Consider the following 72,089-nt stretch of genomic DNA (forward strand, 5'->3'; position numbering starts at 1 on the left):
GCAAGCTGTAGCAAAGTCGCCTTTACACAAACACACCTCCTAACCTGTCTAGACAGTAGTAAAATAAAAAAGCAATGACAAGGGTCGAACCCAGGATACTGTGCACCATAGTCAAAGTACTGAACCACTAAGCCATGACAGTTGTACTTAGAAATACAGTATTACCATACATATAGGAATGAATGAAAATATAACCATGACAAAGCAGGTTTGCTGTAAGCTCAGAAATATCCAAAATGGCCAATCACAGATAAGTGCAGGAAAACCGGCATATATAAGCCCCATAGTAGGGAATACACACCATAACTGATTGTGGTACCCATTTGCAGTCAGGATGGCAGGTGCAGGAGAGGGAAATCACTTTAGAGCACAAAGGTGGGGCGTTGAGGAGTCAAAATATATGGTTTGACTCCTAGTCCACCATCATGAAGGCCAACTCATGCAGGGCCAGGTTCAATAGGGAGTGTACAAGGCAGAGGCGTGGAACCAGTTGGCACATGATCTCACCAGTGCCACAGGCATTCCGAGGGCTGGTGAACAGGTCCGTCACCACCATGCGGACCTGAAGCGACGAAAGGAGGACCAACTGAACCGAAGGATCCAGGTGGCCCATCAAAGGCCCAATGCCCCACTACTGAGTAAGTATCTATGTAATTAAGTAAGTAAGAAATGCTATCCTAGCCTATAGTATGGATAGGTATGTTCCAATATTCCTTCATTTATATTACAGCTGCAGGTGTTTGTTCCACGAATCAGCACGCCTATGCTGATAGGCTGGCAAGGTTGTGCCACCAGGCAGGTTAGTAATTATTCTGCTGGTATTGTTATAGAATATAAGTGAGACAGCCTGTAAAAGAGTTCAGTGTTGTAACCCAGTAATAAAGGTCAAATAAGCCTAGAAGAAAGATTCTGCTAGTATTGTAAGATTAGATAAGTGATGCAGCCTGGAAAAGAGTATTGCAATCCAGTAATAAAGATTAAACAAGTCTCAAATAGAGTTTCCACCTGTATTGTAATATCAGATAACTGCTTCAGCCTGAAAATGAGTGTTGTAATCAATCAACAAAGGATAGACAAGTGTCGAATACATCCTTGTAAATTCTGCCATATGAAATAAGTGAGTCAGCTGGAAAGGATTGTTGTAACCCAGTAATAAATGTTAATAAAGCCCATAATTAAGTACCATCCTGAAATGTAAATATAAAATAAGTGAGAGAGTGTGAGAAAGACAGTTTGAAGCTACCAAGAAAGCTGTAATAAGTCTGGAATAAGGGTATACTGCATTCACTACATAATGAAATGAATGAGACAGCCACAACCAAAGAGTGAAATGTCTTTAATAAAGTACAGAACCTGGACTGTGTCCATCACACAATTTGGATATGTTGCTGTACCCTTGCATTATGGAGATAGTATGGTTGTATGAAATGCTGAACATCCACAGTTGTCTAGACCCATATAAATCAAATGTAGCAGGATGCTTTACCTGAACACAGCCAGATATGAACATATATGAATAAAAATGGAATGTATATTAATGTAGCAGTAACATCCCCATCAGCAACATTGCTAAGGTTACATACAGGAAACTGTACTAATACATGTAGGGGATATATATCTGCATCTACTAGGAATGTACAGTATATGCATAGGTAGTTTAAGTTGTTAATGTAATATTTCTCCACCCTACCCTATTCTCACAAATGATGCCATTCCACACCAAACTGGATATGTGTATTCACAATTAATTCCCATGGACATTTGTCCTGTTGGTTTATACATATCTGCATGTACGTTGATGCATGTGCCCTGTTCACATATCCAAACCTGATGGCCTGTTGCCACCAATGAACCCTGCATGCTGTTGGAATGTCCACTGTTGTTCTAAATATGCATGTGTTATGCTTGCTGCTCAATGTTCGGAATTCATGTGTGTTTGGTTAATGGGAATACTGATACATGCTGTTACAACTAATTTTGAATGGTGTTGTTTGTTATTAACCCAAATAATGCCATATAATACTGCTAAACATAGGACAACAGAGAAGGCGGGTTCCAGCGGACCCACCTCTCCCACCTCAGCTGGCGAGTACACCTGGCACCAGTGCCCAGGCCGGGACCTCCTCCTCCGGTGACCCTGTGCCACCTTCGGGTGGAAGCACTGCAGGGGATGGGGCTCATCCCCCCTCTGCAAGCATGGCCGGAGGAGAGCCTCTACTCACCCTCCATAGGGTCCGGTCTGTGGTGCGTAGTGAGATCAGGTGTTCCGTGACTGATCCCTTACGCCAGCTTGAGGCGAGAGTGGCGCAACTCACGGGTGTGCTTGCCCATCCTATCCAGCCCCCAGCACAGCCCCGGCCTGGGCTGTGAAGGCGCAGTGGTAACTTCCCATGGATGGGGATCTCAGTTCCACTGTTGCCATCTGTGGGCTCATGGGCTTGCGATATCCAAACATCCGTCTCCGTCAATTGTGTTTACCCCCCACATGTGTCATACTTCGCCCCTGTATGCATCTTGTTTGTCTTGTCTGTTAACCTCCCCAACCTACCTCCCCAAATATACCTACTTCCTGTACCTCACATTCCACTCTCACCTGAAAAAAAAATAAAAAAAGGGCACTTTGTTCCCACAAAAAAATTACGCCCCATACATAGCTGCCCATTTCGCATACATGTCTGCTGGACATGTAAACTGATAATTACAATTGGCTGTACAACATATTTTGTTGTCCTCACCCCTCTCTCAGGGATGGAAGGTGTCAAATCTCACTCTAAATTTCTACCATATGCACAGCTGTAGCTGGTAAAGAATTGGGTAGCTATGGGCCTTCCCTACATCCTTCCTGCACATCCCGAGCTTGTCTTCCTACTGTCCTACCCTCTTTGTGCCCCCTTTTTCACCACTGTCCTATTTCCCCATTTTCTTTTCTTTAAAAGAAATTAGCGCGGGTGTTAGCGGGAGTAAGCACATTTAAGCAGTAGTCAGCAGGTGTGCACTTGTGTGCGCTTAGCTAAGCATAGATAAGCATCGCGCAAACTCACGCAAACCCGCTTACAACTGCTTAAAAGTGCCTTAGTCACTCTGTATGACAAGGCCTGCAGTCTGCTCATCAATAAAATAAATACCCCTGTCAGTCTCGAACCCTGGACCTTGGAAACACTAGACTGCATGAATTACCACTGAGCCACAGCAGATATACAAGAACTTGGCGCTGAAAGTAATATATCATGAAATACAATGAGTGAATGTAAAGGTAAAATAGGAAGGCCATTACACAAAGCTTGTTCTGTGTATCTTTACTGGCAATTCTTGTGGAATTGCATTACATGAGTGTGATAAGAGAAACAGCCATGCTAGTAGGTAATAATGTTACAGTAGCACCTTACAAACCCCACACAGTATCAGAGCAGGATAAACACTGCCATATTTGAATAGATAAGATGCCAGACCTCCCAACTGTGACTGATTTACAGGGATGTCCCTGATTTGCAAACAAATGTTACCTGTGCCCCACTGACTCCCTGTGAAATGTACTAACAGTAGGCAGAAAGGTGGGGAATCCCACGTAATGGTAACTGTCAATAAGTTACAGTAGACACTACTTGCATGTCAGAAATGGTGTAGTAATACATATGCTCAAAATACCCCACAGTCACAACTGCAGAATATCTGAAATATATCACGGGTGTATCCCACTGATATGTACCTTTCCCTGAGGCTAGTCAAATATATACCTGAAAGTATCTCAGGCCTGGAAGTGTCAGAAACACACAGGCATATCAGCCTATCTGCTGTTACACACTCTGCGAATAGCTGTAGAATTACTTCCACAAGCATGCCCTTATGTAGGAGTACAACACAGAAATATCAAAGGATGTAGCCATCTAACATACTAATGACAGTATAGCAGTTCACAAGCACTGCATGTGCCTGATAATCATAATTGTTAGTACAATATACGTAGTTGTCCTCACCCCTCTCTCAGGGGTGGAAGGTTTCAAATGTCACACTAAATGTCAAACATATGTACAGCTATTGCAGTTAAAGAAATGTGCAGCTATGGACCTTCCCTACACCCAGCCTGCACATCCCTAGCTGGTGTCCCCACTGACTTCCTGCTTCCTGCTTACAACTATTTAAAAGTGCCTTATTCACTCTGTATGACAAGGCCCTAGTACTGCTCAGCAGCAAGATAAAATACCTTTGTAAGTGTCAAACCCCAGACCTTGGGCTCACCAGACTGCATGAAGTACCACCAAGCCACAACAGACATATAAGAACTTAGTGCTGAAAGAAATATATCATGCATTACAAGGAGTGAATGTAAATGGAAAATAGGAAAGCCATAGCAAAACATTCCAGTAAAGACAAATATCAGGCATTCAAGGAGTTAATGTAAAGGAAAAATAGAAAAGCCATAGCAACACATTGCAAGAACTACTGTTGTATGCCAGTTAATCCACAAATCCCACAGGAAAGTACATACTCCCATGTAAACAGCGTTAGCATTAGCAGGTATGAGTTAACATACACACTGAGAAGAGTGAACTGGAAGAAGCAACAGACAGATTTCAGTACAACATGCATTTCAGTGGCTACAACACAGCCTCAGATATGAGAGATATACCAACCTTCTGACTGACACAACAGTGTCCACAGCAAACCAGCATGGTCCCCACCTTGCAAAACTGAAAGGCCTATGCCTACCTAACCTATCATTTTATAGCAGTGTCCTGAAATCACAGTGAGAACTGCAATTACCACACAGCAGGCTGCATGCAATTACTAAATGCTGGCCACCAATTGGTGCAGAAGCCATCACATGCACATGTGCAGATACCTACAAAAGCAGCCTGTACTGCCAGTCCACACATGCAATAATATCATTGCAGCAACTGGAGGGAGAGAGAGACAGAGACAGAGACCAAAAAAAAAAAAAAGGACGCAAGCAAGGAAGCAAGCCAGCAAGCCAAAAGAAAAAAGCTGTCAGAGACAACAATCCACAAACTAAAGAAATACAACACATCAACAGGTACAACTGACAGATATGAGAAATACAAAGGTAATGTATGTAACAGATATGTATTTGCTGGCATCTGAATGATGTGTCTGAATGGTAATCTACATATGTTGTTAGCAGTCTGTATCTATATGTATATGCAGATGTGCATAGGGCAAGGGACATACTGCAACTGTTAGTGAAGGCTGGACATACATATGTAGTTGAAGGTTGCTATGTGCACATATCAATGTAGGTTGTAGTGTGTGGCATTGAAAACAGCATGCAGTGCAGGTATATGTCATGTGGTGGTAAACGTCTGTGGGACTGAGCCAGTGAAGCCTGCTATAGCTATACGGCCTGAGGACAGCATAATGCATTCTGCACAACACTGTGCAATATCATTACAGAATGGTATGTCTCACAACTGTTTCAGAAGTGATATTCCCACTATGAAAGGTGGGCAGTCCATGTGCCTAGACGTGCATGTATATGTACAGCAATGGATGTTTAGAAGTGTGTGTGTGTGTGTGTGTGTGTATATATATATATATATATATATGTACATAGATAGAGAGGTATGTATAGATAGATAGAGATAAATAGATAGATAGAATATGTATATACCTATAGATATAATAGATACATACATATATAGATATATATGTAGATACATATATATATACAGATAGATATGAATGTCTATAGATATGTATATATATATATGGTTATATATATGTATATATATATATATATATATATATATATATATATATATATATATATATATATATATATATATATATATGGATATGTATATATTGATATATATATATATTTATATGTGTATATATATATATATATATATATATATATATATATATATAGAGAGAGAGAGAGTGAGAGAGGGGGACATGGGGGAAGATGTATTGCAACAGGTGCCTGGTGACCAAGGCATGGACTGAACACCAGTGTTGATACTGCAGTACCATACCCCATTCCAAAACATGTTACCACTAACTACCACATAGGTGGTTGCCTGCCTACCACTGGAGGTGTCAGAAGGGAACATGGGACACAGGTGTACAATAGCCTCCCCTTTGATATCCACAGTGGCACACTAGTCTTGTAATCCCTGTACATGGTACGTGTCATCACAAAAGGTGTGTCAGCTAGGGAAATGTAAGTCAGTGTACCCCTCTACACCTCACAATGTCCTATGCAGTATGTACCTCCCATGAGAACTACAGCAAGTGGAAAGGCCACAGACATACCTAACAAAGACTGATAATGCCCTCAAACACATTCCCTATGCAGACTGACTCACAAAACCACAGCTAGAGTGCCTTGCATATTTCCTACACAGAGGTTACCACTGCTGGGCATACAGAGTTATGTCACACCCATACCAGTTGGCCAACCACCATGGCAACACCTCACAATCCATCCAGCCTACATGACCTAGGGCCCTAATCCTTGTCACTGCACTAAACAGCACATGCTGGAGGTACCGGTTCCTATACACAAATATGCCATACCCTGGACTAAACCACCCATCATTAACAAACAAGGCTCCTTATTAGTAGATGTCATACATACCCCTGATGAATGTTATGAAGATAGGTAATATGCCCTGTGTAACCATTTCACAGAAGCAAGTAAAATCACATTACATGTGTCCCAAAGGGCAGGGTAGCATATGGCTAGGCTGCCCTAGGCCCAGGGCCAATAGCATAGTACCTACCTATGACACAATGCACACACACATGTACTCAGTGCAATACCAGCTATGTGAGGTTGAATGAGTGTGACACTGACTGTGTGCAAGGTCTGTAAAGGTGTGATAGCTTAGCATGAGTTTGTGTCTGTCATGGTAGTTTGTGTCCTAGGTGTGAGGCCAGAGAAGGATGTGTCAGTTATCAGGATGCAAACATAGTAGATTGGCATATGTTGTGCCGTAGTTCCCTGTGTATGACTGTGGTGTCCCATTGTAGGCAGAAGCAATACATGTATGCTCAGTAAGTGGTACTGCTGTTGAATCCAGCTCACATATGAACTGTTGTACTACCTGAAGTTGTAGGCCTAAACACTACAGTATGGTGTATATTCACATTCCCTGGTAACACTGTCTGGTGTGTTTCCTGTAGTCTGCACAGATTACATACCTCATGCATAGGTATCTGTAAGTAGGGATACACAGTACTATAAGGTACACAGTTAATGCTCATCTGTGTCGTCATACATTTGTGTGTTGTATTATGAGTAATGTGTGTGTAATGATGTCTGTACCATGACCGCAATCACGTGTGTTACAGGGTATGTGTGTGTACCTGGCAGCATGTATACTCTGTGACAGCAGTATGCTGGCTATATTAACAACTGTGCACATATGTCAGGTAGGGGTATGGCATCAAAGACTAGGGTGGATTACCGTTGAAACTGTAAATGTGCATTGCATTCATTGCATGGGATGACAATATTCTTCATCCATTAGCTTGATACATACCCCCAGTGTGAGGTTGTGCATTGTATCCCAAACAGTGTGCCGAGTGTTGGTGTATACTAGTTTGTTGTATGAAGTGTGGCAGGCACTGTCTGACAGTTGTGGGCTGAGCACTGATATGTGGTATTGAACATGTGTATCCCCTGATAGACAGACAGATGCTATATATGGCAGTTAAGTGATATCAGTACATTAGAATATTAATTGTGCGACATGACTTGCTCACATATTTTTCTTTTCCTTCCAGGGTGATGGTGCATCAGCGTAACCCACCTTATACAGCAGCAGATAATCAGGAGATCCACCAGAGCCTGGTGCAGAATTTCTCTGTGCTCTTTTCCAGGACCAGCCAGAACCAGCATAAGAGGGCTGCACTGCGGCAAGATCTTGTCCGTCAGGTAAATGGCATAAGCATGCAAAACCGGACATATGAGCAGGTACACCATCACTGCAGTGATTTAATTAGACATGTCCGGCAGCATGCGTCTGATATCCACAGACAGCAGCTTGCCACAGGTGGTGGAGTACCTATCCACCCCCCTCACCAGTGTGGAGGAGCACATCCTAAGTGTTGTGGCTCCAGGCCAACAACAACATCCACAAACATGTGTCATCATGGAGGCCGGAGCCACCCAGCATGTTGAAATGGAGAGTGCAGGTAACATGCCATATCTGTAGTTGACTGTTCTCTGTACTGGTAGTTTATGCATGTGTGAGATGGGTGCTGTGTGTGTAGCTGTTAACCTGCAGATTCTTCTGCAAGACTGATATTCTGAGTATAATCTGTATACCTGTGAAAGCCAACTGTTGCACTACTGTACTTTATCATACTCACAGTATCAATGGCACAGTTGTGGCCACTGGCAATCACTCTCATATTTTTGCAGGTCCCTCTGGAGTGACAGCAAGGCAGCCAATCCATGCTGGTGAGTGTGTAATAACAATACTATTGCTAATGACATGTGCATGTCATATGGAGGTGTAGTGTGTGCACATGTAACACAGCTATGCATAATGCATGCTGTGCATGTTTGCTGTGAGACTATGCATATCCCATTATTCTCAGTAGCTGCCTCACTCACATGCAATACACAGAGCATGATGGCAACACAGTATTGGACATTGGATAAGCATACCTGATACACATGTACACAACACACACATGTTTGGCATAGACACTACACCTTAGCCTGCTACACATGTCCAGTTATGATACCTGCTGTATGCCCACCCTTCAGTATCCCACTTATCATCTATGCAGCACACATAATATACCTGAGGGGTAGAGGCCCATCATGTCTTTGTGCAACAGTCTTGAACAAATAATACATTCATGTTAGGCAATGCTCACTATTGGCCACCTTACACACCCATGTAACAATTGGCTGTGTAATTGTGGATGTAGTCATGTAACTGCACTTCAGGTACAGCATGCTAGCTGCCTGTCTGGCACACATTATTATTGTTGACTGACCACAAGAAGCATGTTGATCATGGCTCACGTTACTACACCACATCCAGTTCCACTGACCACAAAAGTACACATAGCAGTTATTGCGTAGCATCATCATGTGTTTTGTGTGTGTGTGTGTGTGTGTGTGTGTGTGTGTGTGTGTGTGTGTGTGTGTGTGTGTGTGTGTGCAAATATATGCACCCACAGCTTGTAACACTTGCACAACATTGTTCTGTCCTTGTACACATTGTGTCCCAGGGTGGAGACAATCACTGAACAACTACACACAAGCATCAAGTACACATATACTGTTATTAACAAGGGCTGTCTACACTTGTACTGCATGTTCCTGTGCAACACATAATCTGCATGCTGACACGTGTGCAGTGATGTTTTTCCTTGTGATACTGTCACCCACCCTCAAACAGTATTGTGTATGTGTTGGATTGCAGGTGTGTCTGTGTTTGTATCTGCTGTACTGAGGAGTGTGCCTGTGTGCCTGTGTGCATGTGTGCACATGTGCTAACATCGTGTACACATTTGTAAACTGTGTTTCCTATCTTCCTCTCACAGGTTCTGATGTTGCTCTGGTGGAGTGCAGCAGGGAACCTGAAGCCACTGCTGGGGATAGTGATAATGATGATACATGTGTAATGGCACAGGGAGGTGTGACAGGGTCTGTTGTTGGTCAGCCAATCGACACTACACAGCAGTCAACCCCATCAATGCGCACAGTCATCCTGCCGATACATCCATTGTCACCAATGTCCTTAGCTGAGGGACAGCATACAGTGGGCATTGACCAGGGTAGTGTGGTATCATTGGCACATGCATCCACTCACAGCAGCCATGGCCAGATTCCTGACATGGTACCACACAGGCAGATGTCCAGGGGTTCTCGTGGGAGCAAACGTGGTCGTACTGCCCCTGTCAGATGTGCCCACAGAGGTCTTTCAACCTCAGCTATGTTCCGGGCTGTAATACAAGCACAGGCACATATGGAACGGTACACCAGACAGGGTCTGAGGGAGCTTAGAGCACATCACACTGCTATGAATGACACTATGAGTGACTTTGCGGCTGCCATCCGTAATATCAGCGAGGTCATTGATAGACATTGGGGGGGGACATTAGATCTCTTCCACAACGACATGTCCAGGAGCCAGGACAGTGCAGGATGACTGAGGCATCGATGTGGACGTATGCCAGCAACATCATCAGCTGGCAGTCATCGCGGAAAACAACAAACCCGCAGCCGCTCACATAGTGCCAGTACCAGCCCCAGCAATGCTGGGTCTGTGTTGTCATTAGACCGTCCTAGAAGGCCACGTGCACGTGGCTCTGGACAGTCCCAGCAGGGGCATGTGTCCAGTCAACAACCCACTGCCTCTGATGACAGTACCCAATCTGGCTTAGTACCTGATACTGTCCATAGCACCCCTGCCAGGCACAGGTACCATGTCCATGGCCAGAGACAGTGATCTGTATGACCTGGCAGGTACAGTCTGTGGCTGTCCACAAACACCCGTATATGGCAGCCACGTGGTGGAACTGTGTGCATGCATACACACACACATAATGCTAATACCTAGGGCTAACACATACACACACACATCGCATCAACATTGCCCCATGTTGTACTGTTGTCCCTCACTAACACACACACACAGATACATGTCGATTGGATCTGTCAGTGGCAGACTCTGGCAAACCAAGTACGCACCCTGTGCATATGATGAAACTGTGCCACCTCCTGCCATCTGTAACACTGATGCAGGAACAGGATAGCATGGTGCTGATGCACAGGGTGACTACATAGCACTGTAGTAATATTATCATGTTGTTAACAGTACAGTGCAATGATATCGTTGTGGGTATATCCGAGCATGCATGATGCATTAACACTATGATTGTCATTGTAGTTTTGTATACACCAGTGTTAATTCCCAAACTGTACTGTCTGCACATGTGCCACATGGCTGTTGTGTGTACCTGTGCCTGCATGTGTTGAGGTGTGGACAGTACATGTGTGATGTTTGCAGCACAGAGTTGCAGGTGTACATTTGTGAACATGGTTAGCATGGAACATGACATGGTTTGACAGTATGCTGTGGGTGATACGGTTTCCAAATGTCAATGGTCTGCATTCTGGTAGTATACACAGCCTACATAGCCTGACATTCAGTGGTCATTACATGGTGTCTCTTCAACTGATACACAGATGTAGGAACCCGGTGTCAGTGATATCCCTGCAGTACTACACTATACCAGTAGCCATTCTTACTGAGCCCCACACATCCCTGAGAACAATACTCTTTGGCATATAGCAGTCATACGTACATGCCAACACACTACGGATATGTCCATCCATGACTGCAAATGCATACAGTGGCCTACAATGCATTCTACACATGACACACCTAACCACCACAAGGGTATCATACAGACAGATACCTGTTGTCCAAGCCATGCTGTATTGCTGTAACGCAACTGTAGCATTGTCATCGGCATGTACTTAACATAGTATTCCAACAGTACCATGTAGGTGGTAGCACCCATCATGTAGAACGGGTAATGGTGTGTACATGTGGACAAGTGTTATCTTGTCTATCCTGTGATATTCACATTTCCAAAGGTATTCTGCAGTCCCTCGGTGTATCACCTAAGCAAGAAGGTGTCTGTATGCATATCGGCAACAGTTGCCATACACCTACACTGGATGTCCATCACTCACAGATTTTGCTGTGTTTTAACATGTCTGACATATACTCCAGACATGAACCCTCACCCACATTAATCTATCAAAGCTTTCATGGGTGTGTGTCACATAGTTGGCCTAGGACACAGATCACTGCAGTAGCCTGCACTGTCACCAACATACATATATGGCCTAAGGTCTGGGAAGCTGTGGCACATGCTGGCAAAGGTAACAACTGTATTCATATGAGGCAGGCTTCACACATAGGAACTATTAAAGGTCACAGGTACATATCTGTATGTGGCACACACATACCTGATGTGTGCATTGAAATTACTGTTATAATAATATGTCATACAATAATAAAAGCAAAACACACAACACATTGACAAACTGTGTGACAAACACACACATGTCATTTGTAGGATTCAAACCCCTACCTATGTTATGATACTTGAGAGAGACGCATTAGCACAGCACACTATTCGCATTACTTGATGATTTCCCTTCTCCTGCTATATTTATAGGGTGCTGACATCATCAGTCTTTCCAAAGAGGAATGTACATCTTTTAGTGTGTTATCCCAGTTTTCAAAAAGGCCATTCCTTTCACAGAGAATTGCATATATACACACCCCCTTGCCCACCCACCCACACAGCATTTGCAGGATTCAAACCCCTACCTAGCTATGTTATGATACTTGAGAAAGACACATTAGCGCAGCGTGCTATTCACATTACTGGATGATTTCCCTTCTCCTGCTGTATTTATAGGGTGCTGACATCATCAGTCTTTCCAAAGAGGAATGTACATCTTTTACTATCCCTCAGTATGGGGGATAACAATATCTGTGCATTAACAAACGCCTAGTTCAGGGTCACATATGCACACTGGCACTGCCAGGTTATGTTCTATACCATGCTTCGTGACCACAGGACTTGTAACACACAACACAACTAGGGGGTGTATCCATAAACATCACAGATGCACACACCTCTGGGTTGGTACCACTGCACTAAGCATGACAGGCCATACATATACAACTACCATTGTGCAAAACTGCCTTTTGGTTTGGTGTGTAGTTCAGACCAACCCCCCATACCCAGGAACCGCACTCGGCTTTCCTGGGAACAGTGTAGGATAGGAAGGTCTTCACACACACACCATTATAGTGGTTGACTTCAGGTACATGAATATTGACTGGGGATACTACTCAGGCGTCAACAACATCACCCTACAGCCACTACAATTTGTGAATCCATGTGCTATGGCACAACCAGTCACCACAGCCACAAGGGGGAATACATATTGGACCTGATCATCACCAACATGGGGACTCTATGTTCCACACTAGAAGTAGAACCCTCATTGTTAAGATCAGACCATAAATAACTTTCCCTGGACATCCATATCCTGTCCCCACCTCCAGACAAGGAAATCACTGTAAAGAATTTCTCAAAAGCAGACTTTGCACTTGTGAAGACTGGGGTGGAATACTTCAAAGGCCCCGTGCTGGAGGATAATACAGCCCAATCTGCAGAATCCTTTACAAACGCATTCTATGAGCACCTGCAGGTATGCATTGATCATGCTATTCCAAATAAAACCATGACTCCTCCAAAACAGGAGACCTGTCTGGTTGACCCCGGCCATATATAAGCTGTACAACAGAAGGAGGAAGCTACTACATAACAGAGCAATATCCCACAGAGGGAGGACATCTCTGAACAGTATTGGCAAGACACTTCAATCCCTCATATAATCATCACTTGCAAGTTTTGACAGTGAAATTGACCAGACACTACAGATAATCACAAGGCCTTCTTTAGTTATGTCAGGAATATGTGTGGAAACACCCAGATATGCTCTGAATTATTGCATAACAGCACAAAATATGCCAAACCTACGGACATAGCCTACACCCTGGCAAACAGAGTCTGCACAAACGTCCCCCCCCCTTACCCCCCAAGGGTACAGATGCCCATCCCAAATGAATGTAACCTCCCTGACATCACAGATGCACAGGTGAAAGGTGCCCTCTCCACAGCAAATAACACAGCATATGTATGGGACTGGACGGTGTCCCAGGCTGTGTCCTACACGAGCTCTGAGTAGAACTGAACACTCACATTAAGTCACTGTTCCAACTTAGCCTTACTACAGGATATGTACCCTGAGAATGGCATACAGATACAGTGCTCCCACTCCACAAAGGTGGTGCCACAACAGACCACAGGAACTATCACCCCATAAGCCTGACTAGTGTGGTAGAAACAGCTATGGAGCGTATTATCATGGAAGTCATAATCAAAAACATTGTGAGCCTCCAGACAGTGGATCATACACAATTCGGCTTTGTTAAGGGCAGATCTTGCCTCTTACACATAGTTCATATCTTTGAAACAGTTACTGAAGCCATAGATGAGGGCAAGGTAGTTCACACAATCTACCTGTACCTTGCAGAAGCCTGCAACACAATACCCCACTCAGGCATCATACATATGCTTACCAGCTCAAATATCAACCCCTATATCACTAGATGTGTTGCTATCTGCCTCAGGGATGGAACCCACATGGTCAGAATTGCAGGTGCCATGTCCAATTCCAGACCAGTTACAACTGGTGTCTCACTGGGCTCAGTTGTGGGACCTGTCCTGTTCGGTATGTACTTCTCTGAGGTTCAGACTAATACGGGGGGATTACGTCAAACAAACATCACAGATGACTGCTAACCGGGGACCATAAGTGACACTGCAGCTGACACATGCTTCCTCCATAAGGGTCTCACAGAGATGGCTGCTTGTTGCCAGAGCCATGGCCTCATGCTAAATGCTAAGACATGCATAGTCATCCCCTTTGGGGAAAACAAGGTGCACACAAATTACCACATAAGTGGTAATCCATTAAGTACAGAAGATGTATTTACAGATTTGGGGACCAACATAGATTGTAACCTCTCCTTTACTAATCACATTGACAGAGTCATTGCAAAGACCTTTATATAGCCCTCCTTATCACATGGGGGTTTGCATGTAGATCATGGGAAGTCATTGTGGCCCTCTACTAGTCACTCATCAGGCCCATGTTTGACTACAATGCCCCTTTTGGGGTGTACCTTACCCAATGTACCTTACCCAACCTGCAGCAACTGCAGTGACCACAACAGTACCTCCCCAAGAGGTTCATGGTCTACACACAGATGTCCTATGCAGCTCAACTAAAGGATCTCCAGCTCTAGTCAGTTGCTTAACGCCTACTCAGAGGTAATCTATGCCTGACGTACACAGCCATGTCAAACCCAGAAGTAATGGACATGCTCCACCTCATAACATCCAAGACCCTTAGAGCTACACACTCCAGGGACTTAAACCTTAGCACAAAAATAATAGGACATGCTGCAGAGACAGATTCATTAACCAGAGGCTCCCCTCACTCTGGAATTGAATCCCAATTAGAGTTAGACATAGCCCCTCGCCAACCCTCTTCCAGCAAAATCCAGCCGCATGGATGGGAACTTGCAAATTCACCCCTGGGATCTCCACTGTGTCCCTGTTTGACAGAGGCACAGCAAACTAGCCTTAAAGGGTGCCTTCTGTGACCTACTTTACAGTGGCACAGTAGGCTACTCTACTGGGGAGGCAGATGCCAAATACACTCTGCCTAGGCTTATGAATTCCCTAGAGCAAACAGCCTAGTATCGACCTCTGCACCTATGCTTATGTTCAGGATGCACAATATTTGTTGCTGATACTGTTTGCAGGTCTTTGTTGCCATAGCTTTCCCAGTTTCTATGAACAACTTGTGTATCTGCGTAACATGTTTGATCATGACAGGATTACAGTATATTAATATATGTGTCTGTTGTCATTTAACTGGGTGCACAGGGTGGATTGCTGGATCGTGGGAGCTTCCTGGCTTAACACATGCAACTGCCAGATATGTGTGGCTGACTGCTATACTCAGACATGGCCTAAGTGTGTGAGCATGCCCAGTTCAGGCTTTCCATGGTTTGTTGCCTGACATATGTCTCATTTATCCAAGTGTGTGAGCATGCCCAGTGTGACCTTTCCATATGTTGCGATCTGAAGTCCACTACATTTGTGGTTGTGTGTGAACATGACCAATATTGACATTTATACTGTGTGTGTTGGAAGTCATGTTGTGTTCTTACTGCCAGACTCCTTTGTGTCATAGCTCAACAGGGATTATGCTGTGCCTGCAGGGTTTCCATGGGATAGTTTGCAAAGACTTGTCAACATTCTTTCATACTGGTTGAACACTGCAATACTGTCATGGTGTAGTGGTTCAGTACTTTCACTATGGTGCACAGTATCATGGGTTTGAGTTCCCTCACTGCTTTAAATGTTCATACTGAGCAGACTGGTTAAGGGCCAGTTGAGCAATTATGAGCATGTTGCATTTTGTTCAGCTATGGCCTACTTAAACCAGGCTTGTCCAACAGTGCTGTGTATTCACCAACTTGGGTGGACATTGCCAAACATTACTCCACATTGACCACAGTTGTACTAGTTGGTGTGTGATTCTGTTCATAGGTTCATACTAGGCTATCTGCCCTAGGGCATTTATAATCCTAGCCAGAGTGTGTTTGGCTTTCAACACACATTTTAAGTGGAGTTTGCCATGACATTTTTCAAGGTTAGTATACTGTGCCTCTGTCTAACAGTGACATAGAAGTGATACCCAGGGTAAACCTACAATCTCCCATCCACTCATCAAGATTCCTCTTGAAGAGAGTCAATGAGGGACTCTGGCTAACCTGGAGTGGGAGTTTACTCAAGAGTGGAGGGAGATTCTGGGTTATGAATCTGTCACTCCAGCATGTCCTATTTATTTCAGTCCTGAGGTTCAGGTCTCTTGAGCGCATAGCTTGATGGGATTTGGATTTTCTGAGGTGCAGCATGTCCATTGATTCCAGGTTGGACATGGCTTTATACATCAGGCACAGATCGCCTCTGGGCAGGCGGTATGCCACTGAGTGGAGCTGCAGTTTCTTTAACTGGGAAGCAAATGGCATCTGTTTGAGCCCTTTGATCCTCCTGGTGAGGTACTTCTGTGGTCTTTCCAGCTGCTGCAGGTGTCTGATAAGGTACATCCCACAAGGGGCATTGTACTCAATTATGGGCCTGATGAGGGATGAGTAAAGAGGCACGATGACCTCCCCTGATCTAGATGTGAATACCTTCATGATTAGGTGGGCTATATGAAATGTTTTCCTAAACACTTTGGCCACATGGTTGTCGAATGAGAGATTGCTATCAACTTTGGTCCCCAGGTCCCTTATCACTTCTTCCATACTTAATGGGTTACCACCTATGTGATAATTTGTGGGCACTTAGTTTTTGCCAAAGGGGATGACTATACACTTTTTTGCGTTTAGCTTGAGGACATGTCTCTGGCACCAGTTGTCTGTTTCTATGAGGCCCTTTTGTAGGATGCTTGTGTCAGCTGGAGGGTCGATTATGGCACCCAGTTTGCAGTCATCTGCAAACTTGTTCAGTCACAGTCCTTCTGTGTTGGCCTGTACATCCGAGAAATATATTACCAAACAAGGGAGGTCCCAGGACTAAGCCATTTGTAGCTGGTTTGGGGTCTGACATGGCTCCAGCATTTCTGACCATGTGGGTTCTGTCCTTGAGCCAGTTTGCAACCCATATAGTGACATAGGGGTTTATATTGAAGCTGGTGAGCTTATCTATAATGACCAAGTGGGGTATTGTATGGAAGGCTTTTGCGAGGTCGAGGTAGGCTGTGTGGACCACCTTCCCCTCATCAATGGCCTTGGTGACTGTTTCAAATTACTCAACCAGGTTTAAGAGGCAGGATCTGCCCTTAACAAAGCCAAACTGGGTAGGATCCAGTGTCTGTAGGTCCCCAATATCTTTATTTCTGAGGTCCATGATGATCCTTTCCATAGCTTTGCAGACCAAGCTAGTCAGGCTTCTGGGGCAATAGTTTGCAGTATCCATTAAGGCACCACCTTTGTGGAGAGGGACCACTGTTGCTGTACACTGCTTTTTGGGTACATATCCTGTGGTAAGACTGAGATTGAACAGTGGTGTTATGTTTGTGTTCAATTCTTCTTGGGGTTCATGTTGGACACAGCCCAGGACACCGTCTGGTCCCATTGATGCTGTGTGTTTTGCTTTGGAGAGGCTGGCTGTTACCTGAGTATCTGAGATGTCAGGGGGCCAGCACTTTGCTGGGAAAGATATTTGCCCTTTTGGTGGGGAGGGGGGAAGAAGTTTGCACTGAACCTGTCAGTTCGGATGTTGGCAATGTCTGTGGGTTTGGTGTATTGTTTGTCATTTTGGACTAATTCTGAGCATATCTGGGAGTTCCCACCCAGGTTTCTACCATAACTATAGAAAGCCTTGTGATTATCCTTAGTGTCCTGTACAATTTTTATCTCAAAGATGGCCTTAGACGATTTTATGTGTGGCCATAGTTTTTTAATAATACTGATCAGAGATGCCTTCCCTTTTTGGGATTTTGCTCTATCATATAGTAGCTTCCTCCTTGTATTGTATGGTTTGTTTATGGCTGGGGTCCACCAGACAGGATGCCTGCCTTTGGAGGATTGGGTCTTGGTTTTATTTGGGATTGCATGATCCATGCATTCCTGAAGGTGTTCATAGAATGTGTTTATAAAGGGTTCTGAGGTCTGGGCCATATTTTCCACAGGCACAAGGGCTGTGAAGGATTCCACCTCAGTTTGGAGGAGTGTGACATTTGCTTTAGTGAAAATTTTTCACTGTGGTTTTCTGGCCATGGGCTGGGGTCGGAATGTGAATATCCAGTGAGATTACTCTATGGTCTAATCTTACCAGTGAGGGATACACTTCTGGTCTTGGGCATAGGGTCCCCATGTTGGTGATGATCATGTCCAGTATGTTTTCCCCTCTTGTGGGAGTGGTAGCAAGTTGTTCCATAGCATTTGAGTTTATAAATTCTGGGAACCTTTGGGCTAGGGTGTTGGAGCTAGTGTAATGCTCCCAATCTATGTTTGGGTAGTTGAAGTCGCCCAATATAATGGTGTTTGGGGAGACCTTCATATTTTCATTGTTCTCCAGTCGGCCAAGTGTGGTTCCTGGGTTTAGGAGGGTGGTCTGTAGCAGGCTATGAACTGGAAGGCAGTTTTAACCACTGTTAGTTGCACATGGATAGTCTCTGATGCTTCATGCTGTGCCACCAACCTGGGGGTGTGGGTATCTTTGACAAATATTGATACTCACCCTTCTTTTGTAGTTTGTTCCATGTTTTGTGGCTGTAAACCATGGTATGAGGTGTAACCTGTTAGTGCTAGGGTGCTCTTGGGAGCCTTGAACCAGATTTCTGTTACTGCACAGATATCAACATTCTCCATGCTGAGGAGAGTTTGGAGTGCATGCATCTTGCGGTTTAGACTTCTGGCATTGAGTAGCATTACTTCTAGTTTCTTATCCCTTGTGATACCTATAGAGGTGGATTTGTCTTTTGAGCCTTACCTAAAAAAGGCACTATGGGGGTAACAAGAGCCTTTGGCATTATCCAAAAGGCCACAGGTGGCAGGTGAAAGCCATCCCTAGCAAAGCATCATGTCTTGTCGAGCATGTCATCCCAGGCTGACAGGCATTGGATCCCCCTTCACTGACACCAGTACTTAAGCCAATCATTGTAATTGATCATCTTGTCTTCATATTGTGGCATCATGCTTGGTGAGGGTAGGATGATACTCAAGGTCATCAAGTTTGTATATACTACATGGTGGTAAATGCTGTTTAGCACTACCTTACATTGCTTAACACATGGCAATCATGCCTCAGGTGGTGCTGCTGGGCTGCCTATGTCGGATGCACATACTACACTCCCTGCACTTGTTTGAAAGCAGGTTGTGTCAACTTAGGCATCCCATTCACTATATGTGGGAGTCAGAGAGAGGTATCATTTCCAGGGTTCCAGCCAGTGTATGTGCTATGCGTTGCCTCTTTGCCAAGGCCAAGGCATACTGGGCACGCCTCCTTCTGCCTACTGGGGCAGGCTCAGGTTGTTCCTCCTCTGCGTCACACTCTGCCTGTGATGGCCTTGGCAATGGTGGGGGGCTGTTTGGCCCAGGCCTATGCTGGTCCTGCTGTAGCTGTTTTCGCAGAATCATATTATGTAGCATGGCACATACCATGACAATTTGGGTACATGTAGTTGGTGAGTATTGCAAGGCTCCACCAGATGTGTCCAGGCATCGGAACAGTGACTTGAGCAACCCAAACACACGCTCGATTACATTTCGTGTTTGTGCATGTGCCTCATTATGGCGTTCCTGTTCAGGTGTGTGTGTGTTTCTGATGGGTGTCATCAGCCATGGCTCCAGTGCATAGCCAGCATCCCCCACTAGGTGACCATGTGGGATGTCCCCATTGGCAAATGTCTGGTACAGCTGCATCAGATGCCAGATATGGGAATCATGGTAGCTTCCAGGGCAGCCAGCACACACATTCATTATTATGCCCTGGGCATCACACATGACCTGGCAGTTGATGGAGGGGAAGCCCTTGCGGTTAATGTAGGCCCTACCCCGCTCACCGGCTGGTGCTTTGATGCATATATGCGTGCAGTCTATTGCACCCACTACCTCAGGATATTCTGCTATTTGCTGGAAGAGACGCATATTGCTGGCCAATACCTCACGGGAATTGGGGAAATATACATGATCACCTACATGTGCTGACATGGCATCCAGGAACTGGTGCAGTACCCTGGATGCTGATGCCTGTGATATCCCCATAATATCACCAGTTGGTCTCTGGAAGGTACCTGTTGCTAGTATTCTTAGGCCAACACATACCTTGGTTTCCACTGGGATGGGTTCCCCTCTGTTGGTTCTGTGCGTGAGGCGTGGCCTGCACAGCTCAACAATTTGCTGCATGAGGTCTCTGTCCACTCTATAGCGCTCCACTATCTCCAGCTCATGTAACCCCTGGTAGGTGACTCTGGGCCTGTACACTCTTCTCCGTCTCCTCACTGTGGGTTGTCCAGCAGCATTTGCATTGTCACCACTCTCAGCGTGTTGCATATGTCGCCTTATAACAGCAGTGGCAGCCCCTAGCATTTTTTGTCTGAGTGAAGCTTTTTCAGTTTTCACTTCTAGTAGCTTACTCCAGTGTTGCAGTGTCTCTTGAGAGAAACAAACTGCACTGTTGTTTGCAGAGTTTTAGGTGCTGGGCTGGGCTAGTGTTCTGCCTGTGTAATTGCCTGATTCCGATTGTTTGCACCTGCTAGCTCTACTAGTATTCCCTGGTAGCTTCCTACTATTTGCTGTGCTTCCTTTTTCCTTTCTGTTTCCTCAGGGGGGAGCGACGCGCACACAAGCGCAAACACGCGTACAGCAGCTAACATGCATGCACACATGCTTACACGGACTAAAACTTGCTTATTTGGGTTAAAACATGCGCACACCAGTGCAAATGCACTTACAGGTCTTTAAACAGCCTTATATATGCTTACTCCGGCTTAAACGTGTGCACTCACGCTTCCACGCGTGCACTCTGTCTTACTCGAGCTTACAGGCACGCACACGCATGCATACCCGCTCAGCAAAAAACTTTGGTGTTATCCACAGTATACACCTTCCATTTCTTGGCTTTCCCTGGCCTACCTGTTGACACACCTCTTTCAATGATGTCTAACTGACAGCTAACACATGCCACTCTGCTCCAATGAGCTTCACTACTTTCATACATACCCCCCCTTGTGATGTCACCTATCTCCTACTCTGTTACACCCCATATCCTACTCCTACACTCCACTGACTGTGCTCATTTGCTATGTAAAAGTGCGATTCACTATCCTAACACTCATTTACATAGGATTGCCTACTAATGCTTGGTTACATGTCTTAGACTGGGCTTCTCCCCTTAGCAACCCCTACTCCGTGGCCATGTTGTCTTCAGCCTGCTATTCCCTTACATTGTAATTTAACAATTTTCATAAGTTCCACATTTGTGGCTTTTATTTTCTTATTTTATGGTTTTTATAGCGCACCCCATTTGCGCGGCACTGCGCTACGCTTAAACATCGGAAATCGCCAAAAAAAAAAAAAAAGTGTTTTTATTTTAATTTTGCATCTGGGAACATTTCCAATGGCCGTATATTTGGCCATTGGCATGCTTCCTCAACCATATGCAACCTTTATTTGGAGCTGACAAGGCTCCATTGTGCTATTTGCAGAACGGTACTCAGTTGTCAACTGAGTACATTTCTGCAACTAACACAGCTCCTACTCGGACAGGTTTGTGCTTCCTGGATCGCAAATTTACCTCATTTGCATGCCTTTCGGCTGCAAGTGAGGTAATTTGCATATCCCAGCCCTGTCCATGTAGGAGACGTTTTAGGAGCTCTCTTACACGCCCCTACAGGCTGTTCCTGGATCGCTCGTCTGACATGATGGCTGCATGGAGTCTTACTCTACTCGTACACTCCGTGCAAGCCATCATGAATCCGACCCAATATGTAAACATAAAGTTCCACAAAGCAAGTTAGGCAAAATATTAAGCAAAACAAAATACTTTGACTGTATCTATATTGGGTAAAGCAAAATACACTTCTAGAACTATAAATTCTGAAAACCTGCTATAAAACAAATAGTACAGTATTAATACAAAAAAGGCAGAAAATGTGAATCTGTACTTGTAATTAAATACAAAGATAGTAGAAAGTCTTTATATTACTTTAACAAAAAGAAAAAAAAACCTGTCTTGAACCATTTTTATGATATATTAAGTCCTCTCACTGACCGTGATTTCTGTCTTGAGTGCAAAATGGGGCAATAGTTATAAATGCTTTGTTTTCCAATTCATTTCTTTGCCTGGTGCTATCTATGTAAATATGCTGTATCTTTTTTTATTTCTGTGTGGATTTATGCTGGGGTCTCTACTTTTCTTCCAAGTGCCACAAACATGCTTACAGGCGATTTGCTGGTCTTCTGAATTTCATATACTTATTTCTCAGCCATGTATAATTTTGTGTGTGTGCACGTATGTGCGCCCACACGCATGTGTGTGTGTGTGTGTGTGTGTGTGTGTGTGTGTGTGTGTATGTAATTGTGTATGTATGTTGTTTGCATGTGTGTCTGGGGGTGATGTGGGTATTCATCTATTTGCATGCAAATGTGTGTGCGTGTGTGTGTGTGTGTGTGTGTGTGTGTGTGCGTGTGCGTGTGTGTGCATGTGTGTGTATGCGTGTGTGTGCTTGTGTTTGTGTGTGTGTGTGTGTGTGTGTGTGTGTGTGTGTGTGTGTGTGTCTTAACATGGACTAATGTTGCACGCATGACTTATTTTTTTCGGCCTTGTATCCATTGTTTGCAAGGATATGCTCCAATCCTGAATAGGTTAACGGGGGTGTCAGAAAAATAAATGAAATATGAAGTGATGTGTCTTTTTGGAAAAAAATATCAGTTTTTAAAAGTTACAGCACTTTTTGTTTAATGCTGTTTTAATTAATTACTAAACTCTGATTAGAATCCAAATATGAAAGTGAAGAGTAGAAAGACGAGAGGGCTTACATGAGTAATCTAGTGAAGTCAAAAACAAAACATACAGTGACACTGGTACATGAACTATATTACGTATTTGGCTGAAATAGCATTTTACTTTTATACATCATTGGTAGATTTTATTTATTTAACATTTATTAACAAGGCAAGTGGAGTAGTCTGAGGACTCTCTTCAGCCACGACCCTGGCTAAGTCAGCAAATACAAAGCATTAACATAAATCACATATCTCAAATGTAAAGAAAAAGACATCATGCAAGGGTTTATAGTTGCATAAAACAGTTCAATATACACACAGTACAAAGTAAATAAAGCAACAGTTGCATATTACAAGAATACAGCACAGAGTGAACATACCTCATATGAACAAAAAACGTACAATGCAAGGATATACACTTAGATAAAACAGTAGGATGTACGCGCAAAGTACAAAACAAATAAAGCAACAGTTGCATATTACAGTACAGAAATTAAGTAGAAGTTTTTGCAGTGGCATTAGTATTCTAAGTCATAACTGGTGATATAACAAAGCTAAAAAGCAAGGAGTGATATTTGCATCATAATCCACTTCCTCAGCCACCCTGAACCACTAGTGTTACACCCTTCATTCTCCTCCCCCCTCTTCCCTTACCCAGCTGGGATCCCTTAAGGTAAACTCTCACTTTACCAGCACGTATGTTAGTCTTTTTCTCTCTACCCTGCAAACAGAAATCTTTCACTATCTACACATAACACCTGCTCTTACCTCGCTCTTGTCTGTACCATACTCCCATTTGTTGCTTATAGCAAATTGTTAGACTAACAAATCATGCCCATAGTCATCAACTTTCACTCATACTTACAGACCCATTCCTATTACAAATTCCCACTACTCTATTTATCACACAGAAGTATATACAAATACCATGTTTTCACCCCCTCCGTGTTCTTTCTTCTCCTTCTCACCAAATCTATTCATTCATACAGCCATTTCATTATTTTAACCCCAAGCATCCTTTGCTCTCAGCTTAACCAGTCTCCAGCCACACACACAGCAACACCCAATCAAAAGTTAGTGTCATCCCTCTGTAACCATCTTACCTATCTCATAACTACCTTCAATTACATTTATACTCACATTTCTCCCTGCCTGACATCTTTTCTTTCAAATTTAGACATATTCCTCTTTTTACATATTCTCATGATAGAGATGATAGATGATATCTCATTCTTTCCCATCAACAATATATTAACATCTACACACTTTCATCTGCATACCTCTTGGCCAGCCTTATGTATAGTGAAAGTAGGCAACAGAGTAGAGTGCCATGCTAGAAGGGTGCTCTTTCAAATTTATTTATTTATTTTTACAGCAAAGAAACATATTATTTCTTTTTATGTAAAACATGAATAAATAAAATGTGGTACCCTGCAGCAGCAAAGTCCACCTGCCCTGCAGCATGATGGACACCCTGGGGGGAAGTGCCCTGCATCGTCATGTTAGATTTGAACACTGGGAGGTCATGGAGCAGAGATCTCACAACATTCAAATGGAGTGCACAATGCCTATAAGTTGAATGGTTTGTGTTTGCATCAAAGCAATGCATTTTTTAAAAATAAATATATTAGTAATGGATGGAATCAGGATATACTGCTGATTTCTGGACAGTGAGAGGAATGGTGTGACTGTGAGATAAAACAAACAGTGAGGTAAGTAATATTATTTTTTCTGTGATTTTGTCAGTGATCAACCAGATAACTTTGATATTTCCAGCAGGCTTCTGATTTTTGTGGAGAAACTTGGAATAATAATGTGTGGGCATGTGGCAAGTTCACTTGCCATTGGGGGCAGGGTTGGCATAATGGTTAAGGTCTTTGTTCACATACAGAGAACTCGGCAACACTTTTCCAGTGTTTCAGCTGCTTCCAGAATCATTCAAGCTAAGATAAGAATATTTTCTTAACTGTACTTGTACTTGCCGTATACCATTTTTAGCATTTTTAACGTATTTATTTTTGAGGCAAAAAATAGTAATTTTTATGTTTGTTGGCTTTTCTAGTCTGTGTGCCTCCAATTTTCTTTGCAGAAGCGTGAAGTAGCCAAGGTCTTCGTTGTTTAATCTGCACTTGAGAGTTACTTTTGCTGTACTTTTACATTAAGAAATTCCAGGATGAAACATCTTGTGGCAGAAAGTCTGGTCTCTCCATGCTGGGAATCACTGCTATTTGTTTATTATTTAATCTGCACTTGAGAGCAGTTTTTGCTGTGCTTTTACATTAATAGATTCTAGGGTTAGACATCTTGTGGCATAAGGTGTTTACCTGGGCTCTCTGACTTGGGAAGCACTGAGGAAGGCTTAAAGTGTAGTTGTTTATTGACTAGAGGGCATAGGAGTCAGTTTACAAGCTTTTTTACTCTACTATAAATCAGGCAAGTTGCAAGGATTTCTGTTCACTTACAGAGAACTCTGCAATGCTTTTCTGGTTTTTCAATTGCATCCAGAGCAATATTTTCTTGATTTACTGCACTTGTATTTGCTTTATACAGTGATCACTACTGTTTTTGAGACATTTTTAAAGCATTTGTTCAGTTTTGTAGCAAAAATAATCATTTTTCTGTTTGTTGGCTTTTTTAGTCTCTGTATCATATCTCTTTACAGAAAGGTGAATTAGCCAGAGACTTAGTTGTTTGGTAATTGTTTGTTGTTTAATCTGCACTTGAGAGCTGCTTTTTTTCTGCTTTTATATTAAAAAATTCTAGGGTCAGACATCTTGTGACAGAAGGTGTTTACTTGGTATCTCTGAGTTGAGAAGAACTACAGGAAGCTCAAATTGTGGTTATTTATTGGCTAGAGGGCATAGGAGCCAGTTTTCAAGCTTTATTCCTTGCCAGAGCTACCTACCAGGCAATGGTGGTTAGCAGTGCCTGTATGGTAGCAAATGCTTAGATAGTAAAATTTACCTAGAAATTTAGGTCTACATCTGAAACCTGTTAAACTGTGTGCCATTGTGCAGAAATAAGCTTAGCATCTAGTTTGTGCATCAAATAGCATTACTATATCCTAGCAGTATATAACATATTGCCCTTAACCCAGAAACTACCCTAGGAGACCCTTGTTAAACTCAATCCTTAATCATAAAAAGCCAACCCTATACAGGACCAGAAAACATGGATATGCAATTTTCAAATGTCTCTGGGGCCAGCTTGGCAGATTAGGTCATTCTAAGGTAATGTAGCAATTGTCTCATGTTCTCAGAAAACCAGTTAATCATTAAAGAAAATAACACAGTATGTGAAAGATGTAAATACTCAACTTCCTTGCAGCCAAATATCTCCTATACAAAAAGGTTGACAGGAATTCTCAAGCTACATCCTTGACATGTACCATTCACCACACACAGACTGTCTTATGTTATGCAATTAACAGAAACCTTTCCAGTTCTCAAAGACCTCCAAAGCCATCTAATGGCAAACTGCTTCTCAGCAATCACTAAAGCGCACACCAAAAGCAATACCAAACATCTCATATAAGCCTACATCTAATGGTCCCTCAAGTGCAAATCCAATAAGGCAAGCATACACCTTACCTTATACTCTTGTCATAAGGGACTCCATTGTGCAACCCACAGATGTCCCACTCACTAAGTTAGGCAAGGAGAAAATAATGGTTAGTAGCTTATCCAGAGTCAGGATCCATATTATCATGCATGTACTTGTGTTACTGCACCCTATGTAGCAATATGATTCTATCACAGTCCATGTGGGTGTAAATGACCTGAGACATACTTCACTGGACTATATGAAAAGAGACATAATGGATCTCTCAGAATATGTGTCACAGATAGGCATTAGCATTGCATTGAGCAGCATTCTACTTTCACCAAGGATGATGCCACAATATGAACATAAAATAAGTGATTTTAATAATTGCCTTAGTTTCTGGTGTCACTCCAGGAGTATCCAATATCTGTCAGCATGGGATAACATGGTCAAAATAATATGTTGCTTTGCCAAGAATGAGTTGCACCTGTTTCCTATATCCTTTCAGATATTGGCTAAAACTTTATCTACCCTGTTAAAGCTTTTTTAGGCAATGCCAAAAAAAAAAAAAAAACACCAACATAGCGAAAAAGTCTACAAGCAACCTTTACGTTTTACTGCTCACTTGTCAGAGCCTAAGCAAAAAACTCCATACCCTTCAAGCACTTCTCATTCTGGAGAATGTAGATATCTGTGTGACCGACACTTGGTTTAAAGCCATAGAAAGTACTCCAGAAGTGCAAGGCTACAGTGTCTTCTACACATCTAGACCAACAAGAGCACAGACTGAGGCCAAAGGTGGAGGTGTCTTGATCTACATTACCAGCAAACACTGGTTGTAAACAGGATGATACCATGGAACTCTTCCATGTGCAAATCACCATAGGTAAGATGCCTCACCATATCATGGCTAACTACAGGTCACCATCTTTGCTCTTAGACTCTCATGACTGTTACCTAAACCTACTAGAGGTGCTCAGCATCCAATCAAACACCCTATTCATGGGTAATTTTAACTACCCCTCTATAGACTGTGAAATGTACACTGCCTCAAACTCACAGGCACAATTCTTTCTGGACTTTTTTAACACAAACACCATGGAACAGATAGTGCATGCCCCAACCAGAGGATCAAACATATCAGTTCTGGTTCTCAATAACACTGGAGAGCAATTCACCCCATGCCATTACTGACTGGTGAGGTTGTATCACAAAACATTGTCTCATTCAAAGTAAAAATTAATCTAGAAAATCCAACTAAATCAGTAACAGTTTGGAACTATTCAAAGGCAAAATACATCCTATTAAGTGACAGTTTGACAAAACTCAAGGCTTCCTCCAACTCCAATACCACAGCTACCTATGCAGAAAACATGAATGGCTGCATATAGGCTGCCATACCTATCCAGAATAAACCAAAAACAAACACTAAAAGCAAACCCCACTGGTGGAGTCCTCATATAAACAGGGTATATAATAAAAGAAGAAAACTCGTGGACAAAATCAGGAAAAGCAACTCTATTAAAGACAAGTGTTCTCTTATACAACTAAACAAGAAACTAAGAGATCTAATTAAGTCCAACATGGCCGACTTTGTCATCAGGATAGCCTCACAGGTTAAGGACAATAAGAAGGCCTTCTTTTTCCTGTTAGTCTGGAACCTTAGAGGTAGAACACAAAATGTGCTGAACTGGTGGTGAATGGTACCACCTACACTGATCAGAGTGGCATAGCAAATCTACTAATTGATAAATTCAGCTCAAATTTCACCCTCACTCCCCCATCTCCACCAGGTGAAACCCCCTCCAGCATACTTTGCTGGCAGCACTCACTAAAGCCAAGAACATCACCTCTATGGGTACCAACAACATCTCATGTTGCCTTCTAAACAGTGTAAAACATGACATATCAGGAGCACTTTAGGTACTCTTCAACTGCAGTCTTGAAACAGGCTACATTCCAAGTTAATGGAGGACAGCAACAGTCATTCCACTGCACAAGGATGGACCATTAACAGACCCAGGGAACTACAGACCCATCAGTCTAATAAGCCTAATATTCAAAGCCATAAAATGAATTATCATGGAAATGATAAGCAAGTACATTTGCAACCTACAGACACTGGATCCCTCCCAATTTGGGTTTGTTAAACTTCTTTGAGAGGGTCAGCAAGGCAATGGATGAGGGAAAAACAGTGCATACTGTGTATCTCGACCTGGTTAAGGAATGAGATGCAGTAGTCCACTCAGACATCGTTGACAAGCTCTTTGAGCTAGGTGTAAACCCTTACATAACTTGCTGGATTGCTGGGTGTCTCATAGACAGGACCAAAGTAGTCAGGATCAGTGAGAGAGACTGGTTACCAGTGCAGTCCTCCAGGGCTCCATGCTGAGTCTACTCCTGTTTGCCATCAACTTCTTGGAAGTCAAGGCTAATGTTAAAGGCTTCTGGCTCACCAAGTTTGCAGATTACTGTAAACTGGAAGCTATTATAGATTTTCCCCATGACACAACCATCTTGCAAGTGGGTTTAACATAGACAAATGAGTGGTGCCAAAAGCCATGGCCTAAAACTCAATGCCAAAACATGTATTATAATGCCCTTTGAGAAACTGTCAACCCAATTTAATTAATCCATCAATGAATTGCCCATAAGAGTTGACCCAATAGTAAGGGATCTGGGAACATATGTAGACAGCAACCCGGCCTTTGACTAACATATTATAAGATCATAAGAAAATCATTCTGTGTCACCCAACTTATAGGTAAGGGTATGGCATCCAAGTCCAAGGAAGTTATTGTACCACTCTACTTGGCCCTAACCAGACCTATCATTAAATACAGTACTCCCTTTGGCATGCATCTAACCAGACACTTGCAACAATTGGAATGCCCACAAAGGTTTCTCACCAGGAGAATTCAGGGCATGAATAGCCTGTCCTATACTGATCGCCTAAAGTCTCTGTCTCTATATTCTGTCTCCTGCAGGTTGCTGAGAGGGGATCTTTGTCTGGCTTACGTGGCTTTCTCTGACCCAGCTCTGATTGATCTGTTGCATGTGTGCAAAACAAGCAGCACCAGAAACACTTGATCTAGGGATCTAAACTTCACTTGTGACATAAACAGAACATGCTGGAGAGTCCGATCTGTGTCCCAAAGGATCCCCCACACTATGGAATAGGCTCCCCATCCATGTAAAACAGAGTTCATCTCTAATCCTGTTCAAACAAAACCTTGATCATTGGATGGGGAATTGTAAATTTACCCCATCCCCCATTCTCCTTAGGGACAGAGGCCATCAACAAGAAACATATCATCCTAGCACCCCCAACAAATCCTCAGCTACTTGCCTACTAACATGACCCCCCCTTGATACTTGGGATACAAATGGTTTTGGTTGTGCAGCTAGGCTTGTAAGGGCCCTAATGGCTGTTAGTCTAGAAACAACCTACGAACCTATTTGCATGGAAAAAATGGTAAAGGTAAAACATATTCCTTGGCCATATGAGCTCATGGCTATAACTGCTGGGTGGGGCTTGGGCATACCTTTCAACTATCCCTGATTTTAGCTCAAAACTTTGCTCTGCCCCCCAATCCCTTGTAAAACTGGTAACTTTGGGAGAAAAAAATGGTGAATTACACCTACTGAATAAAGTAATGTCTTTTGGCTTTTCCCGGTTAAGAGTCGCCACAGCGGAACTCCAGTCCGCTAATGATTGGCAGTGGATTTTTACGGTGCCAAGTTGGCAGCCTAATACCCAACCTTCATAGAAGGCACACCCATTCATGCTTGCACCTACCTGCATGTCTTTAACGTTACTCGACTGCGGGGAGGACATGCAGACTCCACACAGAAGGTGCTCCAGCCAAGAATCGAACGGGAGAACCTCTTGCTGTGAGGCAAAAATTACACCTACTGAATAATGACAATAATTACACTTAAACTTCTTTAGCATCAGAAAAATACATGTTATTTCACAATTTCTTATTCTGGCAACTCAACATGTTAGTAATACTAATATTTTAAAAAATGTCTGATTAATTTTAGATTCCTCCTTGATTCTAAAGGTAAGTGATCGAGAACTATGGAATTATTGTTGGCTGGATGAAAGTAACTGAGGCTCTTGTCATTTTCTCAATTTTAATCTGTCAATACTAGCTTTAGAGGACTAGTGTGCATTTATGAGAATTAAGATAGACTACTTAATCAACACCTGATATATACAGTGTAGATCACAGAATAGATATGATTGCTGGGGGTGTCTGGAGGAAAATGACTATCTGCCTGCTGCTGATTGCTTATTATTCTGGCTTTGCAGGGCTAATGTGACTTGTATGTAAACTGTTTCTTTAAAATAAAAGTGAAATGCATTATATAGCCATCCTGTTTTATAACAATCTGGCATCTAAAGTGTGCACAGATGTGGCTATAACTGCTCTGTGGGGGTTGTCTGCATAAAAGTAATGATTTCAGTTTAGTCATTTATGAGAAAGAGGGAGGTTAAAATGCATCACAGACTACACCTACCTTCAGAGCTTCTTGAGAGCTGATGACCTCCACACACCATAGATATATAAGTATATTCTGACACAGGCTTAGTAGTGGTCTTTGCCCTTAACCCCACCTAGTCTAAAACCAACCCTTCTCGGAGGTGTGCACAGAAGGTTCCTCTAGCATGTATGGGGAGCTAAGGATGATGTCCTTATTTCTTTAACTTCCTCCAATACCTCAGGGGTCACTGTCATGCGTTGGGCTGGGGACAGTGTGGTCATTATTTCTTTAATTTTTCATCACAAATTTTAGAGGGGAGCATGGAGGGTCACTAAGCTTGCAAAAGAGCATTGTACTTTCTAAAATAACTTAAAAACATTACTGCAGTTATTTTTTGTTTCTCACAATCAAACATCAGATGCATATACAGATGGCTATCTTTTGAGGGAGGTAATGAAGCATTCTGTTTTTGTATGCCTGGCACCAAATATGTTCTATTTTTTTTTCACTTTTGTCCAAGTTTGACATCTGTGAGATACACAGAAGGTGGCTGTCTTTTGTGGGTAGGGGTGAAAAGGCATGCAGTTTATACATGTGACTAAATGACTTGAATATATGATTGTGACAATTTGTCTCTGAATTTTCTTCACAATTTAACACCAAACTGAGATGCAAAGAAAGTGACAACCTTTTTTATGGTAGCATAGGGAGGCAGGTAGGTAGTATTTCTAGAGATAATTGATGTATTATCACAAGCATTTGTCTTCTTTGTTTGCGTACTGTACTATTTGGTTAACTTCGACCATTAAGTCTTGAATACAACTAATTTCTTCCTTGAAATAAAAAAGTATGCTTGAATATTTTTCTCTTAGGTATGATATTAGTTCAGGACATAATTGAATCAAAAAGTGGGAAAAAAGCACTAAAATGCAACTCAAAGCATATATAGCCCCATGGCTTCTGATGTTGACTGGCCCCTAGACACCCAGCTCAATTTAGTTATTACAGTGAATCTTGGTTTGCTAGGGTGTGTTGAAAGGATTCAATGAAAAACAAAAGTTGAAATGCAAAACTGATTTTCTTCCTTTATTTATGTTTTTGTTCAGTTAATTACTGAAGGAAAAGGTTGTTTAAAAAATGCAAAATGCACCTCACAGCATGTAGCACCCTAATGGCTCCTGGAGGCCTTGTGGCCCCTGAAACCCCCAACTTAATGCAATTATTTCCACCACAGTTATTACACTGTAGCCTTGGTCAGTTAGGGTGTGTTGAAAAGATTCAAGGAAAAAACAAAATAAAAGAGCAAGACTGAGTTTCTACCCTGAATTACCAGCTTGTGCAGGCCATCATTGAATGAAAACGTATTTAAAAAACTATAAAATGCATCTCAAAGCATCTAGAGCCCCCATGACATATAAGAGCCATGCAGCTTCTGGACCCCTGGCTTAATGCAGTTATTTCCAACAGAATTATTAGAGCTCAATATTGCTTACTTAAAATATGTTAAGTGAATGAGTGAACGAATGAATGAATGAATAAATGAATTAATTAATTAATGAATGAATGAATGCAGAAACTAAAGGTAAACTGTGCGCAAGCGGTAGAAAAAATAATATACAGGGTTTGAGTAGGCTAGGATGGATTGCACTGGGTGACATGTGTATGTGTAGGAGGACAAGGTTAGGGGACAACATGGAGACCTTTCACCTAGGGTATCAGCTAAGACAATTCCTGCCTTTTACTAATTCTTTCAGAATACTTTGTAACATTCATTTCGTATCAGATTCATACTAAGACCTCCAACTTGTAGCTTTTACTAATTCCACCTCACCACTGACCCCATATACTTCAAGACCTTAGCTACCCCAGGATACCCTCTATATTTTCTTCCAAAGTGCATTGATCTACTACAATTGTCCAACACTTTGTATCTCCTGGCCTACACCTAACAAAATGTTTCCCTAGCAACTCCTTACCCTACCTCTCTTCTATTACTTATACATCTAACATATTTTTTATCGACAACTCCAACACTCAGATTGTCTGACTCAAAATCAAATTCATTACCATTTCCATATCACACCTAGCCTAATCTGCTAATCCACTAATCACCTTTACAATCTCTACAGACTTGCCATAAAACAAATTTAACTTATACAGCTCTTCTACCTCAGCTTCCCTCACTTGCTTAACCTCTGTGGAGATTTTCATCCAAATCGCCTTCATCCATCACAAAATCATTTCCAAACTACTAGAGGCCCTCTCTATCCTTCACAATATGATTGCCAAGCTATCACCTCAATTACACCCTTCTCATTAGGCCAAACTTCTAAAAATCAGTAACCTTCCACTATATAGTATTAACCTTAGAAACATCAGAAACAAACTGCCTGAGAACTATGCATGGATTGCTATTCACGTCCCTGACATCATGGTCATAACTGAAACCTGGGTAAAACAAGATATAAAAGATGAGGAAATCCTACCACCAGGGTATAACAAGTTTAGATAAGATGGAATAAATAAAACATTGGACAATAATCTACAATAACACACTCCAACTATCCACTGTACTTATAGCACCCAGCAGCTAAAATTGTCAAGATTCTTGTATTCTTACTTAAACTTAGTATTTCTAGGCTCTTATGCATTACTGCCATCTACAAACCCCGAGGTAACAACATAGATAATACAGAAGAAATCCTCACATGGGTTTCAGCAAATATCAAACAAGAAATTATAATACTAGGGGATTTCAATATAGACTGGTAAACTATTATCAATTCGATAATAAGATAATCGATTTATATGACTTCGCTTAATTTATCTCTATTCCAAATAGATTAAATCAAACCAGTAATAAAAGTTCCACCACTGACTGGATGCTCGAATGAAATTTGACCACCATATAGCACAAGCTATCAGCTAAAATCTTCTGTGCTACACCACTGCTATAATTTAGTACTTAACTCATATCTTTCCATAAAGTTGCTTTACTGGCCAGCTTAAAATACATTAAGTGGAATCACTTTCATGCTCTCCCTTTAGCTGATGCTGTCACATGCTTTAATGATATGTTTCTCTTCATCTAAAATTAACAGGCCCCACTAACAAGCAAAACAGTTAAATGATACCCTGCACCCTGGTTAACTAGAAAAAAAAAGAGACAGAACTTGGAATATTTAGAAACAAACTAAAACTCAGTCCAGCCTCCAAAACTATAAACAACTCTTACACACTGCAAGATACACAATCAAATTTAAAAAAAAACATACTATGCTACCTTCCAGTACACAAAGTAAAACAACCCCAATTGTTTCTGGCTCTTCAACAAAAAATGTATATATCCTAGCAAAACCACCCAACCAACTCCTTCTAATGACAGCACTGCCAGCTAATTCAATATACGTTTTATTAACACAGTAGCTTCCATCACAAAAAATGTTACCACCTGTAACACCTCACCCGCTCCAGAGTCAACAAATAATCTCAACACATTTGCTTTTGAACCCATCCTCACATGCACAATCAGGAAATACCTTTTCAAATTAAAACCAACTACACTTGCCCCAGACTATCTTCCAGAAGCTTTGCAGAAAACACCCTAGCTTATCCAGTCTACTTCCTAATAAACCAATCTATCACAGAAAGTTATGTTGCTCTTCTACTGATATTTGCAATTACAGGCCAGTATCTATTCTGTCTTTCCCTCATCCAAAGTCTTACAAAATTGTGTCCAATCCTAGTTACTTACATCTGCAACCACAAACAACTTTCTAAGCCTCACACAACACAGTTTCTGGTCAAACCATGACACTATAACAGCTGTCTCAGCTTTGCTACTACCAACAGCACTAAAAGGTATGCAGGGAATGTAGCAGCAGCAATTTTTCCTTGATTTGTCCAAAACTTTTGTCACCATGTCTCACCAAATATTGTTTGATAAACTGTCCTTCCTAGGACTTTAACCCTCATCTATCAACTAGTTCAACAGCTACTTCAAGGATAGACTTGAAGGTTTAAAATCGGAAATTCACATCTCTAAATTTCTCTCAGTGCACCTAAGAGTATCTTAAGCATCTATCCTTGGTTCTTTACTACTCTGTGTTTTCATTACATCATAGCCAGCCTTAGGCATAGGCTAACTAGGTGGCTACCTAGGGTGCCACTGTAGCAGGGGCACATTTCTAGTATTTATTTGGTGTAGGTAGACCAGGATGGGGGCACTGGGTGGTGTGGGGGGGACAGTGCCATGGAGCCCTTTTGTCTAGGGCATCAGTTGACCTAAGGCCGGTTCTGACCTACATCATACCATAAATAAACATGCGATCATTATTCAGTATGCTAATGATTCCATCTTCATCTACACTGCTAAAAACCTACAACAACTTCAAACCCTAAAACAGGAATTCTTCAACTCCAATGAAACTCTGTGACACTCAATCACTATTAAAACCAAGGAATACAAAAATTATTCTGCTCACACCTAAACAATACTTTAATGACAAACCTCTGCTCACCATTACTTCTTCTGACCAAACCAAAATTGAACTTGTAACTCATACTATGCTCCTTGGTATCATGATTGATAATGTCATGAAATGTGACCGCTATGTAAAGCAAACCATCAGCAAAATGCACAAAAAAAACTTATAACTCTATATCGAGGTAATCCTTACCTGACTTTCCAGGTTATACAAACCATTGCCTCTTCTCTACTGTTACCCACCTCACTATATGGTCCTCCACATTTAACAACCAGCAAGCAACTCAAATAATCATGCAAGAAAAATGTTATACCAAAATAACTAAATTTATAGCTGACCTGCCTTGTAGACCCCATCACCGCATGGTACTGAAAAAGATAAATTGGATGGAATTCCCTCACTACTTAATGTTCACACAACCAAAAATTGTTTACAGTCTAGGTTTTCAACCTGAAAAATACCAGGCACTAAAAAACATTCTCTTACTCACCATCTGTAACTCTTTGTTCTACTGAACAATTATTACTGCATCCAATTAAGCCAAACTATACTGTATGTGTCCCACTGTATTCCTCTAATGACTCTAAAATTTAGAATTCAATTCCCCTCTCACTTAGCCAAACTAGCAACCTTCATTCCTTCAAGCTACTATTGAAGCAACATCTAAGGGGTTCATGGCTTTGCTCATGCACCACATCTAGCTAAACCCCCTAAACTATCCTTATCCACTCCGTCCCATCTTGCTGTAAAATTGCTACTTGGAAAGTAATTTGCTGTCATATCCTGTACTACTATATCTGCTTGGCCATGTACACTGTACCATACTCTCCTTGACTTTATATTGTTATGAAATTTCACTTTACCACTGTACTACTATCGTAAGATATCATGGGTCTAAACTGTGTTTGTCTAAAAACTAATCACATTTGAATGATTTTTCATTTCATTGTATTGCCTGTTTTGTGCCAATACTATGTTGATATGTTGACTTATCATATGTATCTTGATGACGTTTTTCTTTTCCATTACAGCTGCCTGAGCCAGGAAGATGGTCCTACTTATCAATAGGGTGCCATCTCAGCTACATTGTCTGAGTCAGGAAGATGGTCCTATTTATCAGCATGGTGCCATCTCCACTACAGTTATCTGAGCCACAAAGATGGTCCTACTTATCAACATGGTGCCATCTCCACTACAGTTGTCTGAACCTCAGTCCTTGAAAGAGACCAGCAATGAAAAATGGATCTCTCAATTCAATGAAGTAGGGAAAACAAGAACCGAACAAAACAAATAGCCTTGGGCTTCAGTGTAAAATTAAACTACAAATGTTGTAATAAGACTGCTTAGGTGCTTTGGAAAGCAGCAGAAAGCCTTAAAATCCTCTCAGATCACAGTTGGCTACTTTATTCATGACTGAAATGAAAAGAAACCCACTGTAAAATGCCAACTCTCCAAAGCACAAAAAAAAAAAAAACACCGGTGCAGAAGTCATGGTGCAACAAGTCAATTCTCATTAAGCGATTTCACCCAGGAAATCAGCCCAGGTTGGAAGGCTTGGAGACAAAGCCGGAGAGGCAAGATTACATTGGTTTGGACATGTGCTGAGGAGTGATGCTGAGTATATTGTATAAAAGATACTAAGGATGAAGCCACCAGGTAACAGGAAAAGAGGAAGGCCTAAGATAAGATTTATGGATGTGGTGAGAGAGGACATGCAGGTGGTTGATGTGACAGAGCAAGATGCAGAGGACACGAAGAAATGGAAACAGATGATCCGCTGTGGCGACCCCTAACAGGAACAGCCGAAAGAAGATGATGACAGAGAATTGGTTAACATGTTACAAAATAGAGGTTGTAGGGTTATGAAACCTGACAAGGGAGGGGGAGTAGATATTATGGACACCATAGACTGCAATACAAATACGCTAGACATTTTAAACGATGATAGTAAGTACAGTGTTCTATCCAGAAATTAGATTTTCATTTCCTATTCTAAGGTGGATTTTTGCATTAATGACTATTTTTTGCAGGGCACAATAGATAAAAAACTTTTGGACTTTTTGACAGTGACCAGGCCCAGAATCCCAGTTTTGTTTGTGATACCTAAAACACACAAATATATAGAAAAAAACATGGGTTGTGGACAAAAGTGATGGTGCAGACACTGGTTGCTGCAGGAAATGGAGTTTAAAGGCAGAGAAGTATACCCCTCACTAGTGAGATCAGACCATAAACTAATAACCCTAGATATTCATATCCCACCTCCACCCCCAGCACAAAAGACCACAGTGAGAAACTTCTCAAAAGCCGACTTTACACTCCTTAGGACTGAAATGGTATCCTTCAAGCCCCCTGGGCCAGTGGAAACCACATCTCACACTGCTGAATCCTTCACAAATGCTTTCTGCGGGCATCTCCAAGAATGCATGGATCATGCAATCCCAAATAAAACCAAGACCCTTTCCACCAAAGGCAGGCATCCTATCTGGTGGACCCCAGCCATAAACAAACTTTATAACAAGAGAAGGAAGCTACTGCAAGACAGAGCAAAATCCCATAAAGGGAAGGCATCCCTGATCAGCACTAGCAAACAAACTACGTTCACTAATAAAATCATCAAAGGCCAACTTCGAGAGAAAAATCGCTAAGGACACTAAAGACAATCACAAGGCCTTCTTCAGTTATGTTAGAAACCTGGGCAGAAACCCTCAGATATGTGCAGAGTTAGTTCATAATGGCAAAAAATACACTGAACCCACAGATATTGCCAACATACTGGCAGACAGGTTCAGTGCAAATTTCTCCCCTCCCTCTCCCCCAAAAGACAAAATAAATATCTCAGCTGAATGCAACCTCCCTGAAATCTCAGATGTCCAGGTGAGAGCTGCCCTCAGCAAAGCTAAAAGTACAGCATCCATGGGACCTGACGGTGTCCCGGGTTGCGTGTTACGTGAACTCCTAGAGGAGCTAAACCCGCACATAAGAACGCTGTTTAATCTTAGCCTTGCTACAGGATACGTCCCTGAGCACTGACGTACAGCTACAGTGGTCCCACTCCACAAACGTGGCACCTCTACAGACCCCGGAAACTACCGCCCCATAAGCTTGACCAGCCTGGTCTGCAAAGCTATGGAAAGGATCATTATGGAACTCATAAACAAAGACATCGGGGACCTACAGACAATTGACCCTAGCCAGTTCGGCTTTGTAAAAGGCAGATCTTGTCTTTTAAACCTGGTGGACTTTTTTGAAACAGTCACTAGAGCCATCGATGAAGGCAAAGCAGTTCATACAGCCTACCTGGATCTGGCAAAAGCCTTCGACACAATACCCCACTCAGGCATCATAGACAAGCTCAACAGCTTAAATGTAAACCAGTTTATCACAAGATGGGTTGCAAACTGGCTAAAGGACAGAACCCACAAAGTCAGAATAGCTGGAGCTATGTCAGACTCTAAGCCAGTCACAAGTGGAGTCCCACAGGGATCTGTCTTGGGACCCCTCTTGTTCGGCATTTATTTCTCAGATGTGCAGGCAAATATAGGGGGGGTTGTCGCTGACAAAGTTTGCAGATGACTGCAAACTAGGCGCCATAGTCGACACACCATCTCACACATGCATCCTCCAGAAGGGCCTCACAAAAACAGACGACTGGTGCCAGAGCCATGGCCTTAAACTAAATGCCAAAAAATGTATAGTCATCCCCTTTGGAAAAAACAAAGTACCCACAAATTACCACATAGGTGGTAATCCATTAAGTACGGAAAAAGTAATCAGAGACCTGGGGACCCAAGTTGACAGTGACCTCTCACTTGACACCCACGTCGCCAAAGTGGTTAGAAAGACCTTCTACATTGTCCACCTTATCATGAAGGGATTCACATCCAGATCAAAGGATGTCATTGTACCCTTATATTCCTCCCTTATCAGGCCTATGATTGAGTACAATGCCCCATTTGGTATGTACCTCACCCGGCACCTGCAGTAGCTGGAGAGACCCCAAAAATACCTTACCAAGAGGATCAAGGGTCTCCAGCATATGTCATATGCTGCCAGACTGAAAAAGCTCCAGCTCTATTCAGTAGCATACCCCCTGCTCAGAGGTGATCTGTGCCTTACGTACAAGGCCATGTCCAATCCAGAATTAATGGACATGCTCCACCTCAAAAAATCCAAATCCATCAGAGCCACGAGAGCTAAAGATCTAAACCTCAGCACAAATATGAATAGGACATGCTGGAGGGACAGATTCATAACCCAGAGGCTTCCTACACTCTGGAACAGGTTACTTGTCCATGTTAGGCAGAGCCCCTCACTGACTCTCTTCAAGAGAAATCTGGACGAATGGATGGGTGATCGTAGATTTACCCTGGGGGTCATCTCTGTGTCATTGCTAGATAGAGGCACAGTAAACTAAATTTAATTTAAATTGTACACTTTTGCATCATTACATGGGGTGGCGAAAGCCACATACATTTTGGCTAGGCTTATAAATGCCCTAGGGCAGATAGCCTAGTACTATACTATGAAACTATGAAACTATAAAAAGTTAAACAGATTACACTGAGCATAGGAAAGTGTCCGTACAGAGAAGTTAAGAAAAAATACATTTTGAATATGCAGATCCCAGTGGAGAAGCATATTGAAATGTAGGATGTACTCTAATATGTACAGTGAAAAGCAGGAAGGGGAATTAGGAGTGGTGGGAGTGGGTGTCTAAAGTAATTATTCTATCAAAAGTTATCGTACACTGACTATCACAGTGACTTCAACAATTAAACTGGTGAAGCTACAAGAATAGATAATATTCTTCTAAAAGATATAGCAGAATGATAAGTAAATTTTTGTTATGCAGGCGTAATGCTGACTCTTTAAAACCTTAACATCAGCTCACATATGATGGCTGGGTATGACATGTATATCCCATTGCTGGTACCTCCTTCTTTCTTAGAGATATACAATATTATACACTACCTACTCTATTTAAATAAAAAAGCATGCTAAGTATTATGAATAAGTAATGAAACAGCAGCATTACTATCTGATGATTCAAAATTTAGTTTCTAGCTAGGATGCAATGACAATTACAACAGCACAAAAATCACTACAGAAATTCTAAACTTTTCCTGTCATAATCTGGGACTTTATTTTTATCTTTATTTTTTTCTTCTATGTGATATATAATTGTAAAGGGCTCGACTACGGTGCAATATCTAAATGGCTAGCACCTAATCGGCATCGTGTAACGAACATTTTCTTCTGTAGCCTGTTCTACTTTGGCAGCAGTAGTTAGCTACTTACATTCCAGGACTCAGAATCTGGTGCTCATAAACACTGATTGTTTTTCTGCCGCTTGGGCTTAGCATTCAGGGTTCAGCAGAGCATGGATGAATGGCATAAAAATAGAACCCCACAAACCAAAATAAAATACAAATAACTCCATAACACTGCTAAAAAGCTAGTCATTACTGACAAAAGAAACTGCTTATCCACTCAGCTAGACTCCCAAAACAACAATCCACAAAAGTTCTGGAAATCTATTACCTAATTCCTTAACCCTGGCAACTAACAAAATCCTACACCATCCCCTGATATAGACCCACTAGAAATTGTCCAGGCCTTTAACACCCACTTCATTGAAACCATTCAAAAACTTGTCAATGACTTCTCTACTCAAACAAGCTCTACCTCAAATAAATCAGATAGCAGCACAAGTCCCCCCTCTCCTAAGTCAAACTCAAGCTCCCCCCTATAAATGACACCTCAGATAGCAGCTCACTCACTTGTACTTTTACTATACAACCTGTACCCACCTCTTTAGTGCATAAACTGTATAATAAACTAAAGCCATGCTCCCGCTCTGCTGGCAGACTTCCAGCAGAATACTTAAAAAGTGCTTCAGATGCTATAGCATACCCTGTTAGCATTCTCATCAATCAATCCATCTCTGAATCATACATTCCATAGCTTTGGAAGAAATCCATAATAACTCCGCTACATAAAGGTGGTAATGCTAGTGATCTATCTAATTACAGGCCCATCTCTATACTCTCTCCTTTATCTAAAATCCTAGAAAAGTACATGCACATTCAACTGTTAAAATATCTCATCAACAATAGCTTACTTGCCCCCACTCAACATGGCTTCCACCCTGCACACAGCAGTACCACTGCCTTACTTTTGTTTACCAACACTGGTAACAAAGCCTTAGATGCTGGTCTAATAACCTTTGTTATCTTATTGAATCTATCCAAGACTTTCAATACAGTTTCACACCCTAAACTATTACTACAACTACAGTCCTTAAATTGTTCCCCACATTCACTGGCTTGGTTCTCCAAAATCTTTCTGACAGGAAACAATCTGTCAAATGGCAGAACAAGCAATCCAAATATCTCCTAAACACAGGAGTTCCCCAGGGGTCCATTCTTGGGCCACTATTATTTAACATTTTCATCAATAACCTCCACAAAGCTTCCCATCTTAGTACACTAATCCAATATGCAGATGATTCTCTGATAATCTGCTCTGCCAACAACCTGACAGACCTTCAATATTTATCACAAAAAGCCTTCACTTCTACCGAATCCTGGCTAAATAATACCCAACTTCTACTCAACCCCAAAAAATCTAAACAAATATTTTCATTCAAACCCTTAAATAAAGACTTCAAAATCATCTCACAAAATGATAACAAAATAGAACAAGTAAAATCATCAAAACTTCTGGGCGTCACAACTGATAACAAGCTCTCCTTCGATAATCACATTCATAATGTAATCAAGAAAACCCATTTCAAAATTGGTAAACTATACAGGCATAAATATTTTATGAACATACCCACCAAGTTAAAACTGGCCAACTCTCTTCTCCTCTCCACCCTTCTTTATGGTAGCCCTATTTTTACAAACATACATCTCTTAAAAATAAATTACAGTCCTGCTACTATAAAATAGCAAAATGTGCCTGCAACATGCCAACTCAAATCCATCATTGTCTTGCCTTAAAAAGTATAAACTGGCTCGACTTCTTCCACTATCTACAATACACCCAACTAACACTTACCCCCAATCTACTATATAACCCCAACTTTTGCCCCTCTCATCAGACCATCCTAAATACATAAACCCCTGCACGTAATCTTAGGTCCTCAAGCAAACAGCTTCTAAGCATATCCAAGCCCAACAAATGTGCTGGACAAAGCCTCTATTCCTTCAACATTGCCAAAGCTTGGAATTCACTACCCTCTTCCATTACTCATATAGATTCTTTAAAAGCATTCAAAACTGCACTAAAATCCCATTACCTCAATAATCAAACATGTTCCTGTAACAACTCACCTAAACCTCCTTAAAGAGGTCACTGTCTCGGTCACTAGTCTCCATCAGATAATGTCCTTTAACTCATACGCCTTTGTTTTTGGTCCCTACATTTTTCTTTTACTACACCTCTAGAGCCTATTATTCTACATGTTACTTTACACCTTTATGGACCACAAAAAAAAAAAAAAGAGAGAGAGAGAGATGTGAATGTTGTTTATACATGCCTGTACAAAACTGCTTATAGTTTCCATACTGTCACTACCTTAAATTTCTTTAAATGCTTGTTGATATGTATGATGTTTACTTGAACTGGTTACTCATGACTGATGTAAAATTGTAACTGCAAGTGATGTTCCTTATACTCTGTATAAAACTGCTCATATGATATGATGTTCTGTAACCTTTCTTGGAGCTTTTCTCCCTGGGCCTTCACTGAAAATGGGTTTCTGACCCAATGGACTTTCCCGGTTACCAAATGTCAATAAATAAATAAAATCTATTAGGTATAATGACTATAGAGAACTGACTTATGGCATATTATTCTATATCAGAGCATTTTCATGTCAGGTCAGTGCCCTTCAGACTTCCAGATATTAACTTGAGAACTTTTGGGCTGCTTCTGCATATCCTGATCTTATTTTTCAGTATTAAGTACTTCCTACTCAGATACAGTTTCAAAATGTTACTGGCTTGATCTCTGGACTTATCAGCAATGCTAGGACATTTTGTTCTCTCTCTCTCTCTCTCTCTCTTTGAAAGTGATGTTTTAATTAACAAGCCTAATCCTACCATAGACCCAGCTTTTTGCAGTTCTATTTAACTTTTTTGATCAAGTGACTTCTGCATCTTCTGTACACATTTGAATCTTAGTATTAAAATAATAAGACATTGGCTGCTTTTCAAAACCAGCAATTGCTTCTCCATTACTCTGTATATGGTCCTTTGCAATGTATACTCCCTCCCCTTATCCCTTTACTCTAGCTACAACCCATTTTTTCCACTTTTGCACATGGAGTTGGGATGTCACATCAAAAGTGAAAATCATCTAGAGCCAATGTTTACATTGTCAGGAGGCTATCCCTGCCACAATTGCTTTTCCATACCACACATGCAAACACACACACAGACTCACATCTATGGCCAATCCAGAATGTCCAGTGCACTTACTGCATGTCTTTGGAATGTGGAAGGAAACAGAAGCATCAAAAAATAAATAAATAAATAAATAAATAAAACACGTGAACACATAGAGAACATACAAACTCCACACAGAAGGCACTGAACCAAAGAACCTCTTGCTGCAAGTTAACAATGTTACCCACTGCACCACATACTGTAAAGCAGGAAACATATTACTAGTTATACCATAGCACGGTGTCTGTCTTTGCCGAGTTCTCTTCAGCAACTAAAAAAATTGAATATTATAATCAGGTCTCTGATTATAACTAAATGTCATATGGTCAACAAATGGGTGTCAAGAAATACAGCTCAAGAGCAAAGTGTGAGAAGTAAATCCTGATAATGTCCATTTGTAGACTACAGTCTTTTTCCTTAAATCAGTGATTTTCTGGATTTTAGCACAGACAAATGCAAATCAGTTTTTCTAGTACTACAGAATCCCCAGACTTTGAGCAAAATGTCAGAACTTTTGTCTACTAAACTGTGGTCTATGTCTTTGATTACAACCTCAAGAGATCTATATCTATAAAAAATCCCTTTTAGATCTCCAGTCACAGTTGCACTTGTAATAGTCTTAAATTACCTAAATTACTTCTAGAAAATTAGAGTAACAGGAAACGCATATCAAATAATGCTTATTTCTGAATCAAAATAAATTTATTCCAAATTTTCTCTACAGCCCATCTGATATATCATGTGATTCACAATTCATCCATCTGATGATTGAACTTGCTGTTGGACTAACAACTTTGCACAGTTATTTCTATCTCCTCTAATATTGTTTTGCCAGTTCAGAACAACTTATGTTTTAATGTTATACCTCACAATGTTTAAGAGTCATTCCAGGATTTTCTTCAGTATTGCTTCTCACATTTGGTTAGGTATAATGATTTGATCAGACTGGAACATGAAACCTTAAAGACAACTAATCTCATCTCTATGGGGAGACTACAGCAGAATCTGGGTGCACAGGTGATAGCTGCTTTGGACATCTTTTCATCATATTTTCCTTGACTAGCTGTATTTCCTAATATTTTATCTTTCTGAGTGTATCTTTTGAGGTTTTGACTGCTTTTCTTGGATACTGGTAGTTGCAGAATAACCCACATGATTTATAAGCCTTCCCGCAAATAGTCTTCCTTTTACTCCTTAAGACAGACTCTTGTATCAGTATCTTCTTGCAAAACATCTGCTTTAGATACATAATTTAGATACACCATAATATAAGAGTTGGTGCAATAATCACAAGTATATTTGGGAAATCAAAGTCATTTTCTTGTTCCAGTAATTATTCCTACATCACACCATACTCTAGGGGCTACTTTAAAGGCACAGCAATTTATGTCATGTCCAGAATGAGCTTGGCCAGATATTTAGCAATTCACAGAAATCTCAGCATGGCTTGTCTATTTTCTGTTTATACTACAAGCAAAGTAGTAGATGGTTTAAGATCCTCTAATATAAAAACATGAGGCATAGATTTCACACTAGTTACACAGCTCTGACATTTATTTTTGACCACTATCAGATTGTACTACTTGTTTGTTAAACAGCTTGTTCAAGTCATTTTCCTGTTCATTTCAACCCCATATTGGCAGATCTTTAGTTATATTAACTGCGTAATCCAGGTCTTCCACAATCCCTGCCATTGCTCTCTGAAATGCCTCTAGTTGTGACAAACTGCCAAAGGGTAGTGTTACAAAGCTCTATGTGACAATGCGTGGTCAAAAGTGAATTGAATGCGCATAGTTTACAATTGGTTTAACCTACCTTAATTTGACAGAATCCCTACTAACCTCATAGCAATGAAAAGTACTGGCACTGGGCTTTGTTGACACAACTTCTTCAACTGTCAGCAATGGATAGCATTTTTTCTAAATCACTTTATTCAGATCTCTCTGGGATGGTATTCAAATTTTAATATCATCTTGCTTCACAACCCTTCCTGCTATCTGTCTATGAAGGTTGAGACTTGATTGCATGATCTCAAGAGTGGAATGTTTCTTCTCTTAGCTTTAGTGTATGGAGCAAGTTATGGTTGTTATATATAATACAGGAAAACTTGCAAAATGAAATCTGAAGTCCCATAGCTCTAGAGAGCATACATAGTAGTTTTCTACACATATTCAAGGGAAGTCTGATTATATTCATGTCAACCATTTTAAACAAGCCATTGCAATCTAGGCACATCTTTGATGTATGGTAACAGGCTGTAGTGGTAGCAGTTAACAAAGGGAGTGGGAGAGGGTAACAGAACATCCAAACAATTTCAGATCTATCAACCTGGCCAGTATTCTATGTAAAATCAAGGGGTGAGTAATTATGTAGCTTCTCCAGATGACCTGAGGGAGGAGTCTAAATTTTTTATACATTTGATAGCCAGGTAAGCCCACTACTCCCAACTGTCCTTGTTTAGGGGTGACCTGGGAGCATTGCCTCATCAAGTGACTTGTTCAGGGTCACATAGTAGGCAAGTTCTCTTCAATCAGATATGTAACACTGTGGGTTTGTTATGGGGAGATAGTCTCCTTTGAATATTTTGTCATTTTTGAAGAAGTAACTGCAACACTTGAAGATGTGACAACGTATACTACGTATCTTGACATTACTATGGCCTTTGACAATATTATACTTAAGGAATAATTCAAAGTGGAAAGTTGTACTTTGCCAGTGCATGGTCATAAATGAGACCTTCATGGAGTTTATGACCAAAAAATAATGGTTTAAATCTAGGACTACTTACAAAACCATCTAACCAAAATTCAAAGGAAGATAATCATGCTGTCTGTCTGATTTCTTTATGTTGCTTATTCTATAGCTTTATAACTCATGCAGAAACAAATGTACATGTTTAGGGACTTTACTTTGCCAATGTAAGGTAATACATTTTTATCATAGGTGTTTATGCCACAATCTATGAACATCAAATGCAAAGTGGCAGCCAATGTTCCATTATGGTTACAGCTGAACATTTTAATGAAATCATCCATTTTAAATCCATTGAAAAAGAGTATAACTTAACTGCTACTAAATGTGAAGGGTTGGATATGTTCTTGAAGGAACATACCTTTCAGTTTCCTGACATTTAATACTGAATACTTCCAGATAGATGAGCAATATTCGATATAATAAGTTTCATCAACGTGAGACATAAAAGTAAGAACAAGGCTTATTGCTGAAACACAAGTGATCGACACTCATTTGTGTGATCCCTAGTATGTGGCTTTCTGGCCTTTCATTAGAAGGACAAACTGCTGATAAATTGGGAATAGATATATGGATATATAGAGATATATTGTAATTCTTTGGCATTTATTAAATGAGTTATTTCCTTACCATTTCAGTACTGGAATTGGTTTGGTATGGGTCCCTATCAGATGTTCAAGTTTTCACAAACTTGAAATTCACATGGTCGAGACCATATGATTGAATTTTTGAAAACCTGAAGCTTTTGAATGGAAATTGTGGTAGAGTGAGGTTCACCCTTTTCCTTACTGTTGTGCAATCTCAGAGATGGCATATATAATTTACAGGGGGTGTGAGGGGTGCAGACCACCACATGGTGGGTGCAGGGGGGCTTGCCCCCTTGCAAAAATGTAAAAAAAGGTAGATTTTTTGTGTTTTTTTGTGTTTATTTTTGAAGTTCGAGTTTTCATAAAATCGTTCATATGGTCTTGACCATATGAATTTCGAGTTTCTGAAAACCTGATCTTCTGACATTGACCTATATATATATATATATATATATATATATATATATATTTATATATGTATACTAAGAACTGAACTTCGTGACAATAAAAGCATTCAAAAAAAAAAAAAATTGGTAAATCACACCAACAACTCTTGTAGAACTTTAGCACTTTCGTCTTATTTATTATCAAAACTTCTTCAGAAAGACATGTTTCATAAGTATGAACAACCATTTTCACTTCCTTTATATACATTAGTTCTAGCAGGCCATTTAAATTAACAACAGCTCCTTTCCAATAGTAAAGTGTGAACAAGCAGGGTGCTGTGTGCATTTTCATTAACATTACAATCGCAGTTACATAAGGTAAATTAGTCAGACAGTAATAGCCTTGTGGTGCCGTGTGCATACTAAAAGGGATTGTGTGCAAAAAGGGATCGTGTGCAAAAAAGGGGATTGTGTGCAAAAAGAGACTGTGTGCAAAAAGGGATTGTGTGCAAAAAAAAAAAATTATATGGGGGAACCGGGAAGGATGACAGTCATGCTGTGATGATTCTAATATAAACACGTAACACGTAGTTTGAATGCCTTGGCTAAACGCAGTGCTATTTGCCCAAACTTCACAGGATTCAAATTCACAGTGCTGGAAAAAATAACATAATTTGTAGGGGACATGGACACATTCCTGCAAGTCTGGGAATTAAAATGGCAGATAGAACTGAGAGCTGATGTCTATCCAGGTCTCAACGAGACACTGAACATTAAATGTGCACTTAAATGGTATAGAGATTGAAATGTGATAGGGTTTGAAGAACTGTGCAAGAGGGTTTGAAGAATTGTGCAAGTAGATTTAATGTGTTTATGGATTTACAACTGTGCAAGTGAACATAATGTGTTTCCTCTCTCTCTCTCTCTCTCTCTCTCTCTCTCTCTCTGACTTTTGACTCCCCCATGCCCCCTACACACATGCTCCCAATCACCAGGCTAGCCCCCAATGACCGCACCAACTATACCCCCCGGTCTCACTATTTCACACAGCCATTCAAGGGGTGATACCATCCAAACCAGCCCACAGCTGGTACCACCCGCACTGACAGTCTTCTGGGACACTCTGTCATTCATATGCTCCTTATCATGGGTGGCCCCCTATCAGCCCCCCCTCAAGTCCACACCGCATTCCTCCCACTTCCCCATCAGGTGGCATACCTACACATTACTCTACACACACACCGATACCAAAGCATAGTAGGACTCTCTACCTGACTCCTCCACCTTCCTCCGTTCCCTTCTTTACTTACCTTTGGAGGCAAAGACTCATAAGTTACGTGTTTATATTAGAATCATCACAGCATGACTGTCATCCTTCCCGGTTCCCCCATATATATATATTTTTTTTTTTTGCACACAATCCCTTTTTGCACACAGTCCCTTTTTGCACACAATCCCCTTTTTTGCACACGATCCCTTTTTGCACACAATCCCTTTTAGTATGCACATGGCACCACAAGGCTATTACTGTCTGACTAATTTACCTTATGTAACTGCGATTGTAATGTTAATGAAAATGCACACAGCACCCTGCATGTTCACACTTTACTATTGGAAAGGAACTGTTGTTAATTTAAATGGCCTGCTAGAACTAATGTATATAAAGGAAGTGAAAATGGTTGCTCATACTTATGAAACATGTCTTTCTGAAGAAGTCTTGATAATAAATAAGACAAAAGCACTAAAGTTCTACAAGAGTTGTTGGTGTGATTTATTATTTATTTTTATTTTTTGAATGCTTTTATTGTCACGAAGTTCAGTTCTTAGTTAAAATTTCTTCTCTTCGTTCAATTTTTTTGAGTGCGGTTAATTTTAGATATAAATATATATATATATATATATATATATATATATATCATCATCAACCTCCCTTCTTCCCATTTTCTACATGGGGTCGGGGGGTCATGTTAACTGTCACCATCTTACTCCTGCCTTCTTTGAAACTCATGCCTGACTGTTGCAGATCTTCTCTCACACAATCTGTCTACAGCTTTGCTGGATACCCTTGTTTCCTCTTATCTTCTTTCTATCTGTCATAGTTTTATAGGTTGGTACTAGGCTATCAGCCCTAGGGCCTATACAAGCCTAGCCATAACAATTCCCTGGATATTTCTTCCCACAATATTTACTTCACTGGACCCCTATCTAACAGGGCGAATGACATTATCCCTGGGGTGAATTTCCCATCTCCCATACAATCATCAAGGTTCCTTTTGAAGAGGGCCAAGGAGGCGCTCTGCTTGACATGTATGGGCAGTCTCTTCCAGAGTATGGGGAGTCTCTGGGTCAGGAACTTATCCCTCCAGCATATTTTGTTCATTGTGATGACAAGGTTTAGATCCCTGGAGCATGGGGCTCTGAGGGATTGGGATTTCTTTAAGTGGAGCATGTCCCAAATTTTCTTCACCCGATTATCATCTGCTTTTCTGCACATGTACTCAAACCACTATAATCTGTTCTCTTTGATCTTTTCTACAATTGGAGCTACTTTGTCTTCTGCTCTTATGTCATCCTTTCTAAGTCTGTCTCACAGTTTGCATCCTACCACCTTTCTCAGGCAGTTCATTTCCATCTCCTCTAGCTTTTTCATCTGCTATGCCTTTACTGCTCAGGTTTCTGTGCCATACAATAGTACTAATTGCATTTCTACACCTCACTTTTCAGCTTCTTTCGCATTTTTTGTTGCACACTACCCCATGACACTCCATGCCAGTTGGCTGTAGCCCCTCTGATTCTAGCTTTTACCTTCTCATATAGGCTTCCCTTGTCCTCAAGTACCCCACCCAGATACTTGAAGCTGTTAACCTTTTCCACTATCTTCCCTTCTATCTCAATTTTCACAGTTTTCCCCAATTTTGTGTATCTCCCCCTCTCTCCCCCTATAGATATATATATATATATATATATATATATATATATATATATATATATATATGTGTGTGTGTGTGTGTGTGTGTGTGTGTGTGTGTGTGTGTGTGTGTGTGTGTGTGTGTGTGTGTGTGTGTGTGTATATATATATATATATATGTTTACAATTAAAACTTGGAAACTGCATCGGTCAACCTGCAAATGGTTGGCCTGCAGTTTCTAAGTGGGCAGAATGTCAAACCCAAATCAATCAACTACAGTACAGTGAATGGCTAGTGTCAATCGAGCATTTTGGTTTGACATTGTGCAGGGGGATCGTGGTTCATTGAGGAACAGGGAATTAGCCTATTTCCTCACTGAGGTGTGATCGCGAAGTATTTAATTTGAAGGGGGTGTGGGGGTGCAGGGGGTGTAGCCCCCCCTGCAAAATAGTACAATTAATGTACCATTGAATGTACAGTCTAATGATGGTACGTTAATGTCCATAGCAGAAGGTGAGTGATGTTACTTCCTGCTATGTCACATACATCGAACCATGACTGTCGATGTACTAATTTTCTAATTGGTTTACTATTAATTATGCTGAATTCCACATTTAGTGTCATTTTAAATGGTCGACTGATGCGGCTTCGACATGCCAATAGTAAACTACACACACATAAACTAAACTGTCTTTTGGCTTTTCCTGGTTAGGGGTCGCCACAGCCGAACTCCGGTCCGCTAATGATTGGCAGTAGATTTTTACGTGCTGGCTTGCCTGGCCTAATGCACAACCTTCAACGAAGGAATGCCCATTCATGCATGTCGACAGACACACTAACTGAGAATCGAACGTGCAACATCTAACTGTGAGGCAACAATGCTACCGCAGCACTACCACCGCAGTAAACTACACACACACCCATATATATATATATATATATATATATATATATATATATATATATATATATATATATATATGTGTGTGTGTGTGTGTGTGTGTATATATATATATATATATATATATATATATATATTAATATTGACAGATTTAAAAGATAGATGAGTTGAGTGTATGAATCCTTTAAGCCCAGGTGAATTAACATAGTGCCCAATATACATATCTTGTTGGAAAATAGACATTCTAGACACATCTAAATCTGCTGCTATCTCCAAAAAATGCATGTCACTACCTCTTCAGCAGGATGTTAATGTATAATTAATGTCTGCTGAAAAATAAGTGGCACATTAAGCTGCCATAAAGCTCAGATAGGGTAAAACAAATTGCTGATTTTTTTTATGCTCGCTAAACGGCACTTTTCTCTTTAATGAGCATAAAATTAAGATAATAAGTACATTTAAAAAAAGAAGAAAAGAAAAACACGGATGTGAATGTGTGTGTGTGTGTGTGTGTGTGTGTGTGTGTGTGTGTGTGTGTGTGTGTGTGTGTGTGTGCGTATATGTGTGTGTGTGTCTGTGTGTGTGTGTGTGTGTGTGTGTGTGTGTGTGTGTGTGTGTGTGTGTGTGTGTGTGTGTGTGCATGTGTGTGCGTGCGTGTGTCTGTGTGCTTGCGTGTGCACTCACACACATAGTCTTTGTTTTCAAGTATATGTGTGAGTCTGTGTGTATGTCTGTCTGTCTGTATTTCTGACTGTGTCGCTGCATATATGTGTGTATGTCTGTGGTTCTGTATAGATGTATTTGTATGAGTGTGTGTGAGTGTATGTGTGTATGTGTGGGTGTGTTTGTAGACAATAAGTACTTACATAACCTATATTTTAGATTTAAAATACTTCCTCCAACAACATTGCATATACCTAAGCAGGTTTGAAACATTAGGAAGGTGAACATTTTAGCATCAAACATATAAACAAATTGATATAGTTATATGAAGAGTTGTATGAAAGGTTGGACACTAAGGAGGGAGAAAAGGACCTGTACTGATTGGCTAGACAGAGGGACCGAGCTAGGAAACATGTGCAGCAGGTAAAGGTGATAAAGGATAATGAGGGAAACATACTCTCAAGTGAGGAGAGTGTGTTGAGGAGATGGAAAGAGTACGTTGAGGGGTTGATGAATGAAGAGAATGAGAGGGAGAGAAGGTTGGATGATGTAGGGATAGTGAAGCATGAAGTACAATGGATTAGCAAGGAGGAAGTAAGGATAGCTATGAAGAGAATGAAGAATGGAAAGGCTGTTGGCCCAGATGACATACCTGTGGAAGCATGGAGGTGTTTAGGTGAAATGGCAGTGGAGTTTTTAACCAGATTGTTTAATGAAATCTTGGAAAGTGAGAGGATGCCAGAGGAATGGAGAAACAGTGTTTTGATACCGATTTTTAAGAATAAGGGTGATGTGCAGAGCTGTAGTAACTACAGAGGGATTAAACTGATCAATTACAGCATGAAGTTATGGGAAAGAGTACTGGAAGCTAGGTTAAGAAGGGATGTGATGATTAGTGAACAGCAGCATGGTTTCATGCCGGGAAAGAGCACTACAGATGTGATGTTTGCTCTGAGAGTGTTGATGGAGAAGTACAGAGAATGTCAGAAGGAGTTGCATTGTGTTTTTGTAGACTTGGAGAAAGCATATGACAGGGTGCCTAGAGAGGAGTTGTGGTATTGTATGAGGAAGTCAGGAGTGTCAGAGAAGTATGTAAGAGTGATACAGGATATGTACGAGGGTAGTATGACAGCGGTGAGGTCTGCGGTGGGAGTGACGGATGCGTTTAAGGTGGAGGTAGGGTTACATCAAGGATCAGCTCTGAGCCCTTTCTTATTTGCAGTGGTGATGGACAGGTTGACAGACGAGATCAGACAGGAGTCCCCATGGACTATGATGTTTGCAGATGACATTGTGATCTGTAGTGAGAGTAGGGAACAGGTGGAGGAGACCCTGGAGAGATGGAGATATGCCCTAGAGAGAAGAGGAATGAAGGTCAGCAGGACTAAGACAGAATATATGTGTGTGAATGAGAGGGGGTATAGAGGAATGGTGAGGATGCAAGGAGTAGAGGTGGCAAAGGTGGATGAGTTTAAATACTTGGGGTCAGTAGTTCAGAGTAACGGTGAGTGTGTAAGAGAGGTGAAGAAGAGAGTACAGGCAGGATGGAGTGGGTGGAGAAGAGTGTCAGGAGTGATTTGTGACAGACGAGTACCTGTAAGAGTGAAAAGGAAGGTCTACAAGAGGGTAGTGAGGCCAGCTATGTTGTATGGATTGGAGACAGTGGCAGTGACAAAAAGGCAGGAGTCTGAGCTGGATGTGGCAGAGTTAAAGATGTTAAGATTTGCACTGGGTGTGATGAGGGTGAACAGGATTAGGTATAAGTATATTAGAGGGTCAGCCCAGGTTGGAAGGTTTGGAGACAAAGCCAGAGAGGCAAGATTACGTTGGTTTGGACATGTGCTGAGAAGGGATGCGGAGTATATTGAGAAAGAGATGCTGAGGATGAAGCTACAAGGTAACAGGAAAAGAAGAAGGCCTAAGATAAGGTTTATGGATGTGGTGAGAGAGGACATGCAGGTGGTTGGTGTGACAGAGCAAGATGCAGAGGACAGGAAGAAATGGAAACAGGTGATCCGCTATGGCAACCCCTAATGGGAACAGCCGAAAGAAGATGATGATATAGTTATAAAAAACAGTTATAACAAATAGCCCATTCTCTAAGCACAGTAATGTCCCCAGGGTGTGTGTTATTGTGTAAATAATACTCCTCCAGGGTATAGAGGCCTTTTGTCCTATAGATGCCCTATGTCGGGCATTATTACTTGCTTAACATTGTAGGACATGCTTGAACATTTATTCCCATTGAAGAAATTAGTTAAAATCAGGTAATGCTGCCTAAACATGGAAAAAGGAATAATATCAATGACTGAATTCAAAGCCTTTACTGTGAGCAAATTCTACAATTTCCAGCGTGATCAGCATTTGTATTGCTCACATCATTCAGACCAATTCTAATAATGACAACCATAAAATTAAGTTTAATTTGCAAATTTAAATCTTTACATAGCAAAAGATATGTAATTTACTTGGGTAAAACACTGGTTAAGAAACAGAATGTAACAAGTGAGAGTAGGAAGAAGGTGCTAGAATATAACAACAGGAGTTACAGGTTTCCTGCTAAACTCCATAGTGGGGCCACTTTATTTGACTATTCTTCAGAGAAACAAAAAGTGGAAAATTGGATGTGGATAAGCAAAGACATTAATAATTTTAACCGGGATAATATAATTACTTCAAAGAATATGCCACAGCTCTGCAAAATGATCTACCAAAATACATAACCTGTGGTATAATCATGACCTCAACTTAATTGTTAGCAAATGTGACATGGCAAAAAAAGGTTATTTTACTTATTTATTTTATTTTACATTTGTTTACCGGGCTAGTCCAACTGGATATATGTCCATTTTCAGTGGAGGCCTGGGGAGAAAAGCTCCGCTATAAACTACTAAAACAAGTTAAGCTTATACAAAAAAAATTATAAAATAATGCAAAATTAGAAGAATATAAAATAGTATTTAAGAAACGTAACATATACGTAACATAAACTATATATAGTTATAGACTATGATTGCAAAATAAATAAATCATAAAAAAGGGCAGTGTCATTAAAAATCCAGTGACAATAACAGATAGTAATTAACAATTATTTAAACCCACTGTTCCAGTTCAGCTAATGGCAAAGAAGAATACACAAAACATGGTCATGAAACATTAGTCAGAGCAACTATTTTGCAAAAAAACTATAAACAGATTTATATAGTAATAACAAAAATAAAATATAGACAATTCTCTAAGTGCAGCAATGCACCTAGGGTATGTGTTTGTGTAAATAATGCCCCTCCAGGGGTATAGAGGCCCTCCGCTTGAGGCTTTGTGCATCAAAGCTCCCCTTGGCATGAGTTATTTGCATATTATACAATGACTGGCAATTAACATTCAAAAATGTACACGTTGATTAGTCAGCCCAACCAGCATGCCTGTTGTAAATCCAGCATATACTAATGGAAAACGTCCAGTCGCCCAGACTTTTTTCTGTTAATATATACTATGAAAACTCTGTTTTTTTATTTTTTTAAATAAACTTTCAAAAAATGGATACATTTAAAATGTTTGAGCTTGACCACTCAACTACATATTAGTTGACCCAAGGAAAATTCAATCTCTTTTAAAGAGGCCTAGGACAATAGCATGTAACTAGCATCTTTTAATTATTTTAATTATTTTATCATTTTAATTTTAATGAAAGTTTAATGGATGTCAGATATCATAGTGGAAAGCTGCAAAAGAAAAAGATAATAATGTGTTTCTGAAAGACTTTCTCTTGCTCAGTAAAGAACATGGTACAGCAGCAGAATGCTTCTGCAGAAATGTCTAGAAAAAAGCCACGCATCTCGTATGCTACATTATACAAAACTGTTAACAGTGAAGATGCCGGTGTGCAGAATTGAAGACAGAGTTAATGCTTGTAAGGGATGTTAAAGTGATGACCACAAGCAGCATTCTGAAGAGCATTGTAAGGGACAGAGAAAAATAAAATGATAATCAGGTAAGTTTTGCAAAACTAGGGAAAGGTACCTGAGTATTCTTTTATTTTCTCTGTCACATCTCTCCTTCTGTACATTGAAAGTCTCCCAATTTCTTTAACAAAAAAAAAAAAGCAGAGATTTTCCTTTCTCTGTTGCTTCCTTTACACAGCACTGATACTGCATAAGTGTGAGATATGATATCAAAAATCTTATCAGAATTGACCACAAGCGGTTGGCTTTGTCATGGCAGATGTTGTCTAATGAATTTAGTGAACTTTTTGAAAGACTCTCTCAGGTCATTGTCATCAGGCAAGCTCTACACACAATATACCTTGACCTCACCAAGGCGTTTGATACCATAAAACATGCAAATGTAATAAATGAGTTGAAGGAGTCACACATGGTTAAGCAGATAGCCAACTGACTTTGTGAGAGGACTGACAGAGTTAGGAATATATTGCACATCCCCAAGAGTATGGAGGTGACCAGTGGATTCCCTCAAGGATCTGTGCTGGAACCTGTGTTATTGGTATTTGCTTCTCAGGTCTCTATATATCAAATGAGAATTTCTGGTTATCAAGGTTTGCAAATGATTGCAAGCTGGAAATTGAAATCAAGTCCCCCTCTGACATATAGGCACTCCAAGAGGAGCTTACAGCTGCCAGTTATCTGTTTTACAAAAAAATGGGCTCAAATTTAACACTAAAAAGTACAACACCATCACATTCAGTAATCAACTTTTAACTCAAGCTTATAGTAAAGGAAAACAACACTTCAAAAAGACAAAGTAATGAGAGACCTCATTACTTTGGTGGATCCCTCTCTTTTGACTATCATGTTGCAGTGATGGTTAGGAAATATTTTTAGCTTGCACATCTCATAGCAAAAGATATTTACTCTGCCATCTGCTTTGATTAAACCCAACAAAGGGTACAACACCCCCTTTGAAATGTACCTTACTAAGCATATTAAGCAATTGTATAGACCCCAGAAGTTCTTAACTAAAAAGATCATGGACTTAAAAGATTTCGGCTACCAAGACAGACAGGAGGCTGTAACTCTATATTCAGTATCATGAGACTCTTTAGGAGTGATCTATGCCCTGCTTATATGGCAATAAAGGATCCAGCAGTCCAAGGAGTCTTATCCCTCCAATAATTAAACAGGCTTACCAACATTACAGTCACAGACCTAAATCTACTCCAACAAGTAAATAAGACAACATGGAGGACAGATTTGTCACACAGTGATTACCCCCCTTCTATGGAAAAAATTATCCCATGTTAAGTGGTTTGATATGCTGCCTGCCTTTAAAAAGGAGTTACTCAACTGATGCATATTCATAAATTTAACACTAGTATGGTGAGTCTGGCCCATCTTAAAAAGGAAGGCAATGGCAAAGGAGGATAGGTACTGTAGAAGCAGGAGTGGTCTTGTGACTCAGTTGTCTTTAAGCTCCTGTGTCCTACGATCATTTATTCACTATATATTATGTCAAAAAACTAATAGTTATGTATGTAGACAATATACTACACTAATGAAAATTCCATAGCAATATGAATCACCCTGAGAAATGCTGTAAAAATGAATGGAAGCCAATATTGATAGGGCCATTTATCTGTCACAGGCAGGAACTTTAAGGACAAAACTGGAGATTCTTGATGGACCCCGATCAGAAGAAGCTGTGAAACTACCAGATAAATCACATGAAAAACAGTGGCTCTACTCAATGAGTACCAAGAGTCTAAATGTGCATTAACTCAAGGAATGGCAGAAGCATAATTGTGGATGCATTTAAGGATTGCAAGGCAGTTTTACCAACAGTGCAGTACCAAGTCTATTAATCTATTAATGATAATGAGTTGCATATTTCACTGAGACTTTAATGTAGACTAACAAACACAGAACTGAACTGTAAGTAACTAAAAGTATGTAAAGTATGTGTGTGTGTGTGTGTGTGTGTGTGTGTGTGTGTGTGTGTGTGTGTGTGTGTGTGTGTGTGTGTGTGTGTGTGTGTGTGTGTGTGTGTGTCTGTGTGTGTGTGTGTGTGTGTGTGTGTGTGTGTGTGTGTGTGTGTGTGTGTGTGTGCGTGTGTGCGTGTGTGCGTGTGTGTGTATGTGTGTGTGTGTGTGTGTGTGTGTGTGTATGTGTGCATGTTTCAGTTGAAAATGAGCTTTAGTTTAACTTTTATACTGTACACAAACTGCACTTGAACTAAAGAAACTGCCTCCGATGTGTTACACTTTTTGAACTGGTGATTTTAGCAGGCAAAATTTGGTCACTGAATTCCAAGATTACACTATTTTTTTCATTCCTGCTTCAAAGTACAAAATGTTTTCAGTTAGTTGCCCAACCTGAAAAAATATATAATTTGTCGCTGTTCTCTATGTGTGCCCACCTGAAAAGAGATAACTTTTGTTTCAGTGTTATGCTTTGATAATCAAATGGAGAAACTAATAGACACTATACAGACCAATGAGAATATGAATCACTATATAGTGCCTCTTCAGGAGAGCTGTGTGAATCTTTACAAGAGATATGAGCAATGTGCAAGAATAGATGCATGCCTCAAAGACCACTGCACTGTTAAAGAAACTGAGTAAGGATGAAGACATCAAAGCACACTTTATTAAATTACAAAAAACAACATGCCTCACAGCAGCAATGCAAGTTGTCTGACTGGATTAAAAGCTTGTCTTTACAACTTACACAGAAAATACTCAAGGCATACATAGACATGAAAAGTATTGACCACATGGACTATCGACAATTAAAAAAAAGAGCTGCAAGCTATGGTTGGCTTGCCTTCTGAATAGGCTCATAGGTTAGTACTAGGCTTAATGCCTTTGGAGGCCACTAAGGCCTAGTCAATCACCCCATGTGAGAATCATACCCAGTACATTTCATTTCTAAGGTAAACACCTTTAACCATTGTACCAATGCCAGGAGACTGATCTTTTCTAGCAGAGTCAGGAAAAAAAAGAGGAACAATGAACACTGCATTTCTCTAATATGTTCCCCCATTTAAAATGTGAAATGGCAACAAAAGTTAGGTAACAATGATAGTTAACAAACACCAGAAAAGTGACAATGAAATGTGGCTGGTAACTTAAAGCTAAAGGTACAATAAAATACCAGTGTAATATTTTTTTTTAATTCAGTAAGTGTGATAATGAGATTGTGATGTTAGCATCATTAGACAGTGAGACATTACAAAAATATAAGGATACTGAAGCTGCCTAATCCTTCCTGGCCCAATTTAAACATAACATAGGACCATCATGACATTTCTGGGTGTTGTAGATAGAAACAAAGGAAACATTTCATTGTAGGGCTACTGAAGCATGCATGGACGTTACCATCATACACCATGAAAGCATTAAAAAAGAACATGAGCACAAGTCATTTGATGTAATGAGATAGCAGAGAAAAATAGAAGCCTAGACAAAACAATTGTCAGAAATATCTGCAGTGGTGCAGTGGTAGCATTGTTGCCTCACAGCAAGAAGTTCTCCCGTTCGATTCTCGGCTTGGGTTGGGAGTGCCTTCTGGGTGGAGTCTGCATGTCCTTCCCATGGTTGAGTGAGTGTTCGAAAGACATGCGTTGAATGAGCGTGCCTTGGTTGAAGGTTGGGCATCGGGCTGGCAACTCAACACCATAAAATCCAACTGCCAATCATTAGTGGACTGGAGTTCCGCTGTGGCGACCCCTAACTGAGAAAAGCTGAAAGACAAACAACAACAACTAGTAAAATAAAGGAAACATATAAATGCCTAATCTAGTGACTGTCAGCAGTGTTCATAGGCTATTTTAATGCAGACTGCTAACAGTGGGCTAGTATAAACAGGAAACAAGAAAGGCAGTGAGAATACCATTCACTCTAATGAATTCACAAGTACTAGTGTAGTAAAAAAGAAAACAGCACAATAACCTTAACAGCCAACTGGCTAACAGTACACAGGTGGCTATGGTAAACGTATAGCCCTGTGGGCAAGTGAGGCAAATATTTGTACTTCACTTACAACATTTTTTGGTCAACATGATTCCAGAGATACTACCTACCTACAGTAACACACACACACGCACACACACACACACACACACACACACACAAACACACACACACACACACACACACACACACACACACACACACACACCTTTCTCACTCATAAGAATTTATTATTATAGCTCTGCTGTTGAACACCAAACATGCCAGTCTTAAATATTTGGAGACAGGAAAATTCTAAACCGCTTACCTAAAGTCATTTTACCATACGACTGTGGTATGTAGCTGCATCCAGACTCATATGCCTTCCTCTCACAAATTTTCCACACAAGTAATAACATTTCATAAACAGACATTTAATTTAAGAACAAAATGGTAACAACACCAATGTTTGATCTAAAACATATTTTTAATTTATGGTTAGAAGTCAGAAATGAGCATCAAAAGTAACATGATTTTAGCAGCTGATAAATTGAAAGAACACTCCCAAGTAATTTACATAAGGGGGATCCTAAAAGTAATCATAAGAGTACTAATACATTGCTTATGCTGATACAAAGCTAACTAATTAATGAAATATAAGCCTGGAAGTAAGACTTTGCCTATATCTGTTAAAATATCAAAGCTGTCAGTTATTGAAATATTTTAAATGAGACAAAAGGTTGTACAATGTTAAACATTTAATAATAAGAATGGTATACTTAGCAAAATGTGATTTCTAACCAACTTGCTGGTAATTAAATCTAAATGTTCAGAGTATTGAAAAAGTGATTTCTAACTGACATTCTGACAACAAAAATGTGATGTTAGAACATGGTAAAGCAACTGCTAGAATAGTATAATCAGTGTATTGTCTTTGTTCCATCACTTAGCTAAATATAAGATGAAAAGGAATTGTGAAAGGCAGTCTGGGAGCATGGTTATACTTATGAAGGCGCATATATCTGGATGCATAAAACAAATAACAAAAGAGGGTCAAAATGAAGTGTAAATGAAGACATGAATGAGTATCCTATAACATATGTAGAAAATCAAATCTATTGGATAAAGTACTACATAGCTTTGTTATCTAATTTTATCATGGGATGTCATAACTGATTAAGTCTTCCCTAAGCTCAAGGTACTGGTAAAATGATGATGGGCAGCAGTCTGACACCCTGTTTTGAATACACAATCATAATAGGCAGAATTAGGCAGGCACAGAAACTTTAAAAGGAACAAAAGGCATTACTAGTGTGGGGCAAAGAGAGCAACTGCCCCAGACAATCTCTCAAGGGCCACAATTCATAGGTGTGGAAATCAAGATGTGGGTTCTGAAGTACATTCTGTAACAAAATTTGAAAATTGTTTTTCTTTTCATTTTTTAATATTGTATTGTAACTATTCTAACTGCAGAAGAAGTGCTTGCACCTAAATAACAACTTGCCTGTAACAGTAAACCACTGGTGTCTGTGAACTTAAAGACTGGCAGGAAGTTCAAGCAGGTTCTATCTGGAGCCATACAGATGCCTCATCGTCTGATTGGTGCTAGTACACAGATGATGTCTGGCATCTTTGCTGCTCCTCAGTGAATGACCGTAAACAGAGTAGAGAATGCGGGCACAGGCTGACAGAAAAGGTTGATAGTATGTATGACATTTGTAATCTAAAGTGCATTGGGACTGGGATTTTGTGACCTTCACAATTTTTCTTGCAAATGAATTATGAGACCTGCACTGTTGAAGTTGCTTGAGTATCATCCGGATGTCTTAATTTAAAAAAAGGTATAGAGATGTACACATTTTCCAGTTTTTCAAATAGCTATTAACATTTTACTGATTGCAGTTAAAAGAAGCACAATCACAAAACTTAACAATCATGACTGTTCATCATTCAACCTGTCATAGAATAACATTTCGATTAATCTGAAATTAGGAGCTATGGAGAGAGAGAGAGAGTGTTTCAGTTAAAGAAGAATATATGAATATTGCTATATGTGTGACTGATTTACCTAGAGCTCTGGATAGAACTAAGGATAGAAGAACCTGCGTATTATCAGAAACCTGTAACTAAGTTTAAGTCTTACTGTAAAGGCCCAGTTAAGTTAGTGAAATAAGTCACTGCAGAAATTGAAAAGTAGAACCTATAACGCATGAGATGCAATCTTGTCAGAAGATTCCAGTTATTCAAACAATGAAAGGTGTCTCTGTGATGACAAGGAGAGACTCGCAATAATAAATATGCTAAAAGAGTAAAGAAAACCTAACAAGAGACTTAGATTTCCCTGTTTAATGTCAAAACAAAAGGCTGGGTAGTAATTGGACTCTTGGCTACATGTACTTAAAGAGACAGGAGTTACTGAGGTGAAGTAAAAGTAAAGGAATTACTAAAAAAAAAAAAAAAAAAAACCAGAAGAAAATCACTGGCATATGTTGTCTTGTCTATGAATGAATAGAAGAGAAGAGAATACGAAACTTATATACCTGTATTCATAGATGAAAGGACTATACACCCCCCCCACTTCATACCACTGTACTGGCAGACATGATCCTGACTTGAGAGATTTGCAAAGAAGTGCTGGAAATTTTGAGAAAGTACAGTGGGAGGATGATACATTAAACAGGGACAAAAAATACAGTCTGAATGGAAGGAAAGACAGATGAGTAGAATGGCCACATCTCCCACCCTTGGAATAGAATGTCCCTATTCCCCACCCTTGGAGTAGAATGGCCTCCATCTCTGACCCTAGGAGTAGAATGGCCTTATCTCCCACCCTTGTTATAGAATGGCCCCATCTTCCACCCTTGGAGTAGAATGGTCCCATCTCCCACCCTTGCTCAAGGAATGGTTTGCTGTACAGAGAAAAGAAAGACGAAGAAATACTACACTTTTAGGTACAAACGCTTGTAAAAATTCTTGTTAAGAAACTGGAACATAATCATATTTTGGGCAGCTACTTAAGGATGTACAAAACTAAATCTAGAACTTTATGTAGATTTTATGGCCTGGCATAATGAAAAGACATTAAGAACTTCTGTGCAGCTTGCCCAGAGTGCCAAGGATGGCACCACATCCTGGGTTCAAGCTAGAATTGTACATGCATACATACATACATAATTACAAATATTTCAAGCAAGGGCATTCATGCCATTCTAGCCTGCCAATATACCAAAACACTTGCTCCCATAAAAAGTGTCCCGGCTGTTCTTAAAAATATCTGAACTGGTACTGGCTTTAATGTAATTTGGCGGTCTGTACCATGCATCAGGTACCCTGTCAGAGAACCAATTAGTACAATTTTCATTCCTATAGAATCCACAACATAGGCTGTCTGATGATTCTTTACTACTTATTGATAACTCTAAACATTCCCAGAGGTAGTTGTCTCTGCATCCACCATATACCTGAATAAGATCTCCTCTTAAGTATCTGTATGACACACTGTACAAGTTCAGATATTTTAGTCATTCATAACAAATTTTCACATCCATGGATGCCCTTGGTATATTTTCACTGCACACTTTCCAGTTTACTCATGCTTGTTTTCTTATAAGGTTTCCATACTGTTATTCCATAGTCAGGTTTGGGTCTAATGTAACTAACAAACAATGACTTCATCATTTCTGATTTCCTAGACTTTATAAATCTTTTAATACAATCTATACCACTATAGCTATCATTAACCAAATGGTTGATATAATTAGAAAAACCTCAAAGCTGGATCTACCCATATACCAAGAACCTGAAATGAATTTACAGTCTCAGTCACTGTGTGCTGTATTAAATATTAATCTTTCAATTTATGTCTCCCAAATCTCATGTGCTTAGTTTTTGATGTATTTATCAGTATATAGGTAGATTTTATTGGCCTGGTATAGTGAAAAACATAGAACTTCTGTGCGGCTTGCTCAGTGTCAAAAAATGCCATCACATCCTGGGTTCAGAAGTCTGTAGATAATCTATGCCTATTATTGAAGTCCCATTTTAGCACGCCAAAGGACCTTGCTGAACGGTAAAGTCTAGCAATGGCTGCCGGTACATTCTAGTGTTAATGAATATGTCACCAAGTTTCTTAAAGCTTAATCCTTGCAAAAAGCTAGTGTTTATTCAATATCCAGAGATAGTATTACTTTTCTTCAAGTAGGGATTCCCAAAGAAGCACTCATTGATCAGATAATAAATACTTTTATTCATTCAACAATCAATTTAACATAGAAGATTATGAGAGGGCTGCCTGTCATAATGTACTTATTATGTGTTTGATACATGGATCCCAAGAAATTCACCTTGAGAGCGAAGCTCAAGAGGTAATTCTAGGCATCCCTGTTGAGAACACATAATTAAAGGCTATGATTGAAGACCCACTCACAATTCGTTGAACTACATGGCTCTTTATCTGCACCATGTACTACTAGTTACAGAAAAAAAAAAAGAAAAAAAAAACGCTAAGTGTTTTACTGGCTTTTAAAGCCATAAAGCACTTAGGGAGCACTGCTAGGAAGACAGTGCAGCACAGTCCTGCATGTTTACACTCATCTCGCCATGCCTTTCAAATGTCCAATTTTTCACAGAATGTCCAGATTTATAAATCATATGTTTGATCTGTTCCTCTTAAAATATTTGGTTGTCAGACAAATCACTGAGGGATGCAGTCACTAAATAATGACATTAATTTCAGTTTCAGACTTCATGTCCTTCAGAAAATGCAGGCTAACAGATATCCTGTTATTTTAGCTACTTTCTATGTTTATGAGAGGAAGTGAGAGGCATGTCATTTGTACAGACAGCACGCAGAAACAAATCTATTTTTTATTCTGTGTCTGTCTTTGCTGATGAGACAATCTCCCAGTGGCCACGATTCACACAAGGCCCAACCTTAACAAGTTAAGCAAGGGGTGCTTAACATTTGTTAAGATCGGGTTTTGCACTTTAGTAGTACTTAAGTGATTTGTCATTTTTAAAATATCAGAGCCTAATCACCGCACTCCATACACTGCAAATATGTTTTATGTGGCAAGGCCTGAACTGATTCTCTATATGTTAAGAATTGCTAAAAGACTATAGAATGAGATATTGCATGATTGTGGATTTGCTGCAATTATTATACAATACAAGTTTGCCAATAAGCTATTCAAAATAGTTGCCTTACTCATGACAATGCTAAGAGAAGGAGTAGAAATTAATAGTAACATTAATTGGTCTGTATGGGAAAATTCAGAGTTGGCATCCACTCCTGCATCAAATAATATAACCACAAGTCTGATTACCTTTTCCTCTGCTATGGTTTGGCTTATTTTTTTATGTGGGAGACCCAGCCCAGGTTTCTTTTAGTGCCCTTGTAATAAGTATATATTTATAAGATGATCTCTTAGAATTGTTAAGGATATGATACTACAATGAAGACTCGAATATGTGTATTTTGAGTAATTTTAGCTGAATGCACAATAAACAGTAAGAATGCTATTGAATTAAGATATATTACTAAATTTAAGAATAATTTTATGGTACACGACAATATAAATTTTCTACAATGATCCATAAAACATTATTGTTTTCTTTGGCAGCAGTCTTGAAGTGAATTACTAAATATTGGAAACATACTGTAGTATAATCAATAAATTAACCACATATCGCTGGAAGGCATCCTAACAATAGAGTTTGACAGATACAAAATACTCCTTAAGAAAATATACTGTTTTAAGAAATACTTAATTATGCGTGAAGAGCCTTTAGTGAGTATTACTTAATGAGTTCTTGACTGAGTATGACATAATACAGAGACATATCAAATAATTTCTATGTTTTTAATAAAATAAAAAAAAATAAAAAAAAATAATTTCTATGTTTTTATTATTTTTGCTTTTTGCTGAATGAATTGGCTGCAATAGACCTATATTCTCTTTTTAGAGGAGACCTGAGGTACTATCTGTACACACTTGAAGAATTTGTCCAGAACACTGACTAGATTCCATTACTCATTTCCATAAGCACCATAGGATGAGAAACACCATTATATGGTACAAACCATTTCAGGTAAACAGGAGTTTGGTTAAATCCCCTATATAAATAAATAAAGAATACTACCTCTCAGGAGTGCAACCCTCTCCTCATGCTGTACTGCAACATTAGTACTTAACATGATTCCATATATTTTGTATGGAAAAAGAACCCACAACATTCAGATCTTCTGGGCATTGGCATCAAGTGTGCAGCTTGCTAAACGACTGACAATACTTTACAGTAGTTACTTGCAATTGCTTATGTCCATTAACAAAAAGGGAAATAAAATGATTGTTACTAAAATAGCCACAATCTGCAAAGTAAATATTGTCTATCTGTCAGTATGAAGCTTGGTACTTATGGATCATACCAAAGTAGGAAGCAGTGTAGCTCTGTTAGCTCTGGTGGATAAACACTAATGTTTTAACACTCACTGGGGAAAATTCAAATAATCTTGAACCATTTCCTGGTGCTGTTCTCTGGTATATGCTGCATATGCTCTAGGATGAGATTAGAGTATGAGTTGTGAAAAGTGAGTACCTCTCAACTGTCCAAATTTTTGCAGAATGTCCCGATTTTTCTCTCATATTTTGGGTCTGTTTCTCATAAAATTTATCATTTTTGGCAAATCACTGAGGATTGAAATCACTGCATAATGACATACATTTTTGTTTCAGACTTCAAATCCATCAGAAAATGCATGCTAACACAAATACTGTTATTTTAGAAACTTTCTAAGTTTATAAGAGCAATATTTAAAATCTGTCCCTATTTTTGGGCCCTTGCCCCCCCCCCCCCATTATTTTAGGCTTTCTCCAGATTTCTTGTGCTACGAGGTAGAGGTATGAAAAAAATGTACATAACAAAGTTTATTTACATCTTTGACATCAGAAAGGTGCATTATGAATTTGTATTTTTCCTGGCTCTGGAAAGTAATCAACAGTCACCCTGTAATACAATAAAGTATTCTTCAATTCTATCAAAAAATGAATGTGACAAATCATCTACAAGATGCAAACAATGCACTGGAAGAAAAATGTTACGCAGACTTCACAACAGGCAATTCATATATCCGAGTGTTATAGACATTAGGAGATATCACATACCTACATATATGATAATTCCTGCCACAAATTATTATTTTGTCTTTTCTACCACTCATCCCTTGCCATTAACTCTCCTCTCCAGATGTCCAATCAGCCCATTCATTTCCCTTTGTGCATGAGGAAACAGGGTCTGCTATCTGAGGTGAGGCAATCATAATACTCTTTGTGCTGGCTCTAGGCTTACTTTGTCAGCATACAGACTCAGTAAGGTAAATGTTCCACTTTTGTGGTGACATGCTTATCTAATGTACTGCACTCATAGGGATGTGCAGTGGGAGACATTCCACCTCCACAGGTGTACATCACCCTCTCTGTATTCCCATTCTGCCATGCTCTCCTGTTTACCAAGGCAGCAAGACAGTACACATTCTCCATTCCTCCTCTCTAAGAAAGAGACATACATGCAGATAGTGACACAGATAGAGACACGTGTGGGCTTAGTCCAGTCACTCCTCTCTCTCTCTCCCTCTCTCTCTCTCTCCCTCTGTCTCTCCCTCTCTTTCCCTCTCTCCCTCTCACTTTTCTGAATGACTCTACCAGTACTAGAGCTCTTAATCAAACTATGTACATCTGGGATGTAGTCATGGCTTCATTCCCCTATCCTAAAGAGATGACAACCACGAATAAAACTAAATCTCAAGTTCCTTGGGGCCAGAAAACATACTTTAATGTTTCTTTTACAGAATCAAGAAAAAAGTAGCAAACCTTCTGTCAACTGTGTTAAACCAAATTTTAGCAAGTGAAATTCACTGCACAGTATCACTGAGATACTCAACAGCATTAAGTACGTAAATATATAATACATTTAATCACTTAATAAGGAATAAAGCTAGGAAAGTCAGTATTGCCTATGAACATAGACTTGCCATGCACACTGCAGGACAACATTTTTTTTTTCTTGGCAAACAAGGAAACCTTTTAATGAATTTGCAATAGGTATCTCAATCAAAGAAGGGGACAAGACAACAACAGGCAATCACAGAACAGGAAAAGTGTTTTTGAAATGTTCTTTTAGAGAGATTAGTACTAATGTTATCACTAAAAATTTGCCTAAAGTGAATGGCCTCAAAGAATGCCTACTAATTTTAGAAGAGCAGGTTCAGCAGTCATTGTAAAGGAAAAGACATTATTTAAGGTGAACAGTCCTGATTACTTAGGTGTATATTTCTTAAGTAAGACCAGGGAGTCAAATGCTTAATTTACCTATTTCAACACTTTCTACCTGACGTATGGAACTGGCCACAAGTGTCCTTGTACATAAGCGTGGGGTAACAGTAATATATATAATTATAGATCAGTTAGCTTAAATGTTATAGCAGGAAAATAGTTCAAGTGCATGTTCTGAATGTAAAGACACCCAGTCCACACTGAAAAAATATTATATGGCTCTTACTTGCTTCTTGCTTCTTGCCTGGATGGATTCTTGCTAAAATTCAAAGTCTGATTATATTTGCATTCACAGTCTGTTGCATACAGAAACTTGCAGAATATACACTGATGAGAGAATATACTTTGCAGCATCAACTTTAAAGAGCAGTAACAAATAACTTTTTATAATAAATCAAACCGGACAAATGTTACAGCTTAAAAGTACTGTTCCAACTTTACTTCTCATATAGTACAGATGATGTGAGAGATATAACATTTACCTCAGAACACCAAATGTGTTCCTAAACTGGATTTATACAGCTCTTTATATACAGTTTTTAAACATATTTTGGAGAATTGCTTATCCTGTAGAAACAATACTAAACTTCCTTGTTTAACAATGTCTTGTAAGAGACCAGCTTTTCTGACAGTGTGAATATCCTGTAACAGTGTCCTAATGTCCATGTAGAAAAACATATTTTTGAGGAAACACATTGTCTGTATTCTATTTGGATCTGTGTATATGACCATATGTTCTTGTACCAATGCTGATAAGCATATCCTGTTTTTTATGAAGAAAAACATATTTTTGAGAAAACACATTGTCAGAGATCAGCTTTTCTGACAGTGTGAACATCCTGTATTTTATTTGGATCTTTGTATACTGTTCTTGTCATATCCTGTTTTTCCATGCAGAAAAACATGTCATTGTTCTTTAAAAGCAGATTTTGCATTTTTGCTCTTGCATACATCCTGTTTTGAGTCTGTAAGGGAAAAATGTCCATTCTTTAAAAGCAGATTTTGTATTTTTGCTCTTGCATACATCCTGTTTTGAGTCTGTAAGGGAAAAATGTCCATTCAGCAGATTCCTTTTCCAAGCCATGGTCATTTAGTATGACTGCTGATCACATATTAGTAAACTCTGTTTCTGCATTTAAGCAAGCCTTTTCTTTCAGCATATTTGCAACATAATTAATTTCAGATTTATATTCATAAAATCTAACAATTCCCTCTGTTTTTAAACATACTCAAAACATTTTATATAGAAAACACATTAAGAAACAAACCTTTAGTTTGATACAACAAATCAAAATGCAATTTTACATAGTTAATACAATGATATTAAAGTATTATTACCAAAACTGAATGTATTTAACAACTTTTTCTTTTGCAGACCATTCTGTGAAAATATGTTATCAGTTATGAGCTGTGTCTGCTTTAATGTTATTATTTATTTATTTTTTTTAACTTGATCAATTTATTCTTTTGCAATCACAGAAATTAATTTATGACTTAGAACTGTTTCATTAACTCTTTGCAACTGTTGAATTAACTATAAGACAATAACTATGTGCTACTGCATGCATTTATACACTACTGAAAACACACAATTTCAATGTCATTTTAACCATCACATTGTGTTCATGTCTCTGAACTGCTACAATGTATTCTGTACAGCATGTATTTACATAGACTGTTTGCTGTTCATGCATTTCAATTTACTAGGTATACTGGACCCACTTTTTTTAAAACATGTTTTTTCACACATATTTATTACTAGACATTTATTTAATTTGTACTGAATTCTTCTGCATTTGTACATACAAAGACTATAAAGTACATTTAGTCTAATCTTACAAATTTAATAACATTAATATTAAGCAAAATCTTGGAAAATGTTTGTCTCTTTAGAAATATCTAGTGGAACTGATACCATATCCATATGTCCTGTTATTTTAAACTACATACTCAACAATTAAAAATATTCATGCTTTTTTATACCAACATTGTTTTGCCAAAAACATATTAAAAATAGTGACCATTCTTGCTATTAGAAACATTTATGCATTTTTGCATATCTTTATTCTCTCTTGTATAGCTTTAATAAAGCAATTTTAAATCATCTCTTGTTTTTTAAACCATCTCTTGTATAGCTTTATAGTTTAACAGGTTGTAAATACAATTTAATGCTAAACAATACAATAATAACCATTATGATAGCTATTAACAACTTATAAAATATCTTATCCTGTCAGGTTTAATCCAGTTTACCAGTATTTCTAATACACTAATACCTGTTTTTCCCTCCCCATAAAAGAGTATTGTCAAGAAGGAATGAGATATATATATATTTTTTCCTGTAGCTTTATTTTAGACCCTTATTATTTATTTTTATGTAGCTTTATTTCAGACCCTTGTTTATTTTTTCTGTAACTTTATTTCAGACCCTTGTTCAGTACTGCTTATACAGTCAGTGTAAAACTGAGAAAGTGCCCTTCCTCCTTATACAGTCAGTGTAAAACTGAGAAAGTGCCCCTCCCCCTGTAGTACTTCAGCACTATTTATCTGCCCTATGCTGTGAGAATAGAATGCATGTCAGCCCAACACTTTGGCCATACATTTACATTATTTGGTTACTAATAAACTATGGACTTTTATCTGATTTGATCATTAGTAGGTATTTACACCCTCCTGCACAATTGTTTTGAACTGTATATATACTATAGCCTATTTGCTGGCTGTACTTGATGCAACTGAGGTTTTTTCTTTTTTGTCCTTTTAACATTTACTTGCAAACAGATTATCAGTGACATCTATGCACAATTGTGGCATTTTATTACAATTACCAAATAGTGTTGCCTGTAAACATTTTAACAATTATGTTTTAATAACAATGATGCTTTAGAAAACTCAAGCTACTTGTCTGGTAATCAGTCTTGTTTATCTTATCTTTCCAGCATTTCCTGTAACTATTCATTTAGTCTAGGAAGGTCTGAGCTCACATTTCATACTCTGTAAACTATAGTTAATTCTTTTGGCATTTTTCCTTTAATGTGATTGTGATTTGCATAACTATGCATTTATACAACATAAATAGACATCATTTTACAATTACCTTACATGGAAATTACCTTACATGGATTTCAGTATGTTTTTTTTTTTTTTATTTATTTAACTATTCTGTCCTGCCATTAATTTTACAAAAACTGTTTGAATAATACCATCTGTGATTTTCTTTTTAAAATTCAGAACTTTAACTGTTTGGTGTTATAATACAATTATAAACAAATTGTAAAAAACAAAATAGATATTAGTTTAACCAACACATTTATAGTTATATTATTTATATTTGCTGTTGTCTGCCTGTTATTCTTGTGTATTGTAACAGATGTACTCTAGATGAAAAGAACACACATGCATGTCTGTCTTGTATATGTATATCTTTATACAAGCATGTCATGTCCCTACCATCCTAGCATGCATGCTTAACCATTTTCAAAACATAAACATATTATAAAATATATTT

The sequence above is a fragment of the Protopterus annectens genome, chromosome 2.part2 (assembly GCF_019279795.1).
Source record: "Protopterus annectens isolate FY-2018-M chromosome 2.part2, PAN1.0, whole genome shotgun sequence".
In the NCBI taxonomy this organism is placed as follows: Eukaryota; Metazoa; Chordata; order Ceratodontiformes; family Protopteridae; genus Protopterus; species Protopterus annectens.